At 40.7% G+C, this 72,089-nt stretch overlaps 2 protein-coding genes across 4 annotated transcripts; one reads left to right on the top strand and one right to left on the bottom strand.

The window, feature by feature from the left end:
• Window positions 1–18,991: 18,991 nt before the first annotated feature.
• On the bottom strand, window positions 18,992–34,619 carry faxdc2 (fatty acid hydroxylase domain containing 2). Its single transcript, XM_073479759.1, has 9 exons — window positions 34,558–34,619; window positions 32,051–32,091; window positions 28,762–28,859; window positions 27,602–27,705; window positions 25,814–25,935; window positions 22,706–22,911; window positions 22,072–22,177; window positions 21,630–21,796; window positions 18,992–20,470 (listed from the first exon to the last, which is right to left on the bottom strand). Exons 1-9 carry the CDS (start codon window positions 34,571–34,573, stop codon window positions 20,314–20,316), a joined length of 1,017 nt encoding a protein of 338 aa, XP_073335860.1. The 5' UTR covers window positions 34,574–34,619; the 3' UTR covers window positions 18,992–20,313.
• A 5,675-nt stretch (window positions 34,620–40,294) lies between these two features.
• On the top strand, window positions 40,295–63,256 carry macroh2a1 (macroH2A.1 histone). Of its 3 annotated transcripts, none has more exons than XM_073479988.1 (9): window positions 40,295–40,556; window positions 42,378–42,578; window positions 43,058–43,164; window positions 43,411–43,602; window positions 44,255–44,362; window positions 52,229–52,319; window positions 55,891–55,980; window positions 59,747–59,921; window positions 61,666–63,256. In XM_073479988.1, the coding sequence occupies exons 2-9, from the start codon at window positions 42,407–42,409 to the stop codon at window positions 61,829–61,831; spliced, it is 1,101 nt and encodes a 366-aa protein (XP_073336089.1). In that variant the 5' UTR covers window positions 40,295–40,556; window positions 42,378–42,406; the 3' UTR covers window positions 61,832–63,256. The 3 variants fall into 3 exon arrangements, with proteins under 3 accessions (XP_073336089.1, XP_073336090.1, XP_073336088.1); XM_073479987.1 differs by lacking the exon at window positions 52,229–52,319 and adding an exon at window positions 49,807–49,906 and having other exon boundaries at window positions 40,324–40,556; XM_073479989.1 differs by lacking the exon at window positions 61,666–63,256 and having other exon boundaries at window positions 40,319–40,556; window positions 52,229–52,315; window positions 59,747–59,836.
• Window positions 63,257–72,089: the final 8,833 nt, after the last annotated feature.

The following is a 72,089-nucleotide window of genomic DNA, read 5'->3' as shown; positions in this document are numbered from 1 at the left end:
AACCCTAACCCTAACCCTAACCCTAACCCTAACTCCAGCCTTAAGCCAGTCTCATGAAACATTGTCCCTTTTCACTAAAATATTCACCAAAAATACAAATTTCACCGGAATCCAATGGGAACTGCTGTCCCTCGTTCAGCCAGGAGAGGACCACATTCGTGCCGAATTTCGAGTCAATCGGTCAAAAGACGACCATAACCCTAACCCTAGCCCCATAACCCTAACCCTAACCCTAACCCTAACCCTAACCCTAACTCCAGCCTTAAGCCAGTCTCATGAAACATTGTCCCTTTTCACTAAAATATTCACCAAAAATACAAATTTCACCGGAATCTGATGGGGACTGCTGTGTCTCGTTCAGCCAGTATAGGAGCACATTTGGGAGTGATTTCGAGTCAATCGGTCCAAAGACCTGGAAGCTATTGAAAAAATGGGCCACTTTTTTCACTAAAATATTCACCAAAAATACAAATTCCACCGGAATCTGATGGGGACTGCTGTGTCTCGTTCAGCCAGTATAGGAGCACATTTGGGAGCGATTTCGAGTCAATCGGTCCAAAGACCTGGAAGCTATTGAAAAAAATGGGCCACTTTTTTCTTTAAAATATTCACCAAAAATACAAATTTCACCGGAATCCAATGGGAACTGCTGTCCCTCGTTCAGCCAGGAGAGGACCACATTCGTGCCGAATTTCGAGTCAATCGGTCAAAAGACGACCGTAACCCTAACCCTAGCCCCATAACCCTAACCCTAACCCTAACCCTAACTCCAGCCTTAAGCCAGTCTCATGAAACATTGTCCCTTTTCACTAAAATATTCACCAAAAATACAAATTTCACCGGAATCCAATGGGAACTGCTGTCCCTCGTTCAGCCAGTAGAGGACCACATTCGTGCTGAATTTCGAGTCAATCGGTCAAAAGACGACCGTAACCCTAACCCTAGCCCCATAACCCTAACCCTAACCCTAACTCCAGCCTTAAGCCAGTCTCATGAAACATTGTCCCTTTTCACTAAAATATTCACCAAAAATACAAATTCCACCGGAATCTGATGGGGACTGCTGTGTCTCGTTCAGCCAGTATAGGAGCACATTTGGGAGTGATTTCGAGTCAATCGGTCCAAAGACCTGGAAGCTATTGAAAAAATGGGCCACTTTTTTCACTAAAATATTCACCAAAAATACAAATTTCACCGGAATCCAATGGGAACTGCTGTCCCTCGTTCAGCCAGGAGAGGACCACATTCGTGCCGAATTTCGAGTCAATCGGTCAAAAGACGACCGTAACCCTAACCCTAGCCCCATAACCCTAACCCTAACCCTAACCCTAACTCCAGCCTTAAGCCAGTCTCATGAAACATTGTCCCTTTTCACTAAAATATTCACCAAAAATACAAATTTCACCGGAATCCAATGGGAACTGCTGTCCCTCGTTCAGCCAGTAGAGGACCACATTCGTGCCGAATTTCGAGTCAATCGGTCAAAAGACGACCGTAACCCTAACCCTAGCCCCATAACCCTAACCCTAACCCTAACCCTAACTCCAGCCTTAAGCCAGTCTCATGAAACATTGTCCCTTTTCACTAAAATATTCACCAAAAATACAAATTCCACCGGAATCTGATGGGGACTGCTGTGTCTCGTTCAGCCAGTATAGGAGCACATTTGGGAGTGATTTCGAGTCAATCGGTCCAAAGACCTGGAAGCTATTGAAAAAATGGGCCACTTTTTTCACTAAAATATTCACCAAAAATACAAATTCCACCGGAATCTGATGGGGACTGCTGTGTCTCGTTCAGCCAGTATAGGAGCACATTTGGGAGCGATTTCGAGTCAATCGGTCCAAAGACCTGGAAGCTATTGAAAAAATGGGCCACTTTTTTCTTTAAAATATTCACCAAAAATACAAATTTCACCGGAATCCAATGGGAACTGCTGTCCCTCGTTCAGCCAGGAGAGGACCACATTCGTGCCGAATTTCGAGTCAATCGGTCAAAAGACGACCGTAACCCTAACCCTAGCCCCATAACCCTAACCCTAACCCTAACCCTAACTCCAGCCTTAAGCCAGTCTCATGAAACATTGTCCCTTTTCACTAAAATATTCACCAAAAATACAAATTTCACCGGAATCCAATGGGAACTGCTGTCCCTCGTTCAGCCAGTAGAGGACCACATTTGTGCCGAATTTCGAGTCAATCGGTCAAAAGACGACCGTAACCCTAACCCTAGCCCCATAACCCTAACCCTAACCCTAACCCTAACCCTAACTCCAGCCTTAAGCCAGTCTCATGAAACATTGTCCCTTTTCACTAAAATATTCACCAAAAATACAAATTCCACCGGAATCTGAGGGGGACTGCTGTGTCTCGTTCAGCCAGTATAGGAGCACATTTGGGAGCGATTTCGAGTCAATCGGTCCAAAGACCTGGAAGCTATTGAAAAAATGGGCCACTTTTTTCACTAAAATATTCACCAAAAATACAAATTCCACCGGAATCCAATGGGGACTGCTGTGTCTCGTTCAGCCAGTATAGGAGCACATTTGGGAGCGATTTCGAGTCAATCGGTCCAAAGACCTGGAAGCTATTGAAAAAATGGGCCACTTTTTTCTTTAAAATATTCACCAAAAATACAAATTTCACCGGAATCCAATGGGAACTGCTGTCCCTCGTTCAGCCAGTAGAGGACCACATTCGTGCCGAATTTCGAGTCAATCGGTCAAAAGACGACCGTAACCCTAACCCTAGCCCCATAACCCTAACCCTAACCCTAACCCTAACTCCAGCCTTAAGCCAGTCTCATGAAACATTGTCCCTTTTCACTAAAATATTCACCAAAAATACAAATTCCACCGGAATCTGATGGGGACTGCTGTGTCTCGTTCAGCCAGTATAGGAGCACATTTGGGAGCGATTTCGAGTCAATCGGTCCAAAGACCTGGAAGCTATTGAAAAAATGGGCCACTTTTTTCTTTAAAATATTCACCAAAAATACAAATTTCACCGGAATCCAATGGGAACTGCTGTCCCTCGTTCAGCCAGTAGAGGACCACATTCGTGCCGAATTTCGAGTCAATCAGTCAAAAGACGACCGTAACCCTAACCCTAGCCCCATAACCCTAACCCTAACCCTAACCCTAACTCCAGCCTTAAGCCAGTCTCATGAAACATTGTCCCTTTTCACTAAAATATTCACCAAAAATACAAATTTCACCGGAATCCAATGGGAACTGCTGTCCCTCGTTCAGCCAGTAGAGGACCACATTCGTGCCGAATTTCGAGTCAATCGGTCAAAAGACGACCGTAACCCTAACCCTAGCCCCATAACCCTAACCCTAACCCTAACCCTAACTCCAGCCTTAAGCCAGTCTCATGAAACATTGTCCCTTTTCACTAAAATATTCACCAAAAATACAAATTCCACCGGAATCTGATGGGGACTGCTGTGTCTCGTTCAGCCAGTATAGGAGCACATTTGGGAGCGATTTCGAGTCAATCGGTCCAAAGACCTGGAAGCTATTGAAAAAATGGGCCACTTTTTTCACTAAAATATTCACCAAAAATACAAATTCCACCGGAATCCAATGGGGACTGCTGTGTCTCGTTCAGCCAGTATAGGAGCACATTTGGGAGCGATTTCGAGTCAATCGGTCCAAAGACCTGGAAGCTATTGAAAAAATGGGCCACTTTTTTCTTTAAAATATTCATCAAAAAAACAAATTTCACCGGAATCCAATGGGAACTGCTGTCCCTCGTTCAGCCAGTAGAGGACCACATTCGTGCCGAATTTCGAGTCAATCGGTCAAAAGACGACCGTAACCCTAACCCTAGCCCCATAACCCTAACCCTAACCCTAACCCTAACCCTAACTCCAGCCTTAAGCCAGTCTCATGAAACATTGTCCCTTTTCACTAAAATATTCACCAAAAATACAAATTCCACCGGAATCTGATGGGGACTGCTGTGTCTCGTTCAGCCAGTATAGGAGCACATTTGGGAGCGATTTCGAGTCAATCGGTCCAAAGACCTGGAAGCTATTGAAAAAATGGGCCACTTTTTTCACTAAAATATTCACCAAAAATACAAATTCCACCGGAATCCAATGGGGACTGCTGTGTCTCGTTCAGCCAGTATAGGAGCACATTTGGGAGCGATTTCGAGTCAATCGGTCCAAAGACCTGGAAGCTATTGAAAAAATGGGCCACTTTTTTCTTTAAAATATTCACCAAAAATACAAATTTCACCGGAATCCAATGGGAACTGCTGTCCCTCGTTCAGCCAGGAGAGGACCACATTCGTGCCGAATTTCGAGTCAATCGGTCAAAAGACGACCGTAACCCTAACCCTAGCCCCATAACCCTAACCCTAACCCTAACCCTAACTCCAGCCTTAAGCCAGTCTCATGAAACATTGTCCCTTTTCACTAAAATATTCACCAAAAATACAAATTTCACCGGAATCCAATGGGAACTGCTGTCCCTCGTTCAGCCAGTAGAGGACCACATTCGTGCCGAATTTCGAGTCAATCGGTCAAAAGACGACCGTAACCCTAACCCTAGCCCCATAACCCTAACCCTAACCCTAACCCTAACCCTAACCCTAACTCCAGCCTTAAGCCAGTCTCATGAAACATTGTCCCTTTTCACTAAAATATTCACCAAAAATACAAATTTCACCGGAATCCAATGGGAACTGCTGTCCCTCGTTCAGCCAGGAGAGGACCACATTCGTGCCGAATTTCGAGTCAATCGGTCAAAAGACGACCATAACCCTAACCCTAGCCCCATAACCCTAACCCTAACCCTAACCCTAACTCCAGCCTTAAGCCAGTCTCATGAAACATTGTCCCTTTTCACTAAAATATTCACCAAAAATACAAATTTCACCGGAATCTGATGGGGACTGCTGTGTCTCGTTCAGCCAGTATAGGAGCACATTTGGGAGTGATTTCGAGTCAATCGGTCCAAAGACCTGGAAGCTATTGAAAAAATGGGCCACTTTTTTCACTAAAATATTCACCAAAAATACAAATTCCACCGGAATCTGATGGGGACTGCTGTGTCTCGTTCAGCCAGTATAGGAGCACATTTGGGAGCGATTTCGAGTCAATCGGTCCAAAGACCTGGAAGCTATTGAAAAAAATGGGCCACTTTTTTCTTTAAAATATTCACCAAAAATACAAATTTCACCGGAATCCAATGGGAACTGCTGTCCCTCGTTCAGCCAGGAGAGGACCACATTCGTGCCGAATTTCGAGTCAATCGGTCAAAAGACGACCGTAACCCTAACCCTAGCCCCATAACCCTAACCCTAACCCTAACCCTAACTCCAGCCTTAAGCCAGTCTCATGAAACATTGTCCCTTTTCACTAAAATATTCACCAAAAATACAAATTTCACCGGAATCCAATGGGAACTGCTGTCCCTCGTTCAGCCAGTAGAGGACCACATTCGTGCTGAATTTCGAGTCAATCGGTCAAAAGACGACCGTAACCCTAACCCTAGCCCCATAACCCTAACCCTAACCCTAACTCCAGCCTTAAGCCAGTCTCATGAAACATTGTCCCTTTTCACTAAAATATTCACCAAAAATACAAATTCCACCGGAATCTGATGGGGACTGCTGTGTCTCGTTCAGCCAGTATAGGAGCACATTTGGGAGTGATTTCGAGTCAATCGGTCCAAAGACCTGGAAGCTATTGAAAAAATGGGCCACTTTTTTCACTAAAATATTCACCAAAAATACAAATTCCACCGGAATCCAATGGGGACTGCTGTGTCTCGTTCAGCCAGTATAGGAGCACATTTGGGAGCGATTTCGAGTCAATCGGTCCAAAGACCTGGAAGCTATTGAAAAAATGGGCCACTTTTTTCTTTAAAATATTCATCAAAAAAACAAATTTCACCGGAATCCAATGGGAACTGCTGTCCCTCGTTCAGCCAGTAGAGGACCACATTCGTGCCGAATTTCGAGTCAATCGGTCAAAAGACGACCGTAACCCTAACCCTAGCCCCATAACCCTAACCCTAACCCTAACCCTAACCCTAACTCCAGCCTTAAGCCAGTCTCATGAAACATTGTCCCTTTTCACTAAAATATTCACCAAAAATACAAATTCCACCGGAATCTGATGGGGACTGCTGTGTCTCGTTCAGCCAGTATAGGAGCACATTTGGGAGTGATTTCGAGTCAATCGGTCCAAAGACCTGGAAGCTATTGAAAAAATGGGCCACTTTTTTCACTAAAATATTCACCAAAAATACAAATTCCACCGGAATCTGATGGGGACTGCTGTGTCTCGTTCAGCCAGTATAGGAGCACATTTGAGAGCGATTTCGAGTCAATCGGTCCAAAGACATGGAAGCTATTGAAAAAATGGGCCACTTTTTTCTTTAAAATATTCACCAAAAATACAAATTTCACCGGAATCCAATGGGAACTGCTGTCCCTCGTTCAGCCAGGAGAGGACCACATTCGTGCCGAATTTCGAGTCAATCGGTCAAAAGACGACCGTAACCCTAACCCTAGCCCCATAACCCTAACCGTAACCCTAACCCTAACTCCAGCCTTAAGCCAGTCTCATGAAACATTGTCCCTTTTCACTAAAATATTCACCAAAAATACAAATTTCACCGGAATCCAATGGGAACTGCTGTCCCTCGTTCAGCCAGTAGAGGACCACATTCGTGCTGAATTTCGAGTCAATCGGTCAAAAGACGACCGTAACCCTAACCCTAGCCCCATAACCCTAACCCTAACCCTAACCCTAACCCTAACTCCAGCCTTAAGCCAGTCTCATGAAACATTGTCCCTTTTCACTAAAATATTCACCAAAAATACAAATTCCACCGGAATCTGATGGGAACTGCTGTCCCTCGTTCAGCCAGTAGAGGACCACATTCGTGCTGAATTTCGAGTCAATCGGTCAAAAGACGACCGTAACCCTAACCCTAGCCCCATAACCATAACCCTAACCCTAACCCTAACCCTAACTCCAGCCTTAAGCCAGTCTCATGAAACATTGTCCCTTTTCACTAAAATATTCACCAAAAATACAAATTCCACCGGAATCTGATGGGGACTGCTGTGTCTCGTTCAGCCAGTACAGGAGCACATTTGGGAGTGATTTCGAGTCAATCGGTCCAAAGACCTGGAAGCTATTGAAAAAATGGGCCACTTTTTTCACTAAAATATTCACCAAAAATACAAATTCCACCGGAATCCAATGGGGACTGCTGTGTCTCGTTCAGCCAGTATAGGAGCACATTTGGGAGCGATTTCGAGTCAATCGGTCCAAAGACCTGGAAGCTATTGAAAAAATGGGCCACTTTTTTCTTTAAAATATTCATCAAAAAAACAAATTTCACCGGAATCCAATGGGAACTGCTGTCCCTCGTTCAGCCAGTAGAGGACCACATTCGTGCCGAATTTCTAGTCAATCGGTCCATAGACGACCGTAACCCTAACCCTAGCCCCATAACCCTAACCCTAACCCTAACCCTAACCCTAACTCCAGCCTTAAGCCAGTCTCATGAAACATTGTCCCTTTTCACTAAAATATTCACCAAAAATACAAATTCCACCGGAATCTGATGGGGACTGCTGTGTCTCGTTCAGCCAGTATATGAGCACATTTGGGAGTGATTTCGAGTCAATCGGTCCAAAGACCTGGAAGCTATTGAAAAAATGGGCCACTTTTTTCACTAAAATATTCACCAAAAATACAAATTCCACCGGAATCTGATGGGGACTGCTGTGTCTCGTTCAGCCAGTATAGGAGCACATTTGGGAGCGATTTCGAGTCAATCGGTCCAAAGACCTGGAAGCTATTGAAAAAATGGGCCACTTTTTTCTTTAAAATATTCACCAAAAATACAAATTTCACCGGAATCCAATGGGAACTGCTGTCCCTCGTTCAGCCAGGAGAGGACCACATTCGTGCCGAATTTCGAGTCAATCGGTCAAAAGACGACCGTAACCCTAACCCTAGCCCCATAACCCTAACCCTAACCCTAACCCTAACTCCAGCCTTAAGCCAGTCTCATGAAACATTGTCCCTTTTCACTAAAATATTCACCAAAAATACAAATTTCACCGGAATCCAATGGGAACTGCTGTCCCTCGTTCAGCCAGTAGAGGACCACATTCGTGCCGAATTTCGAGTCAATCGGTCAAAAGACGACCGTAACCCTAACCCTAGCCCCATAACCCTAACCCTAACCCTAACCCTAACCCTAACTCCAGCCTTAAGCCAGTCTCATGAAACATTGTCCCTTTTCACTAAAATATTCACCAAAAATACAAATTTCACCGGAATCCAATGGGAACTGCTGTCCCTCGTTCAGCCAGGAGAGGACCACATTCGTGCCGAATTTCGAGTCAATCGGTCAAAAGACGACCATAACCCTAACCCTAGCCCCATAACCCTAACCCTAACCCTAACCCTAACCCTAACCCTAACTCCAGCCTTAAGCCAGTCTCATGAAACATTGTCCCTTTTCACTAAAATATTCACCAAAAATACAAATTCCACCGGAATCTGATGGGGACTGCTGTGTCTCGTTCAGCCAGTATAGGAGCACATTTGGGAGTGATTTCGAGTCAATCGGTCCAAAGACCTGGAAGCTATTGAAAAAATGGGCCACTTTTTTCACTAAAATATTCACCAAAAATACAAATTCCACCGGAATCTGATGGGGACTGCTGTGTCTCGTTCAGCCAGTATAGGAGCACATTTGGGAGCGATTTCGAGTCAATCGGTCCAAAGACCTGGAAGCTATTGAAAAAATGGGCCACTTTTTTCTTTAAAATATTCACCAAAAATACAAATTTCACCGGAATCCAATGGGAACTGCTGTCCCTCGTTCAGCCAGGAGAGGACCACATTCGTGCCGAATTTCGAGTCAATCGGTCAAAAGACGACCGTAACCCTAACCCTAGCCCCATAACCCTAACCCTAACCCTAACCCTAACTCCAGCCTTAAGCCAGTCTCATGAAACATTGTCCCTTTTCACTAAAATATTCACCAAAAATACAAATTTCACCGGAATCCAAGGGGAACTGCTGTCCCTCGTTCAGCCAGTAGAGGACCACATTCGTGCCGAATTTCGAGTCAATCGGTCAAAAGACGACCGTAACCCTAACCCTAGCCCCATAACCCTAACCCTAACCCTAACCCTAACCCTAACCCTAACTCCAGCCTTAAGCCAGTCTCATGAAACATTGTCCCTTTTCACTAAAATATTCACCAAAAATACAAATTCCACCGGAATCTGATGGGGACTGCTGTGTCTCGTTCAGCCAGTATAGGAGCACATTTGGGAGCGATTTCGAGTCAATCGGTCCAAAGACCTGGAAGCTATTGAAAAAATGGGCCACTTTTTTCTTTAAAATATTCATCAAAAAAACAAATTTCACCGGAATCCAATGGGAACTGCTGTCCCTCGTTCAGCCAGTAGAGGACCACATTCGTGCCGAATTTCGAGTCAATCGGTCAAAAGACGACCGTAACCCTAACCCTAGCCCCATAACCCTAACCCTAACCCTAACCCTAACCCTAACTCCAGCCTTAAGCCAGTCTCATGAAACATTGTCCCTTTTCACTAAAATATTCACCAAAAATACAAATTCCACCGGAATCTGATGGGGACTGCTGTGTCTCGTTCAGCCAGTATAGGAGCACATTTGGGAGTGATTTCGAGTCAATCGGTCCAAAGACCTGGAAGCTATTGAAAAAATGGGCCACTTTTTTCACTAAAATATTCACCAAAAATACAAATTCCACCGGAATCTGATGGGGACTGCTGTGTCTCGTTCAGCCAGTATAGGAGCACATTTGGGAGCGATTTCGAGTCAATCGGTCCAAAGACCTGGAAGCTATTGAAAAAATGGGCCACTTTTTTCTTTAAAATATTCACCAAAAATACAAATTTCACCGGAATCCAATGGGAACTGCTGTCCCTCGTTCAGCCAGGAGAGGACCACATTCGTGCCGAATTTCGAGTCAATCGGTCAAAAGACGACCGTAACCCTAACCCTAGCCCCATAACCCTAACCCTAACCCTAACCCTAACTCCAGCCTTAAGCCAGTCTCATGAAACATTGTCCCTTTTCACTAAAATATTCACCAAAAATACAAATTTCACCGGAATCCAATGGGAACTGCTGTCCCTCGTTCAGCCAGTAGAGGACCACATTCGTGCCGAATTTCGAGTCAATCGGTCAAAAGACGACCGTAACCCTAACCCTAGCCCCATAACCCTAACCCTAACCCTAACCCTAACCCTAACTCCAGCCTTAAGCCAGTCTCATGAAACATTGTCCCTTTTCACTAAAATATTCACCAAAAATACAAATTTCACCGGAATCCAATGGGAACTGCTGTCCCTCGTTCAGCCAGGAGAGGACCACATTCGTGCCGAATTTCGAGTCAATCGGTCAAAAGACGACCATAACCCTAACCCTAGCCCCATAACCCTAACCCTAACCCTAACCCTAACCCTAACCCTAACTCCAGCCTTAAGCCAGTCTCATGAAACATTGTCCCTTTTCACTAAAATATTCACCAAAAATACAAATTCCACCGGAATCTGATGGGGACTGCTGTGTCTCGTTCAGCCAGTATAGGAGCACATTTGGGAGTGATTTCGAGTCAATCGGTCCAAAGACCTGGAAGCTATTGAAAAAATGGGCCACTTTTTTCACTAAAATATTCACCAAAAATACAAATTCCACCGGAATCTGATGGGGACTGCTGTGTCTCGTTCAGCCAGTATAGGAGCACATTTGAGAGCGATTTCGAGTCAATCGGTCCAAAGACCTGGAAGCTATTGAAAAAATGGGCCACTTTTTTCTTTAAAATATTCACCAAAAATACAAATTTCACCGGAATCCAATGGGAACTGCTGTCCCTCGTTCAGCCAGGAGAGGACCACATTCGTGCCGAATTTCGAGTCAATCGGTCAAAAGACGACCGTAACCCTAACCCTAGCCCCATAACCCTAACCCTAACCCTAACCCTAACTCCAGCCTTAAGCCAGTCTCATGAAACATTGTCCCTTTTCACTAAAATATTCACCAAAAATACAAATTTCACCGGAATCCAATGGGAACTGCTGTCCCTCGTTCAGCCAGTAGAGGACCACATTCGTGCCGAATTTCGAGTCAATCGGTCAAAAGACGACCGTAACCCTAACCCTAGCCCCATAACCCTAACCCTAACCCTAACCCTAACCCTAACCCTAACTCCAGCCTTAAGCCAGTCTCATGAAACATTGTCCCTTTTCACTAAAATATTCACCAAAAATACAAATTCCACCGGAATCTGATGGGGACTGCTGTGTCTCGTTCAGCCAGTATAGGAGCACATTTGGGAGTGATTTCGAGTCAATCGGTCCAAAGACCTGGAAGCTATTGAAAAAATGGGCCACTTTTTTCACTAAAATATTCACCAAAAATACAAATTCCACCGGAATCTGATGGGGACTGCTGTGTCTCGTTCAGCCAGTATAGGAGCACATTTGGGAGCGATTTCGAGTCAATCGGTCCAAAGACCTGGAAGCTATTGAAAAAATGGGCCACTTTTTTCACTAAAATATTCACCAAAAATACAAATTCCACCGGAATCCAATGGGGACTGTTGTGTCTCATTCAGCCAGTATAGGAGCACATTTGGGAGCGATTTCGAGTCAATCGGTCCAAAGACCTGGAAGCTATTGAAAAAATGGGCCACTTTTTTCTTTAAAATATTCACCAAAAATACAAATTTCACCGGAATCCAATGGGAACTGCTGTCCCTCGTTCAGCCAGTAGAGGACCACATTCGTGCCGAATTTCGAGTCAATCGGTGAAAAGACGACCGTAACCCTAACCCTAGCCCCATAACCCTAACCCTAACCCTAACCCTAACTCCAGCCTTAAGCCAGTCTCATGAAACATTGTCCCTTTTCACTAAAATATTCACCAAAAATACAAATTCCACCGGAATCTGATGGGGACTGCTGTGTCTCGTTCAGCCAGTATAGGAGCACATTTGGGAGCGATTTCAAGTCAATCGGTCCAAAGACCTGGAAGCTATTGAAAAAATGGGCCACTTTTTTCACTAAAATATTCACCAAAAATACAAATTCCACCGGAATCCGATGGGGACTGCTGTGTCTCGTTCAGCCAGTATAGGAGCACATTTGGGAGTGATTTCGAGTCAATCGGTCCAAAGACCTGGAAGCTATTGAAAAAATGGGCCACTTTTTTCACTAAAATATTCACCAAAAATACAAATTTCACCGGAATCCAATGGGAACTGCTGTCCCTCGTTCAGCCAGTAGAGGACCACATTCGTGCCGAATTTCGAGTCAATCGGTCAAAAGACGACCGTAACCCTAACCCTAGCCCCATAACCCTAACCCTAACCCTAACCCTAACCCTAACTCCAGCCTTAAGCCAGTCTCATGAAACATTGTCCCTTTTCACTAAAATATTCACCAAAAATACAAATTTCACCGGAATCCAATGGGAACTGCTGTCCCTCGTTCAGCCAGTAGAGGACCACATTCGTGCTGAATTTCGAGTCAATCGGTCAAAAGACGACCGTAACCCTAACCCTAGCCCCATAACCCTAACCCTAACCCTAACTCCAGCCTTAAGCCAGTCTCATGAAACATTGTCCCTTTTCACTAAAATATTCACCAAAAATACAAATTCCACCGGAATCCAATGGGGACTGCTGTGTCTCGTTCAGCCAGTATAGGAGCACATTTGGGAGCGATTTCGAGTCAATCGGTCCAAAGACCTGGAAGCTATTGAAAAAATGGGCCACTTTTTTCTTTAAAATATTCACCAAATATACAAATTTCACCGGAATCCAATGGGAACTGCTGTCCCTCGTTCAGCCAGTAGAGGACCACATTCGTGCCGAATTTCGAGTCAATCGGTCAAAAGACGACCGTAACCCTAACCCTAGCCCCATAACCCTAACCCTAACCCTAACCCTAACCCTAACCCTAACTCCAGCCTTAAGCCAGTCTCATGAAACATTGTCCCTTTTCACTAAAATATTCACCAAAAATACAAATTTCACCGGAATCCAATGGGAACTGCTGTCCCTCGTTCAGCCAGTAGAGGACCACATTCGTGCCGAATTTTGAGTCAATCGGTCAAAAGACGACCGTAACCCTAACCCTAGCCCCATAACCCTAACCCTAACCCTAACCCTAACCCTAACTCCAGCCTTAAGCCAGTCTCATGAAACATTGTCCCTTTTCACTAAAATATTCACCAAAAATACAAATTTCACCGGAATCCAATGGGAACTGCTGTCCCTCGTTCAGCCAGTAGAGGACCACATTCGTGCCGAATTTCGAGTCAATCGGTCAAAAGACGACCGTAACCCTAACCCTAGCCCCATAACCCTAACCCTAACCCTAACCCTAACCCTAACTCCAGCCTTAAGCCAGTCTCATGAAACATTGTCCCTTTTCACTAAAATATTCACCAAAAATACAAATTCCACCGGAATCTGATGGGGACTGCTGTGTCTCGTTCAGCCAGTATAGGAGCACATTTGGGACCGATTTCGAGTCAATCGGTCCAAAGACCTGGAAGCTATTGAAAAAATGGGCCACTTTTTTCTTTAAAATATTCACCAAAAATACAAATTTCACCGGAATCCAATGGGAACTGCTGTCCCTCGTTCAGCCAGGAGAGGACCACATTTGTGCCGAATTTCGAGTCAATCGGTCAAAAGACGACCGTAACCCTAACCCTAGCCCCATAACCCTAACCCTAACCCTAACCCTAACTCCAGCCTTAAGCCAGTCTCATGAAACATTGTCCCTTTTCACTAAAATATTCACCAAAAATACAAATTCCACCGGAATCTGATGGGGACTGCTGTGTCTCGTTCAGCCAGTATAGGAGCACATTTGGGAGCGATTTCAAGTCAATCGGTCCAAAGACCTGGAAGCTATTGAAAAAATGGGCCACTTTTTTCACTAAAATATTCACCAAAAATACAAATTCCACCGGAATCCAATGGGGACTGCTGTGTCTCGTTCAGCCAGTATAGGAGCACATTTAGGAGCGATTTCAAGTCAATCGGTCCAAAGACCTGGAAGCTATTGAAAAAATGGGCCACTTTTTTCACTAAAATATTCACCAAAAATACAAATTCCACCGGAATCCAATGGGGACTGCTGTGTCTCGTTCAGCCAGTATAGGAGCACATTTGGGAGCGATTTCGAGTCAATCGGTCCAAAGACCTGGAAGGTATTGAAAAAATGGGCCACTTTTTTCTTTAAAATATTCACCAAAAATACAAATTTCACCGGAATCCAATGGGAACTGCTGTCCCTCGTTCAGCCAGTAGAGGACCACATTCGTGCCGAATTTCGAGTCAATCGGTCAAAAGACGACCGTAACCCTAACCCTAGCCACATAACCCTAACCCTAACCCTAACCCTAACTCCAGCCTTAAGCCAGTCTCATGAAACATTGTCCCTTTTCACTAAAATATTCACCAAAAATACAAATTCCACCGGAATCCGATGGGGACTGCTGTGTCTCGTTCAGCCAGTATAGGAGCACATTTGGGAGCGATTTCGAGTCAATCGGTCCAAAGACTTGGAAGCTATTGAAAAAATGGGCCACTTTTTTCTTTAAAATATTCACCAAAAATACAAATTCCACCGGAATCCAATAAAAACTGCTGATCTTCTATCCACCAGTACCGGCGACATTTGTGGTCAATTTCGAGTCAATCGGTCAAGCGGAACCCTAACCCTAACCCTAACTCCAGCCTTAAGCGAGTCTCATGAAACCTTGTCCCTTTTCACTAAAATATTCACCAAAAATACAAATTTCACCGAAATCCAATGGGAACTGCTGTCCCTCGTTCAGCCAGTAGAGGACCACATTTGTGCCGAATTTCGAGTCAATCGGTCAAAAGACGACCGTAACCCTAACCCTAGCCCCATAACCCTAACCCTAACCCTAACCCTAACTCCAGCCTTAAGCCAGTCTCATGAAACATTGTCCCTTTTCACTAAAATATTCACCAAAAATACAAATTCCACTGGAATCTGATGGGGACTGCTGTGTCTCGTTCAGCCAGTATAGGAGCACATTTGGAAGCGATTTCGGGTCAATCGGTCCAAAGACCTGGAAGCTATTAAAAAAATGGGCCACTTTTTTCTTTAAAATATTCACCAAAAATACAAATTTCACCGGAATCCAATGGGAACTGCTGTCCCTCGTTCAGCCAGTAGAGGACCACATTCGTGCCGAATTTCGAGTCAATCGGTCAAAAGACGACCGTAACCCTAACCTTAGCCCCATAACCCTAACCCTAACCCCAGCCTTAAGCCAGTCTCCTGAAACATTGTCCCTTTTCACTAAAATATTCGCCAAAAATACAAATTCCACCCGAATCCAATCGGAACTGCTGTGTCTCGTTCAGCCGGTATAGGAGCACATTTGGGAGCGATTTCGAGTCAATCGGTCCAAAGACCTGGAAGCTATTGAAAAAATGGCCCGAGGTTTTCATGAAAAATGGCCACTTTTTTCTTTAAAATATTCACCAAAAATACAAATTCCACCGGAATCCAATGGGAACTGCTGTCCCTCGTTCAGCCAGTAGAGGACCACATTCGTGCTGAATTTCGAGTCAATCGGTCAAAAGACGACCGTAACCCTAACCCTAGCCCCATAACCCTAACCCTAACCCTAACCCTAACCCCAGCCTTAAGCCAGTCTCCTGAAACATTGTCCCTTTTCACTAAAATATTCGCCAAAAATACAAATTCCACCTGAATCCAATGGGAACTGCTGTGTCTCGTTCAGCCGGTATAGGAGCACATTTGGGAGCGATTTCGAGTCAATCGGTCAAAAGACGACCGTAACCCTAACCCTAGCCACATAACCCTAACCCTAGCCCCATAAACTTAACCCTAACCCTAACCCTAATCCTAGCCCTATCCCTGATGTCTTCATGAAAAATGGTGACTCTTCATTAAACTCCTGGTTTCGAGGCAGGAACCAATCAGCTCCCTGGACAACCTACAATCATTCAAACACACCTGCAACCAGTCACACACACACACTCAGGTAACAGAGAGGGTTATTTAAGCAGAGAGACAACAGAAACATTTATACGACCTCTGCGGTCGTAACATCTGGAAAGAAATTCAGGAAAAAAACAAAAATTTAATTTTCCTCCAGGGGAAAAGAAAAATTTCTCCTGAATTAATTTTTTTCACTTGGTTCCACAAATGCAAAAAAATAAAATAAAAAAATCCTGAAATATTTTTTTTTCACTCAGTTTCATAAATTAAAATGTATTCTTCCATGGACAAAAAGAAAACATCACGTTTTCACACATGGAAACAAAAAATCCGTATTAAAAAAAAAATTGTAAGAGAATTTTTCTCACTCGGTTTCACAAATGAAATATGTTTTTTTCTCTGAAAAAAAGCCAAATTTTCACAGACGGAAAAAATATTCACCTGGAAATTTTTTTTTCCAGGAGATTTAAGAAGAAAACAAATTATAAGGCTTTAGTCCTATTTTGAACAAGACATGGTGGTGCACTTCAGCCTGTTGTGGTCAAAATGAGAATTAGAAAAAAAAATTTCCTGCCAAAATCTTTTTTTTACCCGGTTTCACACACAAAAAAAAAATAAATGGGAATAAGAAAAAAAATTCTCCTGACAAATAACTTTCTTTGCTGAAAGTCACGTTTTAACAGATACTGTCACTGTATGAGCATCCCTGGGGAAAATGAATACACGTGAATTTGTTGACGGAGCCGGCGAATCACGAAGCCTCGTTTGGAAACATCAAAAACATGAAACCTCAATCGAGTGCCAACAACAAGCTAGATTCAGAGATAGCAGTTGGTAGTTTGTTAGCATAAAGGCTGCACAGCACATTAGCATGCTAAAGTTATTCTCATACCGAGTTGGTTGTAGTAATTGCACCGACTAAGTTACTTCCAAAACACGACGCTTGGGCGTGAATGTGTTTAGTAACGTCTGAAAATATAACTATGTTTTCAGGAGTTACTAAATACAATCGCAAGTTGACGTTGTGTTTGGTGTAATAACTACAACCAACTCGGTACGACAACAGTAAGTAGCATGCTAACGTTACCTCCCGACCACACTGTTCAACAATTACGTTGATTATCTACATGAATTTAGGAGTCCGCAACTTTTCAAGACAAGACGTGCATAGTGTTTTAGTAAGTTAGTCATCGTTTACAGTAACTACATGAAAACGTGCAAGCTATTGAAACGGACAGCATTAGATTATCTCCCGGCTTTACTACGGTTATAAACTGTGGACAAATAGAGCCCCAATGAACACCACGTAACAACAAATCAACTCAAAGTAAAAGTCGGTAAGATAATAAATATGTATGTATGTAATATATGGCTTACAAATCCAGTAGCATCAAAGCTAGGTCGCCATCAGCCTTGAAAACCATTTCTTCTCTCAGCTCGTGCCACCGAGTGTAAGCTGGTCTAATATTTATCCGTGTCCGGGCTCATGTTATATCACTTTCTCTTTTTCTTTTCTTCGCCTCCTCAGACAATACCTTCTTGGCTTTTTTAGCTGGCTCGGCCATGGCGTTGGTTTACGAAAAATCCAAGTAGCTGCTGGCTAAATCCACCGATGAATAAACGTGACATATGCCGTAAAGCAGGTCGCACTAGACGTCTTTACGTCAGATAGGTTCCTACCCGATCTGGGAAGTTACACAGTGCGGCTTCTGCCGGTGCGACCCCCCTGAGGCTGCAGAGGCGTCACCGTTCATCCTATTGACCATTTTTCTACCACTTAACTGAGTTTAGAAACATTATTTTAAGATCGAAAAACTACCTAGTGCTGCTTTAAAACAAACATTCTTGATGTTTTTCTTACTAGGAAAAAAAATTCTTCAGAAACATTTTTTTCACTGGGTTTCACAAATGAAAAACTTTTGTTTTTCCTCTGGAAAAAAATTCAGAAAGAAAACAACAAAAATCCATTTTCCTCCTGGGGAAAAGAATAATTTCCCCTGATTTTTTTTTTTTTTTTTCACTTGATTTCATGAATGGAAATGTTTTCTTCCTCTGGAAAAAAAAGGAAGCATCACATTTTCACAGATGAAAACAACAATTCAGGACATAAAAATTACAAATTCCAAGAGAATTTTTTTCAGTAGTTTTCACAAATGAAAAAACAGTTTTTTCTCTTTAAAAAAAGCATTAGAAATTATTTTTATTTTGCTGCCAAAATCTTTTTTTCACCTGGTTTCACACATGCAAAAAAAAAAAAAAGAAGAAAAAAATTGTCCTGAAAAAAACAGTAACAAAAAAACACTTTTTTTTCCACCTGGTACTTTCTTTGCATTTTGAGGAGGAAAAAAAATTCCTCATAATTTTTTTCATTTGTGAAGAAAAAGGTTAATTTTTCCAACATTTTTCACGTTTTTACAGATGGGAAAAAAAATCTTTAGGGGAAAAAAGCATTCCAGGAGGAGGAGACATCTACTACACACTCTTTTTTTGTAAGGCTTTATTTAGAAAAGTTTTTTCACTTGGTTTCACAAATGAAACACATTTTCTTCCTCTGGGGAATTTTATTTATTTAAATCACATTTTCACAGAGGGAAACAGAAAAAATTTATCTGAAAATAAATTCCAGGAGAATTTTTTTTTACTTGTGTAAAACTAAGTGAAAAACCTTTTGGGAAGAGAAAAAAAAGTGTAAGGCAAATTTTTCCTAATTGTCTTCTTTGAAACTCGCCTGGAAGAAAACATTAATATAGTTTAAGTCCCATTTAAAACAATTTAGATCAGACTCATCACCAGAAAAAAAATGTCCTCACTCGTCCCTTAGGGCTTCTGTAGCTATAATTCCACTGTTACTAATAAACTGCTGATAATAAAAATGTCGATCATCCCTTTCAATCATCAAGTTTTGCTTTTGAGTAGAGAAAAAACAAGAAATCTTTTCTTAAAATGTTTTAATATTAAACAGTCCAGTTTAAACATTGTTACATTGTCTCAATCACAGTAGATCTCTCCTTTAACATTCATTTCTTATCATACAACCATTACTGAGGCCTCCTGTAAAACACACAGACACATCTAACATTCAAGAATGTCTTTAAGTGCCACAGAAACAAATGAAAAGTGCAAATGTGTCTTCTGTCTGAGCAGCAGAAGAGCCCGAGTCTGTCACTAAACACTGCTTAAAATACAAAATGTGTTTATAAAGAATTACTACGTAAACGGAGACTAAATAGACACTAACGTAAAAGCTAAGACTAATTAAGAAAAGTAAACACGTGTCATTTAGTGGCCGTCTTCCAAACACGATCATTTTAAAAACAAGTCTGTGGGGCCGGGGGATGATAAACATCACCGCCATGAGGTTTAATCTCAACTGAAACCAGAGTTTGCTCTCATTGTTCAGGATTGTTGGACGCTTTCTGACAACATGTCGGGTGATTATACCTGGAGCTTCCTATGGCAGTTAAAGTTTGATTTGTGTCAGCACGAGCTATGAGGTCTAAAACATGAGATTTCATGGGAAGAGATGGCAGGATGCTCTCACACTGACTGCCGTTGAGCCTCATCACGCTTAATAATGATTTGTTTTCACTTTCATCAACCTCCATATTCCTCAGCAGGGATCTGTACGATACACAAGCTACTTGTTTATGATTTGATTTGCCTTAGACTTCAAACAAAATCCTTGAATTTGAAAGTATGAAGGAAATGCAAACACAAGAAAGTGCGATAAAGTGGATAAAAAGTTATTCATGATTTAAAAAACATTAAAAAGAAAAAGAACCTGTGACTTTTTCACTCATAATTAACTTTCTCTTTATTTTTGTTTTTTATTATAATGGATAACCTTCATATTTTCTTTTCCTGGCAAACCCCTCCCTCCGGTTATATTCACATTTTAATTTTCATAGAAAAATAACCCTGACTGCTCTGCTTTATCACCATCCTTGAGCTAAATCACGACCTACAATATCAAACTTCCAGGTCACAGGACGATGATATTATGGGAGGGTTTTTTTTAAAAACCTGCATGAAATCTGCATGTCAGATATAGTGCAACATCGGACAGTGCAACATCGCAACATACTTGGAAAAAAATAAAAAGTGACGTTGGTGAGAGTGTGGGGAGACTTTCCTGGTCGACAGGTTATTCCTGGATTAAAGTAATCATAACAGTCATTTTAAGATGCATCGGGAGCTGATCCCAAACTTGGCCAAGGCGTGGGCCTGAGGTTAAAAGGTCAGGGGTCGCAGGTCATCACTGGCCCTTCTTGGGTGTGTCGGGGATGCTCTCGTTCAGAGGGGTGAAGCTGGTGAGGAGCGTGTGGCGCTCGTACTGCTTGGTAACCCTGAACTTGGCGTCGGTGCCGTGGAGCCGGTCGAGGACACCGAAGACCCCGAAACACTGGTTGAACCTGGATAGATAAAAGATAAAGAGAGAAATGAGAAAATAATCACATTAAAGATGCTGGAATCACAGAAATTTGAATATTTAGTTCTCAAAAAAATTACTCAAACAGATAAATTAATCACCAACTATTTTACTTATAGCAAATCGATTCATTGTTGCCGCTCTGGATATTACAACCATCTACGAACATGAATCTACGATATCTCGGAGGGGAAACGATAAGATGGTGACATTCTTAAAAACTTTTCTCTTTGTGGTAACTTTCCAGTTTACAGTAATTAATTAAACGTCGTCATTTATACACCTTTCACGTGTAGAATATCCTTAAAGTATTCTGTAACAGTTATTTACAGTTTAAAGCTAATGCCCAGTTGTTTCAGGACAAAACAGTATATAATTAATAATATATATTTGCATATAAGCCTTTATTATTACACAGATCAGCTCCAGAGAGAGACAGGGCACCTTGTGACCGTTCAGTAAAGACGTACGTCTTCAGTAGAAGCTGAGAGCAACGAGTTTGTTGGGAAGTCGACAAGTATTGAGAGACGACTAACTTGGGGTTTTTTGTTGCAAGAAGATGCTGAGCACCACAGTTTATAGTTATTTAGGTCCTTCTGAGACGAGCGTGAAGAGAAAGAGGGGAAAATGTAAAGAAATTGCAATTGTATTGTTCATTATTCTCTTTGAGCAAAACAAAGAAGAAGAAATGTTTAACTACAGATGTTTTTTTAGCCTTCGACACTGATATGTTCCTGGATTTTACAAAATAACTTGAATTACTGCCCAGTGGTTGAAAGCCTCAACGTGTTCCTTGAATAATGACCAGTTTATTGCAGAACATTATGATGTCACAGTGAAGTTGACCTTTGACTTTTTGGGTACAAAACATCACTTTATCCTGTCAGACTTTTGTGTAAAATTTTGTCGCAATTGTCATATGAATCGTTGAGTGATGGCCGAAAATGTGTTTTGTTAGGTCACAGTGACCTTTGACCACCAAATCTAATCAGTTCATCCTTGAGACACAGTTGATGGATCGATGACAGTCTGTGTCAAATTTAAAGAATTTCTTTCTCGAGAATGGGATGGTACAGTGAACAACAGACTTACAGTCTTTCACAAGATAAATGCAAACAACGAGAGAGGACAGGTGGACTCACCTGAGATGGTGGAAGTCGTGGAACTCAGGGGAAGGCAGGAACGGCAGGTGGTATCCACAGTGGGAGATGGTGGTGCTGACCAGAGCCAGGCAGTACCACATGGTGGTGGTGGTCACGTGGGAGCCCAGGATCACCGGCCCCATTGCCACCGGCAGCATGTTGGAGAGCTGACAGCGAAGAGGAACAACAAACGTGTTTTCATTCAGTCATTCAGGGTTGAAACTGTGAAAGTGATTTTCAGAATCAGGTTTGTTCAGATTCCAGATGTGAAAGTGACGCCTGATTGATTTATTTGTGACAGCTGCAGCTGCTCTGTGACTCAACGAGGAGACAATCTGAACAGACTCTCGCTCATCCTCCACAATCCAAATCAAGGGCATCGTTCTCTTTAAATCATTTAGCGTATTTCGACTACGATGCTCAAATCTACAGGATCATTTACCATGTGCTCCAGAGGATGAGCGTAGATGGAGACGACTCCGATGGGAGCGGTCCACTCGTGGTGCTGTTTGTGGTAATGCTTGTAGAGGCTCGGATGGTGGAACAGCCTGAGAGGAAAGAGACGATGAGGGTCAGAAAAAAATTACGAGTTAGGGCTGAGTGGAGCTTTGAGCTAAATGCTAACATCAGCATGCTAACATGCTCACAATACCAATAATAAAATGATGATGTTGTTTTCAGAAACTTCTTTTAAATCTCTCTAAGACCCATTTTAAAAAAAATGTATTTTCATTTATTTATCTTGATCGTTACTTGATGGTATTTTGTCTATTACTATTTGTCTACTATTCCATTTATTGTCGGTTTTGTTTTACAACCCAGGTGTTGTAAAACGACAAATACATGAACTCTACCGGTTTTATTTTTAATTATTTAATGTTGTTCTAAATTTTATGTTTTGGATCTTCTATGATTTCTTTCTTGTTCTTTCTTTTCTTGTTGTCTTCATATTCACTCTTCACTCTTACCACTAGGTGGCAGTAATGTGTAACCTCCAGTGCTCCAATGAAGAATCTCAAATGAGGAAGAAGTATCACTTTGAAATGTCAGTAAATCGTAGTATCAATGATCCGAACCTGTGTGAATAGTAAAACATGATTTCCTCCACGAGGGAGAAGAAAGCCAGCTCCATCAGGGCCCAGTGGAAGGTGGGCAGCTCGGGGCCACAGGGGTTCCCTCTCATGCTCATCAGGTAGTAAGCCGCCACCACCATGGACCCAGAGATGACCACCTGGTTGAAGATGACCGTCTTGAGTGCACTGCGGAGCTTCGCTGGATCCACCTGGAGGACGAGGAAGGAGTCAGAGAGACACGTACTCGATTTACATCGCGTTCATTTTCAGTGTCGTCAGTGTTGGAGTGCTTTTTCTTGAAGAAATGAGATGTAAGTGGTGCTGAAGTCGGGTGTTTAGATGCAGTCTGGAGGATTAAATGTTTACTTCTGGAGTATATTTGGTTGTCATCGTCTTTGACAAGTTTTAAGGCTCATCTTAAAACTTATTTAACACCATTTCTAAATTATCACCTTCACATAACGGATAACAATATCTCCAGTTTTTGTGTAAATAACAGGCAACTTGACTTTTTACCGTTAAAACTTTGGACCCTGGTCATAAACACAGGGACGTGTCATGATGGGCGTTTGTGTGAGAACATGTATGTCTGAAGTGGACACACATGAACTTTTGCACAGTTACAGTAAAGTGCTGTTTGGTAATTACACGTGTTAACAAAGTAAAGACAACAACTGAAAAAAAAGGCCTTTTTCACAGTGGACATTTTGGCGTGACACAGCAGGAATAATAACATTACATCGGGTCCCTTTTATTCAAGCAAGCAAGTAAAATGGAATTGAGCCTTCCTTCATTTGATTAATTCACACCTGTGTTTTCTCCTTAAACCACCATTTTGTTTACTTGTAACTATTTATTGAGTCAAAGCAAAGCAAAACTTAATCTGGATTTGAACTTAAATTTGGACATGCACAGTTGTTATAGTCATAGACGTGCCATAAAAATGAATAAATCTGTAAAATAATACGTGAACAAATGTGGAACCAGCCGTCACTGTCTTGGCTGTTAATAACTAAATAAAAACTGTAGAAATATACATAAAAATAAAAGGATAAATAAAATGTGGAAATCATATACTGTAGTTATGTATTTATTTCTATTTTTTTCTACTAAATTAATTTCTTCATTGAATCTAAATTACTCACTTTTTCTGTATATTTAAAAAAAATCTTATATAGTGCCATTTATTTGTTTTATCCCTTTATTTTTTAAGTAATTTATATGCAAAGAATACATAAATATGTTTTTTTTTAAATATTTAAATAAATATATACCAACACAAACCATAAAGTATAGAGATGCACAAAATGGAAAATACTAAAGTATACATAACTTGAATTTACTTACTTTTATTAAATGTACTTAGTTACACTCCACCACTGCTGTGACAAAATGTCTGTTGTGAAAAAGTTTTATTTTTAGGCAGTTTTTTTGTACTTTGGTAAACACACATGATGTGGGGCAGTGACACTCACTCTGTGTTTGGTTGTTTTTTTAATTTTTGACCCTTCACTGTGTTCTCTGGACGATTTTGAAATAATAAAAGTTGTATCAAAGGTGTCTGACACTCAATTCAAATCACTGAATCTAAGACACACTGATAGATTCCCCTGATGAAGCAGCGTGTCTGAAGTTGCAGCATGTCCTGACATGTTTATTACCAAAAGTTCAGACGGTTATTCTCGGCCATAAAAAACGCCTCCAGGACACACGCGATGGCTCGGCACATTATATCATCGCAGGCGATATAAAGTTTTACGAGCCGAGTACAAATGTTGTGTTGATTTATATTCGCCACAAACTGTGCGAACAAAACTGTGTCTGTCAGCTGCAGGATGTATGGCTTATGGATGATATGAACATGAGCTTCCTGTGGTCCTGGTTATAATCTCTGAAAGGTAATCAATAATCCGATTACATTTAAAGAGAAACCTTCCAGCTCTGGTTATCAGTAGTGTCAGTGTTTATCTCTGCAGCGTCTGTCAACATCTGATAATCAAACACAGTGGGAGGACTTTGGTCAGACGGACAGGTGGACACGTCACATCAGCAGCACTGAGGGTCATTCATGTGTTCACGCACACACTGAAGTGCTCTGTGCTGCTGTATTTGTATATTTCGCAGTGTGTAATTTATTATATGTATGTTTGCATGTCATAACTGTTGTGTTTTTATATGTAAAATCTACTTATGTGTGTTGATTTTTGATCTGTTAAAAGATTTCTGGGACTAAATGATTTGTCTTCTTAATTAAAAAAAATCTATCACTTTATTTCTAATTTGCACATATGCAGGATTACCCAGAACAATTGATCTGAATATTCAAGACAAAGCCAAAAAAAAAAAGGTTTTTAGGGCTCGAACGTGACGTCATAATTGAATAAATACACAAATAAATGGAAAAATAAATACATATATAAATAAATCTGTCAATGTGGAAATGTGTGTATGAATAAAATATAAAGAATTCACAAATGTTTGAATAAATAAGGAAACAAAAAACATAATGTTCTTTGGCACCATTTAATTTTATTCATTTATTTCCTGATTTTATTTCCTTTTATACATCACGATAATTATTCTGATGCCAGTGATGTGACTACAGCTGTATTTCCCAATTATATCTAACAGCTTGTTCTCTTATAAAATGAGCAATAAAAGAAGATTTATCGACTAAACAATAAAGCTAATTTTAATTAATTATCCATCAATTGATTCTCAGTTTAACAAGGCGGGTAAGGGGAAACAAGGTGAGGGGATGAGAGTAGACACATTTATCATCCCACAGTACATATAATTATTTTTATTCTGAACACTCAACACTGGCGGCAAATAACAGCTTCAAAAACAAACAAAACCGCTTCAGAAGTTTGTAGAAGAAGCTGATCTGCCTGTACATAGATACTGTGTGTGCGCGTATGTATTTATATCATCATACTAACTTTTTTATTTTCCTTTTTCTCATTTATTTCATCATCATCTTTATGATTATATGATGATATATGATATCAAAGAAAAGAACCATTTACAGACACTGTATTGGATAAGAAAGAAATAACTGAAGCTTAAAATCTTCATAAAGTGAAGGAGATACTGTGATAATGGACATACCGGGTTATTCTTGTCCACCTGGATGCGGTAGCGAGTGATGAAGGCGGGTTTGCCGGTGATGTCCACCAACAGCAGCAGGCCGTTCGTCACCCAGAACGCCAGAGGGGGAAACAACATCGTCCCTGTCGAGACAAACAAGGCCACAGACTCAGAGGGACGACATGACAGACAATGACTGAATATTTCAGCAAAGGCTGGAAACGACTTGACGACAGTTGAGAACATTTCACCAACTTTGAAGAAAAAGTCCTGCAGTAACAGAGAGCATTCGAAGTCTGCAATCAGTTAACACACATGACTTGAAATCTTTCCCTACTCATTCTTTTTTTTCTTTTAACAACATGCATCCAATAAAATTCGAAATAATAAAATAATATTTGCATGTTTTAAAAAAGGGATGGATGGGAACGAAAAAGCACATTAACATGTTGGAGATCGAAGTTTTAAACCAAAGAGACTAAGTCAGGAGGCAGCCAGTGACTACAGATGTGTTTTTGTTTAGTATTCATTAAAGTTATCATGGTTCTGGCTTTCAGTTTTTCAAGTTATTTTGTAGGGTTCATCTTTGTGTATCATGTTTTGCTTTACACTTCCTGCCTTTGTCTTTTTGTTCCTACATTTCTTCCTGTTCACCTTTGTTTCATTAATGAATTAGTCCTTGTGTTCGTGCGTTCCTTCACTTGTTGTCAGTTTGTTTTGTTCCTGATATTGCTGTGTGCACCTCTTGTGTGTTTTGCACTTCTGCCAGCGTTCGCTGAACTTCATCCTGGTTTGTACTTCATGTACTTTTGTATTTCTCCTCAGGGCTTTGGATTTTCTCCAGCCTGTTTTGGTCAGTTGTGTTGCTTGCCTTCAGCCTTCGTTATTAAAGCTCTTATTTTGTTTTTTTTCATCTGTCTTGGTGTCTGAGTCCTTTTTGCAAAGAAGAAACCTGTTGTTAGTATGTCGCGATAAATGCTTCAGACAACCTGCTTATATTTTCTAGAAAAAGCCCAGACTTCAGCTTTTTATTTTTGGGCTGACTGTAAGAATAAGACTTTTGTGTTCCAGCAGTCTCGGGTGATTAACATCTAACAGGGTTGCACCTTGTGGATTAATTTTTTATTACACCACGTATGACTTTCTCTGTGCTTTTTTGATTAACCTCCATGCATTACACATAAATCAGTTCGGAAAAAAACAACAACACCTTAACGGCAGCACATAATGTCCTACATAGATAATATCTGATTGAGGAATATCTTCCGATGTGCAAAACAGCCGGCCGGTTCATTACACAACAACAACACGAAGGCTGCATCATAAAAGTGAGTAAGTCGACACCGGAGGTCACGACTTCATATGCAGAACAGAACAAGTGTTCTCAAGGCTACACAAACCAGCTATTTCCTCTGTGGCTGGTACCAAATTAAGTATCCTTCTGTGCAGCTTAAAACAAAGCCTGGGTTGTGTTTTAGGGGGATGCAATCATGCGGGTAATCTCATTGTAAAGTTCATTAAAAATATTTCGCGGTACTACTGTGAAAAGTTTCTCTAAAGGCACGGTTAGAGAGCGATTTGGATGCACGAAGCCACGATGTCTGAGTGTTTATCACCAGTACACAGTGTGAATTGATACAAAACAGGTCATTGATGCTGTCATTTAGGAAACAGATCGTTGTTCTTGATTTGTCCTGACAAAAGACAGCTCTGTTATTAACTGTGAATGATAGTCTGCTGGTTGCAAAACTTTCCTATACAGAAAATTGAGTAAGGTTTTGGACAAGAAAACCCGTCATCGTTCCTTACCGAGGTAGAACAAAGCAGCATCATGACCCTCAAACTTCAAGTACAGCTTGGTCCACAGGTCCTGCCAGAAATCTCCTGAAGCTCCCCAGAATCTCTGAAGATGCCTGCAGGAGGAATCATAGTCAAATGTCAAGTTCACCATACTGTTGTTCTTTAAGCTTTTCTTCTAGAGAACTCAGCCCAGCCCGAATGTCCACTCTCTCACAGACTCTCACCTGATTTAAAATAAAGTTATGAGAGTTCAGAGCCACCTGAGAACCATCTATTAATGACCTACAAACTGTCCACAGATGCTATTAGCAACTGCCACAATCATAATTAACACTGTGACAAACACTCGACCACATCCTAACAAACCAAACATCCAGAACATGATAGAAACCACCTGGAAAAAAATCGTTCCGTGTTGCATCCAGTCATTTTAAGTCATGTCGCGCCCTCTCCTGAGAGGTTACTTCATGTCCTGTTGGGTCGTGTCACACATTGTCTTGTTGACCCTGTGTTTTCCTGTACTTTGTTCAGTCCTAATGAGCCCAGTTCTACTCTGTAAAGGGTCTTATCGACCTACCCAGACCCACCCGAGCACCCTATCTTAATATTCCTCACGGATACTATTTTGTTTGCAGTCACGTCATTCCGATGATGCGTGAAATTCAGATGGAGGGCAGAAAAAAAAAAAACCCAGAATGGACAAGATGGAGGAAAGTTAGCAATTGTTGATATGTATTGTTGTTCAGTCACAGGAGTTCAAACTTCAGCATAACAAAGAAAACTAGAATTTCCACTTCAGGGTTGTTCGCCTCTGTGCACCAGTCAAGTTGCTATTCTTGATTTATTTTCTTCAGAACATTCTGATGTTACAGTGAAGTTAACCTTTGACCGTTTGGATATAAAATATCATCACGTCTGTGCCACATTTAAGAAATTCCCTGTAGGCGTTCTTGAGACACAAATATGGTAGAATTTAAAACGTAGATACTGAGTACACGCACATCCATTGGGATTCACCTGGATATAAGAAACAATATTGACTCACAGACTCATAGTGGCTGTGAAACAGCACCAAACCTGACCTGATCAAACTGAGTATAATTTGGACAGCTCAGACTGCCTGTCAGGTTTGTTGCACTGCAATACTGTAATTTGTAAGAAAATCCTACCATGTCAGCGAGTTGCCGAATGCAGCCAAGAATAAGATTCCAGATCCGATGACAAACGTAGCTTTCTTCACAGAGTCCCAAAGTCCTCCAGGGCCCTCCTGCACAGAGGAAAAGCAACAATGAGTGTGTGTGAACCTCTCTGTGAACTCTGATGATACTTTGCAATCTCATGATCAGCATTTCCCACAGAAATGTCTCGGGGTGAAGAAGTGTCTCTAAAATAACTGTGAGATGGTTACTGAAATCAGCACTGTGGCTTCTGAGGTTTAGTCAGCTGGATGTGAAACGCTGATCTACACGAAACAAGAACAAGGACTGAGACGTTTAGCACCATGAGGCTGCATAAAGATAATATATCATGTTGGAGAAAGAGAGATTGAAGAGCAACGTAAATCAGTAACGTGCCTCTTTTATCCTTCGTGTGGATCAAAAGCATATCACTGTTGGAAGACAGTGAAACTAACACGTTCAGCTTTTTAAACACGGCAACTTTTTGGCTGTCGCAGTTCCTCCTGACCAAACTGCTGCTGCTTTCAGTCCTCCAGAGCCTCTCTTCGCTGCCAGAGTGTCTCTGGGCAAAACCCGCCTTGCCGAAACCAAGTAACGTTTCCTGCGTCCAAGCTTGGTGTGTTGGGAAGGGCAGTCCACCATGCATACACCCGGCCCGTCCGCTCTGCCTAGCCTAGAGACACAGCTGCACACTTGCTCCACTAGCCAAAGAAGATGGTGTGTGTTCTGGGGAAAGTACAGCTTGCTTGTATCACCGTGTTGTCTTATATGTGTGATGTGTGTCGTTACATATCTTTCTCACAAGTGTTATGTGATAACCACATATGAGAGATCACTGCACAAAATGTGTGTATATAGACCGATATATCAATCATGAACTATTCCCTAATATCAGTATTGGCATCAGACCTAAAAATCGAGTATTGGTCGGGCTCTACATTCACGGTAACTAAACAAAGCCTTCCAGACTCTAAGCCTTTATCGTCACATCTTGTATTGTTATGATACAGATGGATTATTTTTTACCCACAACAATCAATGTATATCGTCACTTTTTATTGTCTACCAGCTGTTTATATTGCCTCTGATCGTGCATTTGATCACGATTATTTACTTCTTGCTAATTTCAACGCCACAGGACAACAAACAATATATGACAACATGATCGTTTCATTTCAAATATAAAACTTATATTTCCACACTGATTGTGTGGATTAAACACTAGATTCTGTTCAAAATCAGGCATTTTTCAAGGAGCATATTTGAATCTAAGCATATTCCTAAAAACATGATATTTAAAATTAAGCAGTTTCCAAACTTTCATGACTTTGTGCAAACCTAGAGATTAAAGTTTAAGTTTAATAAAATTATTGTATTTCGCTCGATCTGATTTTGAGAGTAGATGAATTCAAGCTTCTGCCTCAGATGATCCAGTTAAAAGAAATTCTTTTATCAAGAACACTAACTGTATAACGTAGTGCATTTAGTAAAAGCAGAGTGTGAGCCGGCCACACGGAGAGAAAACTGGATCAGTTCACTCAGCGGGGGAATTAAGTCCAGGGATTGATGTCACATTCAGCAGGCCTTTCTAAAATGCCAGCTTTTACCCCGGCTGCCCCTCGGCTCAGCCATGGCAACAGTGGGAACAAAGTGAGACAAATGTCGAGCTGGTCTCAGGACTCAGCTGTCTGTGCTCTTTATTCTAGAGGCACAAACACATCCATGCAATTAAAACATCACTGATGCATCCTTTTTGTTATCAATCACTATCAGCAACATTTTATTTAGCTCATTACCTACAATCTAATCTCTATGAAGTTAAGCCATAACGACGGTCACCTAAACAATCCTGATCAAAACACTTCAGGGACGCAACAGCCGAGTGTATTCACATGAAAAATGTATTTCTTTCTCTGTCACTCCACCTATTTCATTCAAAGATACCAACAGCTACGCACACAGTCTGACTCACAGATATTGTGCACGCGACGCAACACAATTGTCAGGATCATGTGTATACTGTGATCCATTATTTTAAATCCTCCCTTTGTTCCATGTTGGGCCTAATAAATTTGCATAGATGGAAAAAAATGCAACTTGTCAGGTCGAGCCTGTCCCAAAGAACAACATGAGGAACAGGACAGGTCTCATGGAGCCAACGGTTGGAACAAAAGCAGTCAGGTGGAGCCGAGTCACATCAGCTTTACGTAACAAGGGTTTTAAAAGCAAACTGCACGTGTTACAGAGTGCTTCACAGGTAGATTTACAGAGGAGATAGACACTTTTAAAAGAGTAACCATGTTTTTTTAAAAAGGGGCTCAATCTCTGCTTTGGACAGATGAGAGATTCTGGGATCTTTTCAATCAAATACAGGCAATATGGCCAAGCAGGAGCTGCAATTATTAAGAAAGAGGTCAAATGTGTCACAACATAGATGTAAGATGTAAGGGAATGTGCTTGTTTAGTGCAAACCCCTACAAATGTCGCAACATGATGACTTTTTCAGTCTTTCAACTCTAATGCCTACAAAAAATAACACTCATGGTCAGTACGTGTTCGTGAAAAACTAAACTTGTCATGTCAACAAACTACACAAAAAACATCATCCATCCCAGATCTTCTCCTACAGTATATGTGACTTAAGAAATGCCAAATCTTTGCTCCTAATATGTGCTTAATCCAACTATAATGCCAACAGTGTTGACCTATATTGACCCAATGTGAATTTTCTGAAAATGCCTCAGACATACAAAGATCATGTGTTTCATGTGAGAGCCTCTGATGCAGTGATTCAAATGGGCTGTAACTAATGAATGGAGTTTCAGGTGGCTGGTTTCATCGCAGGTTTTACACACCTGAAGGCCTCTTTAGCATAAATAATCACCTGAGGAGTGGCTGCTCTTCCTCTGAGTCTGCCATGTTGACATGTTTCTACAGTAGCCCAGAACTGACAAACCAAACACTGGCTCGAGAGAGGGCATTTCACCCGTAAATCCTACACCATGTTCCTTTAACTAGTGTTAGTAAGGAAGCCCCAGCTGTACAGTGTCTCGATTTCATGAGATGCAAATATCCTTTGTCCATTTTTCAAAGTCAAAAACAACCCTGCCCCTGAACAAAGAGAGGAGCAGTGATCCAACAGATAAAACCAGACAGCCGAGTAAAGAAAACAACATCATGGATTGTCTAAAAGGGCTGTGCCTGTGTTGATCATCAATCTGTACGGTTTGATTATGGTAACACCAGAGTGCTCGCTTGTACAGGTGTTACATGTTCTTACCTGTCTGCTGCTGCTGCTTGTTGTGGCAGCTTCCCTCGTGCCTGTAAACACAACAATAACAGTTGATTTTCATTTTCCGGATGGAATTAGAACAGGTTCATAACTCCAGTAAACATTTAAGCACATCATCTACTTTTACTTATAAATATAAAATAACATTTAAGTAAAACAAATTAAAAAATTCTTGAAGATGGATCATTTTGGAAGACAATACTATCTGTACTGAAAAAGGAAGATGGCCTAATCCCAGCTGGCTTTCAGAATAAAAGTCTTTTGTGTTCAGTTTGTGATGAAAATCTTATTTTTTTCACAAAGCTAAAGAGAACAAATGTAATTTCTTACTTCAAGGCTATTTTGCTGCAAAAAATGTGAAATCTAGACATCTCCGACTACTTTTTGTCTCTCCATGGTACAATAATCATGTGAGTGCTGTGTAGCCTGGTGCAAAATTTACAGCTGGAGGATTATACTGGAGAATAATCCCATTATAATCCATCCTGAGCACTTTTTCTGTTAAATTCTTGGGGATACAACCTGCCCTACATCCCCTCGGTCTCTCTCTTTGTGGTTCAGCACAAAATACAACGCAATAATAGTTTCATCCAAATCATATTTAGTCAAAAAATAGTTCCTTCACTTTGACGCAGATCATTCATCCCCACAGCCACCAGACTGTTCAACTCAAGCACTACCTGAACAATCACTTTCCACTCACTTGTTTGTTTTTTGTAAATATCTTATCTTATCTTAAATATCTTATTTTTTTCTATTTATTTTCTATTTATGCGTATTTGTCTGACTCTTCTTCCTGTACTTGTTGCATCTTGAGCTGTTGTAACAAGTGAACTTCTCCGTTGTGGGAAAAATAAAGTCTATCTAATGTTTTACCTTTACGATGCAGAATGGTGGATTTGCAGAGATAAAACACTAAAAGGTTGTTTTCACATTCATCAGCTGATAGGGGGAAAGTTTCTTTGTGCTCACCTTAAATCTGAGTTCATTACATTTACATTAGGAGTGGTGAAGGAAAATCTACACAGCACTGGATCACAATATTGTGCATGGTAATATTAGATTGATACACAACTTTCACTATATAAATTATTAATATTGAACATGTAAATACAAACATTGATACTAGAATAATAAAATCACTTGCTTTTACTTTCAGATGCCCAAGTTTGCTTTAGGGCATAACTGTTTTGTACAAGTTACAGCATAGAAGTTCACACACTTTTGCATTTTGTTAAGTTGCATGTAGACTGTTAATACAGTTCAGTTTGTCAGGTGCACGCTACCTTTATGACAGTTTTTATGACAGCATTGGTCAGTTTGTCAGCCTGCTGCAATAAAAATTACTGAAATGAGATAACTAAAAACGTTATCTCATTAATGTTGACAAAGTTTTCCATTGGGGAGATAATTTGCACTTGAAAGAAGATAATACATAACAATACGCTATCGCAACCTCAGCGTATCGCAATTTTTTTACGACTGCAATAACATGGTATCTGGACTAGTCTACCTCGGGGCCTTTGGTAACTCCCACCCCTAATTCAGGTATGAGAGGATTTCATTACATCACAACTGTGCTCCAGCGTGCAACTGAGAAAAAGGAGTGATGTGGAAACTTGAAACCAGTTCACACACTGAAACTGGACATTTCAGAGAAAAGATGTGTGATAATTTTCAACTAGTTTATCTAGAAAAAAACTATTATTATGACCCAAAGCTGAACGTTTTGAGGGGATATCTTCATTAAACATTATTCAACCAATCAATCTTTATTTTTATAGCGTCAGTTCACAACAAAAGTCATCTCATGACACTTTCCAAACCGAGCAGATCTAGACCATACTCCTTGATTAATCTGCCTCTAACGATTATTGTGTTAGCGGATATATAAAAAAAACATCCTAATATTGATTAGAAGTAGGCTATTTTAGATAATTCCCAGCTATATTCTTGTATCTCATACATAAATGTTGATTTTGAATTTGTGTATTACCTGAATGTATGTGTAGTGTCGACTGGTTTTGAGCTGTATATGAATTTTATATTAATATAATATCAATGCAGCTAATGTTATTATGTATTTGTGTTATTTGTCAAGTGTGGACCAGGAATCCTTTAAATAAACAAATAAAGTACATTAAAAAAATAGTTTTTTGTTTGTTTTTTCCTGTGAAAGTGGAATATAATATATTATTACTGGCTGCTGACTGACTAATAACAGTTGGGCTTTGATTTGGAGCATGTTTGTCGTCTGATGAACTAAAGCATGGATGATTATTGATAAAAAGTAATATATCCTAGTCGAAATTGGCTGAAAATAGTCTGTTTCTGAAAAGAAAACAAAGCGGCCGCGTTTCTCTTAAAAGATACATACAAAACATCACCTGCTCACATTTAAACTTCTATGTTTTTGGATTATTTGGATGTCAAACAGTTTTAAACACAAACCGACTGCCTCGACACGTTAACAGTGTAATAAATCAGTGACTTACCGCCGACTCTCGTCATGTCTGCGCTCGGTTTGTTGTCTCTGTCGCTGCTGTGGGTTTTAAACAGGCACCGAACAACCGACCGTGTATTTACAACCGAGAGCGACTTCTGATTGGCTGACTCTCGGTCAGCTGACTCAAGCCGTACCCGGAAGTGGCGGTATCTTCCCCTGTGATGTGAGGATGTGGGGTTTGTGTTTTTCTCCCCCTCCTCCTCCTCCTCCTCCTCCGCCATCATGTAACCAGGTGAAGGTTGAAACTCAGCATGGAGGGTGGTCAGTGCGGTGGGATTACAGAAGAAACATCTGAGCAATAAATGAGACTAGAACACAGTCAAACAACATCTACTTACATTTTTATTAGAATACTATAATAAGTTTTTACTCATAGCTGCAGCTGCTTAAACACATTTTTTAGGCTCTACTTGAGTGTTTTTTGGCTTATTTTATCACCTATATCAAATCAAATCAATTTTATTTATATAGCCCAAAATCACAATCGCATTGCCTCAGTGGGCTTTACAATCTGTGCAGTGAACGACATCCTCTGTCCTTAGACCCTCTATTCAAGTAAGGAAAAACCTGCCGTAATGAGAAAAAAAAAGGGAAGAAACCTCAAGGAGAGCCACAGATTACATTTAGGCCGATGTGACTGCTTTAGTTACTAGTAACTAGAATAAACGTACACAACATGACAACAACAGCATAATGTTTGATACGTTTTATTATATGTTTTGTATGTAAAATATATAAAAGGCAAACTTCCGTTGTAAATAAAATGCAAATGACACATGCATGCATTAGTATTAAAAACCCAATATATGATTGTAAAACACTAACACGGGTCATTTTTCTGCATTATTTTTAGTACAGTTTGCTGTTATTTCTTGTGTACTTATGCTGAAGCAATAGGCTAATGTCAATGCACGACTTTTACATGTAATGGAGTACTTTCACAGTCTTGTATAGCTGTTTTTACTTAAGGATCTGAGTATGTGTACCCCTGGTATAACAGTACTTTTGTCCAGCGTTGTAGATAGTACCCAAAGGTCATACTTGAGTACAAGGCCACCTTTAAGATAAGATAAAATAAGATTATCCTTTATTAGTCCCACAACGGCGAAATTTGCATTTTTACAGCAGCAAAGGGGACAGCAAAAAAAAGAGCATCAATTGAAACATATATAGAAAATATAATTAAAAAAGCAGAAGAAATGATATAAACAATAGCAATAAGAAACAGAAAAAAAAAATTATTTACACTATTGCACATTGAGATGCAAAGATTGCACATTGGGATAGTGACATCTTAAAGTATCTGATATTAAATGTACTCAAGTATCAAAAGTATTTTTTCTCACAATAAATGTATAAAAAGTACAAATAAAAGTAAAATTATACACACATTACATACAATTATACATATATTTACATATTGTATTGTATGGGTCGACAGATTATCAGTGATTTTTTTCATTTGATTGTCAATAATATAAATTGATTTAATAATGTGCTACTTTGGCACTGATGCAACATGTAATCTGCAAAGTAATGAGTAACTAAAGTTAATAAATAAATGTAAACAGTACAATATTTGCCTCCAAAATGTAGTGAAGTGGAAGTGTAAAGGAGCAGAAAATGGAAACACTGGAGTAAAGTACATGTACCTTAAAAGTACTGAAGCAGAGTAATGTAACTTCATTAATGTAAGCAATATCTATCAATGAAATATACATAGAACTGGAACAATTTGGCAATTAATTGTTTCGTTAACTGACAAAAGTCAAGGTTATATATTCAGTTTGCCCACTGAGGTTTAATTCAACTGTCTCCAGAGCAGCTCTTCCTCCAAGACATGTTTTGGATGTTCTGTTGAGTAATATTTACAATACACCGACTGTACGACCACCGCAGCTTTACACAACGAACACATTGATGACTACAGGCTGTACACCTGCTAATCATGTCCTTCAGCTATCACTGACCCAGATAACCTCCAGACCTGTCTGCTGCTGCAACATGTGGCTCCGCTATCATCATTCATTATTATCAGACAGGTGGTCAGAACACCATAATCATTATGTAAAGTTAGTATGACTGTGAATTCAGCTGGAGAGAGAATAGAAGTATTTGTTACCTCACTTTTATCCACATAAAGACATCTACCTTTCTTTATTGTCCATAAGGCTAAACTGTTGCTGTAATTAGTAGATTTATGACACATTTTATGACACATGCTGTACAAATGACATTGAATCTGATTGAGCAATTCACATGAAAGGTATCTTTGGATAATTATTTTATATCATGAAGAACTAGTCACGAACAGATACTGTTTTATTAAAGGATAACTATTTAGAGATAACATAGCCTTGACTTTCAGATCATCCAGGAGGGGGCGCCAAACTAATTTTATTTGGACGTAACTGTACCTTTTTATAATCATATCCTTCATTGATATTAATTTGTTGGCATATTTCTTAGAACAAACATTTTCACACATAAATCCATACAACCAACAACACGACTCACTCGCTTGCATGGAAACAGCAATAATTATATAATAATATAATAATTTATTGCAACTGGAGACTATATAGAGTCACTTTGAATACTTTTGGCCACATAAACTTCAATTTCAGTATCTCTGGTTTGATTTATATCATTCAGGGGCAGAATGTAACTAAGTATACTTACTCAAGTACTGTAAAAACGGCTTATGGTGGTGAAGTGAACAATCAATTCCCAGGAAACGGATGAACATTCCTGCAGTCAGCATGACGACGCAACACTCCCTTCATTTTATTGTGACCAGTACAAAGCACACCTGCGTACTAGTTAGCTGTTTAATCATCATCTTGATATGGCACACCTGTCAGGTGGATGGATTGAGCGCCTGTTAAGTGCTCAGTAATACAGATCTGAATACATTTATGCTTAAATTTTGATGGAAGTTTGCCTTTTGTGTGTGCACAGAAAAAGTTTTCAGATTTTTTACTTCAATTTGTGAAAACGGGAGCAAAAACAAGTGTTGTATCTGAAGTGTTTTAATGGCCAGCTCAGGTCTGACCTCTGCTGTGAAGCTCCTGCCACTGCATCAGTGTGCTGAAGGATTTTGACACACATCTGTCACATGAGCTTCCCTTCACAGACACACTGGGGCAGTAAAGCCCGAACTGTGTGTGCACTCATGTGTGGAGTTTCAGAGAGATTCTGAATTTTACATAAGAGAGATGTTCTTCATCTTAATATCCGTGTGATCATCAAGTCAAAATAAAGAGTATGTGTGAGGAGGAGGGGACGCATTTGACCTGACGTAGCGTTAAGCCTCACATTAGGTAAACAAACGTGTTGTGTGTGGGATATAAAGCATAAAGAAAAAGGTCGGCATTGTTTTGTTTTTATAATTTTTAATAATGAACAACAATACTTCAGAAAATGCAACAAAAAAGATCATATGGTTTTGGTCTTGGAGGAATTTCCAGGTGTAAATGATAAATTTGCTGATGGCTGAATCCCATTTAGCTGGTTCAGTTTAAGAGGAGAGACATCGTCAATGTTATGAGTGACACCTGTGTTTTCGCAGCACCCATCTTGTGACACCTGGCAAACAGAGGAGACAGCAGAGCACCAAAATGTCAGTGCCTAAAATGCTCTGCAGAAAGAGACTTAAGAAATTAGTTTGAGAATATATTAACCCTTGATTTTATTACTTGGGAAAAACTGGAACTGATAAATAATTGATTGATTTGGTCTACACTCCACTCCCAGACCTTGCAGATGTCCGACGCTCGAGCCAGGTTGCCCAAACTTTTTATTTTATTTTTTCAATTTAATAATATTTTTCACTTGAAACATCCAGCTAGGTCAAATCAAACCTCGAGCAGGGTCAGGTACAGGTCTGACAGGTCAAACTGATTTAATTAAAGATTCACCCAGGTGAGATACAATTCAATCACGGTCACAATAATCAAATTAAGTCCCACTCTTGCTCTGGGATTTACGATCTGTGCTGCAGTGTCTGACTACATTTCTGGAACAATGACAGACTTCATCTTTGCGCTCAGAAGAAACAAACAGACAGAAGCTCCACAATGACCAAACTATCCTCTGACACTGTGCTGAACACTGCACGCGTGTCTAATATAAGCTTTGCAGGCAAGACCAAATACAATAAACGCATGTCAGCAGGTTTTACTCTCTTGAAGCGGATCAGACTTGTTTTGGCTTCTCTAAAGTAAACTGAGTTAGAATTCAAAGGTTACCTATTCCATGATAAGGGCTGCACAAATTTAGCTTGAGCTTAAAAAGCTTTAGACTACAGCTGTGTTGCCACAACCTTTGACCTCTGCTGCACAGTTTCATCTCATTGTCCTCCTGTTTGTTTGTATTTTGTAGGCCCACAGATATCATAGATACATTCGTGACAGACATCCACGGTGCTCCGAGGAAAAAAATCGTAATTTTTCCACCTGCAAACATAATTGGGTGAAAACTATGAGTTCAATAGTTTGGTTTATACTTAAATACTCTGCGTTGAGTGTTGATTGATAAAATGTTAACATGCTAAGCTAAGATAGTAAACACAGTAAGCATAACCGCTGTACTCTGAAACCCGCTTGCGCTGCACCACAACAGCTTTTCCGCGGATGAGCAAAGTGGCAGGAAGCAGCTGAAGAGTGTGGTGTGTTTACTGGGGAAACTACAGGTCTAATGGTGCGTTCAATTGCAAGTCGGGAGTCGGAATTTCCAAGTCGGTATTTCCGACTTCCAATCTAAAATGGAGATAAAATCAACTTTAGACTTTCTAAATGACCAAATGGCCCAAATTATGATAGTGAAACGAGCCATTTTGCGAGGGTTGTGATGCTCAAAATAATTTATCCACCGTTTTACAGACGCTTCTTTCACAGTGGGTCTATTGTTGTTTTCTCTTCCGTTACAACTGTTTCCGGGGCATTTGTGACATGAAACGTGACGTCAGTGACGCACAACGTGGCTGTCTTGCCTGCGGGAAGTGGGAATGGGGTCAATACGCGATTTTTAGCAGGTGTACCCGCGTTTAAAAGACCCGCGTAGACCCGCTATTTTTGGTGGAAAGGCGGCATTAGCGACATTATCTGGTTGAACGGTCACCAAAACCTCTAACTTAAACCTTATAGAGCTGCTCTTGTGTATTAGCTCGCTTGCAGAACTGACAAACTCTTCTTTCACATAACCGATGTTGTGAATATGGTCAGTTTTATTGTGTTTTTCATTTTTTTTTTTAAAATACCTTTTCCGTGCCAAGGTGGTGGCCATGTTGGTGTCGGGCGAGACGATGTAGTTCACCGAGCGGTTTCACACAAAACTATTTGATATTTTACTTTAAATTGACGAACATCATATGTGTGATTCGTGGCTCAATACAATACACATTTTTTGTGGGGTTTTTTTTTTTTGAGATAAGGTCCCATGGGGTCCAGGGGACACGGGCTATAGTTGCACATCTGGCTACCGATTGCCAAATTTTTATTTTTTTTTGATTTAACACATTATCAAAAGACTCCAATCTTGTAAAAAAAAATGTAGAGTTAATCAAACACGTGTATTTGGTGGGTGGCTGCAGGGGACTATTTTTACAAAAAAAAAAAAGGTGCCCAGAAGTAGAGACACCCCTGTTCACAGAGTTTTGATGTTTAACCACCAGTAGGTCACCACCAGACAGGAGCTTTTTTTTTTTTCGATCTGCTCGGCACAAACAGTCAAGCGTCTCCGTTGAAAACCACGTGTTTTCTCGTGCGGACTGAAAACGGTGCAAAGGGTTAAAGATCATCTCGGCAGCAGATTCAGCCTCAGCAGGTCTGCTCTCCGCTCTCCGGCAGCTGCATCGCTCCGCGGGCAGCGCTGGCTCGCGCCGATATCTCAGCTCGCTGTGGATTGTGGGAGTCGAGGACTCTGCCCAGGCTCGTTACCGGAGATCCGGAGACATTTTTTTTTTTCCCACGCCGTGCCCTGTTTTCTGTAAGTAACAACACCGTAAGGTCGCTTCGTGTCGGGCGAGCCGGTCCCAGCGAACCGAACCGAGCCGCTAACGTTGCCATTTTCTCTCTCTTTGGCAAACGAAGGCCGGAGAGCGGAGATCCGTCGCTGCCGCCGCCGGAGCTTTGACAGGCGGGGAGGGGGGGGAAGGAGGAGGCGGGCAGCTGCCGCCGCTCCGCCGGGGTTATTTCCGCCCGAAAAGCTCGCTGACCTGAACTGGGGACGGACGGAAAAATCACCTCACGTCGACTTGACAGCTTCATCTTTAGTCTCTCAGTCCGCGTGTTGAGTAAACGAGGCGTCCGGCGGGCTGTCGGCATGCGGAAATCGATGTCTTGTGTCGGTGACCAGCGGAAAGAAATGCCCGGTCACAGCCACCGTGCCTTCACCTGACCCGGAGCGAGACGAAACGCCGCAGATGTTTTGTCGTCGCTCGCTCACCCGTCTGCCGGTTGAATAATGTAGTAGTCACCGCGGTTGTGTTTTCTGTGATAAGATGTATCGTGTTCACGGAAACAGCCTGGCCTTTGGCGGGGCTAATTGATTCAGCAACATGACAGCTAATTGGTGTCTGCATCTGGTACAGTGAGGGAGGGGAGGAGGGGAAAAAGACTTCAAACATCATAATTTAACATGTCGTTGAATTATATAGCAGGTTGACATTGAGTATTAGACTTTACGTAAGAGTTTCACTTAAAAAAATTACAGCTATGTGCATAATTACATTAAATAATTGAGCGTTCCCAGCATGCTAATAGCATTTGTTATTAATAAGTGAGCAGACAGCAGCATCCCTCTTGTGATAAATCACGTCTGTTTCAGACATGCTCCATGACCCGAGGGTGATTTAAGTAAAACACACAGAAAGCCTAATGTGGATATTAGGTTATTAATGTGAATTTATATGATGCTAAAGCCTGTTAAAGTCATTTTGTTGATACTGACATGCTTACAGATGCAGCCCGGGGGGGGGGGGGGGGGATCTGCAGTCATTAAAGAGGCACTGAATTCAAACTCAGAATGATAATATTTACAATATTAATGAGGGAATAATACAAACTCTAGAAATATTTATGAATAAACAAGCTGTTCTCGGAGGGGAAAGTAACTGTTTGAAGCTAGAAAGGTGGCAGGGTCCGCCAAATAAACAAAGCAAAACAGTTTGTTTATTGAGTTTATTCAGTCGTGAAATGAAGAGAGTTTGTTTTATTTAGTTCGTTCAGGCATTAAAAAAAAGTCAGTCCATGAAGATCTTTCTCTTCTGGTTAAAACTACATGCGACACCTTAAAGGGAATAAAAGCAGAAAAGTAACTGCTGGATGTCTTCAAAGAGGCTGATTAATAGACTCCTGTTCTGAATGCATACAACAGTAATGATCTTAGTCATTATATATGTATTAATAGATTAGAGCCAAATGTCAAACCTATTCAGGATTGTATCAGCTGTTGTCTTTATCCATTTTTTTTAGTGTATTGGTGCCTTGGTAGCTTGCACCAAGTGTGTTAAAGTATTAAGTAAACAGATTACAGGTGACATGTAACCTGTCAGAGGACTTTTTTTGTAGATAGAGCCATCATTTGTTTATATTGATTCAGTACTTCCTGTAGGAGACATGTCCTAACATAACACCGGGCAAGCCTGCAGCTGTCCAGTGCTGCAGCCACAGCAAGGATGAGTGTGTGTTTTCATGCTAGGTGTACTCAGCACTGTATTAACTGCTTATTTGATCTCTTTACTCACTATAAAGAAAAGTCAGTCATTTTCAGATTTGTTAATGCATTCTGGTTGATGTGTCCCTGCAGAGCCTGACACTGGTCGCGACCTCAGCACCATGTCCAGCCGAGGGGGAAAGAAGAAGTCGACCAAGACGTCCCGGTCGACCAAGGCCGGGGTCATCTTCCCCGTTGGACGCATGCTGCGTTACATCAAGAGGGGCCTGCCTAAATATCGCATCGGGGTGGGAGCACCCGTCTACCTGGCTGCTGTCCTCGAGTATCTAACTGGTGAGATTTCTGATGATTTTTAAAGGAGAGATGAAATATTAACAATGCATATTTAAAGGGAACAAAGTGTCCTCTTATCTTCTACAAACTATTGACTTAAGATTTAAATTCAGTGATATCTACTCAGAACTAAATACAATCAAAAGAGGCAGCTGCTATCAAAGAGGAACTTGTTTAAAAAATAGAGATATGACAATTTGTGGACTGACAAGGAAAGCACTTTAAAGCTTTATATACAGTATATTCAGAGGTATCAGGGTATTTGCTTGAAAGTTTTGCTCTGTACTGATCTATATTAATTATTTCTTACTCTGTGCTAATTAAATAGAATCACAGAACTACGTGAAAGTTACTGTATTATCGTTTAGTGAGTTTACTAACATTCAGAGTAAGTAAATGATATTCTGTACCACTCGTGCTCTACGATACTTATTCACAAGTGGCAAACCTCTGACATGTTTTTTATTTCATCCATGCAGCTGAGATCTTGGAGTTGGCAGGTAACGCAGCCAGAGACAACAAGAAGGGTCGCGTCACACCACGACACATCCTGCTGGCCATCGCCAACGATGAGGAGTTGAACCAGGTCAGCCACTGCATATATCTGAAAAAAAAACAACATTTTACACATGTTGCATTCATGTAAACTTAATATTGTGTCATGTTTATTTTAAAGTTATCTAATCTGCCACAACGCTCGTCGTGTTTTCATTCTAAAAGCCCTGTTACAGAAACATATCATTGTTAAATAAGTTTAGGATTAATGTCTTATCTTCCAGGTGGTGTGGGACAGTGTGAACCCCACTTTTTAACTGTTGTCTTCCTGTCTCAGTTGCTGAAAGGTGTGACTATCGCGGCAGGTGGAGTCCTGCCCAACATCCACCCAGAACTGCTGGCTAAGAAGAGAGGAGCAAAGGGGAAACTGGAGACCCCCGTCTCACCGGCCCCCGAGAAGAAACCCAAACCCGTCAAGAAATCAGTGACCAAGAAACTGAGTGGGAAAAAGGGAGGAGGGAAGGCTAAGGTATGGCTTCATGTGATCAGGACTGGTCGAATGTAGAAAGTTGCGCACCTGTGATTAAGTATTTGTTTGGCTGCTCAAGAGCACCAGAAACATTTAATTGTACTTATTTAACCTGTGTAAAAATGGTTGATTGGTTTATGAGCGTGCCATCAAATAGTTGTTAGAGACAGATAGATAAAAAAACAAAACAAAAAATAAAAACATTTGTTTAGGTTGGAAACACACCCAGTGTCCTTAAACAGGTTATTTAAATTTACCTGTACGGTAGTTGGAAGTAGGAAAATCCCTGGCATCACCTTACAGTCAGCATCTTCTGATCATTCAGTCCTGTAGTTCAGGTGTTCCTTCACAATAAACTGTACATAAACAGGATGTTACAGGTTCAATGGTTCACATATGTTGTAATCATGGGAAGAAAATAAACCAAATATAAAAGAAAGGTTTCACATCTTTAATAGTCAGGGAAAAGTTAAATTAACATCCTGAATCAAGGAGAATCTTAGTAACTGCACTGAGACAAGATTTTGTTTTAGTACAACAGCTCAAGCTGTGATACAGACAGCTGACACTGACCTCTTTTGTCCCCACACAGGAAACAAATTTCCTTTCGAGAGAAAATAAAGTGTCAACATTTATTCTGTGTCCTCAACAGAAGCAGGGCGAGGTGAGCAAGGCGGCGTCGGCAGACAGCACCACAGAGGGATCTCCTGTCGACAGCTTCACCGTGCTCTCCACCAAAAGCCTGTTCCTGGGTCAAAAGGTCAGTTTTCTGTCTGTAGTAATGAGCTAACCCTGGACAGGTTTAAGCTAAACATATAATAAACTACAGTCTGGTTTCTGTTTGAATTAATGAAGTCCGGGATGAACAGATACCGAACTCATAAAGGGCTAATTAAAAAATCTGTTGATATGCCTAAAATTTGACGTCAAAAGGATTTTCTTTCAGATTTATGCCTCAGATGAATCAGATCAGTGCTTGAGATATACCATTATAACTGATTCTGATACTTTAATGTGTGTATCAGTCAATACTGAGTACCGATCTGATACTATTGCATTAAGAAAAATTAAAAATACTGCTAACCCTGAATGAATGTCACGTTATGGATAGGAGTGTCGACTCTAAATTGGAAGTCGATCGAGAAAAGCTTTCGCAGGATCGCACTGTTTTTTTTTCCCTCCGATCCTGCCTCATTTCATGCGTTCGGCATGCAGGAAGCCTTTCAGACACTTATCCTGTGAGCTTAAAGATGATCAACTGACTTGTACCAGAGTTAAATCCAACAGCATCGGAGACGGTAGGAGGAGGGAGGAGGTTTATTCAGGACAGACTTGAGAAACCAAATTTTATAAGAAACTGAATTTCTATCTTTTGTTTATTGTTGAACTCCTGAATCTTTATTTTTGGTGAATATTAGCTGCTAAAAGTGAAGCTGTTGTTGTAAAATACCCTTACCTATTTTAGGAAGAATTTGCAAATGTAAATGACAGTTGTCAGAGCATAAAACCAATGATCTGTTGGTCTTTACAACTCCAGATGTGATATTCTACCATTGGCACAGCCGTCAGCGCTGAAAAAAATGTTCAAATCGAATTATGACACCCCTAGTTTAAGGATATTGGCAGCTTGTGCCGTTAAAAACGTGTCAAGGTGCCCTCAGGTGTAGGAAATGTTCCTGGAAAGTAGCAGGGTCCTGTTTCTAATAAATCGATTACGTGGTATCAGATCGGTGCATTGACGCGCTTACTTGCAGATACAAGTTCCAGCATTTTGGGCAGAATTGGAGCCATTTCTGATACTGGTATCGGTATCAGAACCCTATATAAAAAACAAAGATTTGTCACTGATTTTCTTATTGAAAGCGCTCGTACAGACTACAAACTGTTAGATCTGCCTCCTTAAAACATTTTCTGCTTTTATTCAGTCTTATCTTTGATTCCCCGTCATAACTGAAGCAGGTGAACTCGATATAAGTTGATGCGATGATGTTTTAATTTGGTGTGTCTCATTGAAAGAAAACTGTGATATTTTGTTCTATAAATGTAAGTTTGCATCACGCTGTACTTCCTAACAGGTTTGATATGATTCACTTCATATATAAGCTGATACTGCTCCACAACAGAGCAGTGTACTAAGTTTAAAGTGTGATATTAGGGATCATGAATGCTGTGTTAACTGCTTGTCTGCCGTATCTCAGATCTGCCAGATCTGTTAGCTCCCCGCGCTTCTGTCCTGCTGAGCATAAAAAATCTCTTTTTCAACCCTTTTTATTGAACTGAAACATGGAAGTAAATTTGCCTGAAGTCTCATCTAAACCCTGTCAATGTATTTTTTTAAATGATCAAGTTGCAAGGTCACAAGATCATGAAGATCAGAAGCTTAAAAATAGATGTGAGTTAGAAGAACATGAGAGGCAGCAGAACGTCATTGAGAGTAAGAGGATGAATGACTCGAGAATGACGCAAGTTAGTGTCACTTATTTTAAACACTATTAATAACTGATAATGATTGCTAATTAGCTATAATGTGCCTCGATATTACGTGTGCCGTGTTTGGCAGCGGCATCACTTCAACAGTGAGATCTGTCATCTTTCGCCTCTCATGAAAGCTTTTGTGGGTAGTGAACAAAACATCCCAGCAAACATTGGTCGGACAGGAACGTTGTCTTCCTGGACAAAAAATGATCCCTGTCCGACTCCATAAATGTCAAAGTGGTTACGAGGCGGACAGCCAGATGATGAAGCTGTTTCCCATGTCCAGTAATGGTGCAGTCAGACCCTCACTTACAAACCAGGAAATATTGATCGTATTATTGCTCTGGAAAAAAGCAAAGCAGGATTTTATTCGACAATTTATTTGTATGTGATCAGCCTTACTGTGAAATCCAGTCTGTTTTTTAAATGTAGAAACCCTTTCTGCCATTTATGTATATCTATCGTAATCATGATATGAGACTATATATTTTCTGAGATCATGATATGACATACATGTCGTCTTTTCCTGGTTTTAAGGCTGGATTACAGTAAAGTGATGTTATTTTCTGAGCCTGTTTTTGATGGGATTTCTAAATATTAAGAAATATATTGTGTATTGCGAGATAGCCTAAAAATATCATCATATTATTTAAAGGCCTTTCTACATGTTAATTATATTCCTGTCTCATCGGTTTAGACCTTTATCCAAACTGTCTTTGATTGCACACGGCAGAAATTTGACTTAAGGGCAAGTCAGGTAGAGCAGGATGCCAGAAAGTCTGGATAACAAACAGCTTGTGCTAGCTGAGGCGAAAAAAACTTGCAAGGAGGACGTCAAGCTGAGAGAAAGATAATAACCCAGACGTCGACACAACCTCCATTTTGGAACTACTCTTGAACCGTAACAGGACATTTTGATTGGACATTCAAACAACGGTCAGCCGTCATTTCAATGTTTGCTGGGACATTACAGACAGGAATGACTAATGGTTTCAACAGGAACATAATTTGCTGTTGTTTTGAATCTCTCCAGTCATGCAAACTATCTATTTTACTGTAAAAACCTAATGGAAAACTAAATTAAAATTAAATGCCCTCCATAGAAGAACAAATGTGGGAAATTTACTTCCAGAGTTCAACGTTTCAGCTCAGTTGTTTCTTAACTGCTGCTAATGGCACTGCATGCTTTTGGCCTACTTTGCGATTGCAAGTGTTAATATATAATTTAATACTGAGTAATTAACCTGCCCTGATGTAGCACACACATGATTCTGCCATGATCATTTGGCTGCATATTATGTTTATTACAGATTTATGTTTTCAAAGATCACAGGCTGTAGCTTCAGAAAAAACGTTAAATGTAATAAAAATGACACCTTTTTTTTGCTGAATGATTAGAGTTTAAACACATGTTGTCTTGGCTTATGGTCATTAGATACATTCCTAGATTAATTAATGTGAAATTCAACTTCAACATTGAGTAACAGTGATTTTTGTTTGCTGTCGTTATGCTTTCCGAATTAGCAAAATGTCTCTGTGCCTGATTGTGTATCTGACCACAGATTACAGCAGCTGTTGAAAGCAGTGGATGATAATTAATCAAATGAAAGCAGTTAACCTCCCACTGATTGAGATAATGAACCCATAAATAGAAAAAGCAAGTCTGTTTCAGTTTTATAGACTTAATTATCGTAACTGCACTTTTCCTGCCCGAGTGTTCAGCCTCAGTCACACACACTCGCTACTCTGTCACTGCTTTCACTCTCGCTGCTTTCGTTGGGAATGATTTGGGCTTTTTGTTATTACGTTTAAATCCTTGGAGGTGAAATGTGTTTGTATAACAGATGACTGATGAGTTATGAGACTCAGAGATACTAACAGGATAAGGCCAATGCATTGAAGATTCTTGACATTTAGAAGGATACCTTGACATTTTGAGTTGATTGTTTGAGAATATTCCTTCAGTCTCGGCTGGCTTTGAAACTTGAACTGTGCAGTACAGTTGTCTTCAACAACAGAACCTGAAAAAAGTCATAGTGTACAATAAATATAAACATATTGGATTTATTCTAGGTTGAGCCATCTTGCAAACAAAACTGATGCAACACTGTTCGAAAGTTTGGACCCTCAATATGGATGCTTTACTTCTTTTCTTCGATAATGGCTATTTAACATCGATAAAAACAGTCAAATTTAAACACTAAATGTATTATCTGCATTTAAAATAATTTGGGCTCCAAAAGAAGAATATTTAAAGCTGCTATAAGTGTTATTTTCTTGTTAAAATAAATGTTAAATATCTCTGTACTCCAACAGTAATCGCTGTTATAGAGTGTTTGGTCAGTAACGAGACATTTTCTGGTAACCCTGCCCACTTTATCCAATCAGGACTCCATAAAGAGGCGATCCTATCTGCTGTTGAAGCAAAGAAAGAGGTGTAAAGGTAGCTGCCTCAAAAAAAAAGGAGTCGTGCAAGTGTGTTGACGTAGAGAGGAGGGAGGGGATCGCTAACTGCAGAACGGACAGGAAGTTAGCTTAAACAACGACAACGCTTACAGCAGCTTTAAAGGATTAAAGCTTCCTTTTAGTCTGTCTGTCACAAATGATTTTAAATTTGTTTTCTAGTCTAGAAGCAGAAGTGGACTTTTGATCATCACTTGGCTCTAAATATGTTTTCATTGGGTTGTCTGCAGTTCAGGGGTTAGATTGAAAAGGTTTGAACTGTGAAGAACCTGTTCCTATTTCAATCGACATGGATTTTGTTGCTAAGCTTTCAGTATCTTTTACCAATGATTTTTTTTTAATATCCCTATTCAGCTGTTGCTCAGAGGTATCTCTTTATCTTTCTGCCCTTCAGTTGAACCACTTTAAAGTGTTTTCCTCTCAAGGTAGAAAACATTTTCTGCAAACTCCTTATACAAAATAACATCTATTTGTTGAAGAGGAATTTCTACAATCTAAAAACATGAAGGTCCATTAAAAAAATAAATAGTAGTCCTTTAGCTTTTGTTGCATTCAATTCCAATCTTTTGAACAGTGCTGTACATAAAGGCAGAGAAAATGACATACGTTCTGAAAAACCCTCTTTACACTATAAAGTAACTTAACAATAACTACAGAAGGAGCCACAAAGGTGGCTAAAATGGGCCTTTATACCACTGACTCTTGAATAGAGCTAAGCAATTGTTAGTAAAGTACCAGCAGTGCTTTTCATGCTACGACAGTCAAAATGACTTATTTTCAACCGTCTGCCAATTGTATCCATCCCTCCTGTTTGTGCCGTTTTGTCTGTGGCTCATAAATTTGGCCCTGACTATCCAGACTGTTTCCATTGACATTTTAAATAATTGAACATTTCTTAATCAATGCACCTTGCAGGCCTGCTGCCCCTCTTTCGAAGCCTTTTAAGTATCACAATTTGCTTTGAAAGCGCTCATGTAAAAGTGGTTACAGTGAGGTCTGTTTTAATGCTGACTAATGCTGATATTTGGCTTTAAACCTGATGTATCAGTGAGCAGTGTAGCAGTGATTTTGTCTGCGAGGTGATTACAATAAACACAACAATACATGTAGTGTTTACTCACAGTTCTATAAATGATCAAAAAGTCAAGGTATCCCTTCAAGCTCTGGTGTGAATCTGGTTTTAATGGCTTTGCTTCCTCCCCTCTTCCTTCTTGCTCTCCCCTCCTCGGCATGCCTCCTCACCCCTCCGCCTCCCCCCCTCCGCAGCTCAACCTTATCCACAGCGAGGTCAGTAACTTGGCTGGCTTTGACGTGGAGGGGGTCATCAACCCCACCAATGCTGAACTTGAACTTAAAGATGATCTAGGTGAGCTCCCCCCACCACCCAACCCATCTCCCTCTGGTCCCAGTGAGGTTTGAGATATAAAATCCTTGAATGCTCAACAGCTCAACAGCATCTACTAAATTAAATCACCAGTTAATTAAGAAGTCTTTCAGACTGTGGTTTGAAGGAGCTTCTTCCTCCAGGTCTGTTTATTCACTCTGTGGGCAACTTTATTGATGTTATGATCTTTTAGGACAGCTGTTGGACAGTGGAAGAGATACTGACCAAATCTACAATATGTATGGCTTAACTACAAGTCATTACCTTCAGTTTCTCTTGAAAAAAACAGTTCTTCTTTTTACTCAACCAATTCATCATTTGCATCGAAGTTCAGAAAAGAAGTTTATCTTAATCTTATCGACCTACGAATATCAGCATCTACTTTTAGCAGCAAATACATATTTTGGACACTTCGGAGCTTTTTGGTTTAATGCAGCTACACAACTTTAAATTTTGGGCGTTTTAAAAGGTAAACAAATTAAATGAAATTAAAGTGTGTTTACAGGTCTTTGTGAGTACTACTGTTTCTGAAGAGAAGAGGTATTAATGTTGCATTCAAGTGCTCCTCAGATGGTCCCTTTTTCCCGAGTTTGGAAGTCGTTCTTCCGACTTCAGTGTGTTCATGTGCGTCATGCCGTAATGTGGGAGCAACATGGTGTTTAAACAACACGTTGACGGCTGTTTCCAGTATTTGAGTAATAAGGAAGCGCAAAGTAAACGATACAATGACAGCACATAAACGCACAGTAAGCCCTTTGCGGCTCCAGTGATATCATTCAGTGGCTAAGTTGCATTGTGGGTAATGTAGGCGATTGAAAAGTAAGAAGAAGGCATGGCATAAAAAAAACATGATATCTCTGGTTCTGCTGTATTGGTTTTAATTGTTTTTAAACCACGTATAATGAGTCCGACAGAGTTATAGGAGTGCAATAGAGTAGTGGACTGCTTTTCAAAACCTGCCCACCTACATTACCCACGATGCAAGTTAGCCACAGAGTGACATAACTGGAGGCACTTTATCAGATTACATGCAGCTTCCTCTGGAGCCACAAAAGACTTTATGCTGCTTTTTTCGCATATGCTGTAGAGCTTCCCAAGACCTGTGAACACACTGTAATGTGTTAAATTGGTGGAGTTACTCTTAAACATCTCCGTAAGACAGATTTACTTTAAATAAAGCTCTGTCAAATTACATGAAGATTTCAGTAAACCCATTTGAGAGATGCAGCCTTTCTCTGAGTAAACTTCGAATGGCTCCAACCTTCTAGTTTATGCATTTGCTTCAGTGAACTGAACTTGAACTTTAGTTGCAAAAACAGGAAGTGTGCTCTATGTCTGACCTTTGACAGTTACTGACTTGTAAAACCTTATCTGTAGCTAATTCTTCTCAGCAGAAGTACTTGTCGTTGAATGAAATATAAAAATAAAAAGACTTGTTGATGTTGCTCACAGTGGAAAAACCTGGGGGAAGATCATAACTTTGATCCTCTGAACTCACTGAACTGACCCTGCTTATAATTCTTACTTAAAATGAAGAGCAGAAGGACCTTTCTCTTCTAGATAGAAAAAAAAAATTAAATTCCCAGTAGCTTGACATGAATATATTTGAAGACATTCAAGGATTTTATCAAAGCTCCTCAGAGCAGTGATCCTGCTTGCTCTTCCCATCATGTAGATGTGTTCAGGTTCATTCCAGGTTGTCCTCCTTTCAGATGGCTGCCAGACCTTTATGACTAGTTTATCTAATTTTAGGACAGTTATTGGAATGAAACAGAGCACCAATTTAAGGATGAAAATCTGACGTGAACCGCCTCTTGTTAGTGGCTCGCTGCAGCCTGATTGTGAGGTCGGTGGCCTGGAGTGTGATCATTAAATTCTTAGCTCATTTTAATGAGTCAAGAAATCAGGTCGACGCAGTTAGTCAGAAAACAGATCCAAACACTATTCGCTCTACAATTCAAAAGCTATAAAAAAAGAACATTTTAAGATTTTAAAGCGCACTCAAACATGTAGTCTTTGGTGCTGCTAAAGTGTTTGTTAATTGACTGTATTTCTGGCTAACTGTGCCGTCCTGCTTCCTGATTACATGATGCGACCCACCGTGTCACAGGTGCTTCCTTGTTTCCTGTGATGTCCTCAGCCAATAAAGAGTGCGCTCACTTCTTTGTCTCTTTCTTTCCTGTTCTTCTAGTTCATCTGTTTTTTTCCCTCTACGTTTGGTCCCATCTTGTTGTTCCTGATCACTCACTGTGTTTTTACCACCATTGTTATTTGCCTGTTGTTTGTCGTTGTTGTCGTCTGTAGTTGCAAGTTGTCCAAGCCGACATTTCCACCGTGGAGAGCGACGCTGTCGTTCACCCGACCAGCTCCTCCCTCTATACAGGTGGTGAAGTAGGTAAAGGAGCCATCAACATCATGGAGACCACAACTGCCTGTCTGCTCTCTCTCTGCATATCTCAGATAGTCTGCACTGCAGTCTGTGGACGAACATCACAGCAGCAGCAGCAGCAGCAGCAGCAGCACAGCTTTTATTCTGCTTTGTTATTAAGCCAGCGCTCTGCCCTAAAGAAATATGTATTAACCCACAAACCAACTCCCTGCTGTTCTTACAGTACTACAGTGCTTCACTCTCATATTTGTATAATTTGGTGAAACATTGACTGAAATAACTATTATTGTATCACGAGTGAAAATTAACTTGCAGAGGCTTGAAATATGCAAGCAGGGACTACTTTATGCACGCAATTAAGTGCTTGTGGGGGAACTCCAGTTTCCAGGATTAGAAAATCAGCTGCCAAAGACTGCAGCAGTCACACGCTATGTTTTCAGTAAACCTCACCCAGAAGACAAACTCAATGTGGACATTGTGAAAAGGATCATTTGAATTTGGCAGTTCACTGCTGTAAAAACAGAGGAGCTGGCAGCTGACTTTTCTCTAGATGTCAGAGATTCCTGCTTTATTCTCCACCAAAAATGAGACAGTTTTCATAACAGTTCCTGCTTGCAACAGAACAGGGGTTCAGAGATTGGGCAAAAACCTTTTTTTTTTTTTAAAGTTGTTTGACAAAGAAGTCAAATTCATCTCAATATTTGCCACACTATAACGCGATGTCAACCGACAAGCCAAAAGTATTTATGCTGTTTACTTGTGATCGACATTAGATGGAAGTTTTTAGTCTGATCACTCTCCCAAGTTGTAAAATCTCTGGGCAATGTTTTTATGCCTCTAATGCCTCCAGCCAATAACCATTAAGAGTTAATGTTGTCTGTACATCCGTCCCATTCCTGTGAATGCCATATCTCAGAAACACTTCATGGGAATTTCTTTAAATTGGCACAAACATCCACTTGGACTCAACAATGAACGGGTTAGATTTTGGTGGTCAAAGGTCAAGATCTCTGTGATCTCCCAAAATACATTTCTGTCCATTACCTCACAATTCATATGATTATTAAGACCAAATTTTCCACAAATGTCTAAGGGCTCATGTCCACATAGCGTTTTTTTCTGGCAGAAAATCGCAGGCTGTGCACTTGAGAGCACTGGGATGACAGCTGTTAACGCTATGGTAACAGAGGGCTGACCACACAGCTAATAACAAGCCTACAAGTGCGTAGGGTGACAAAAGCACAACACTCACCAGCAACATTCACAGACAATCTGCTCCCACAAATGGACTTTTCTGTCTCTGTTACAAGAGAGTACGTCTGATAAAGCTCAGGATAGACGGACACAGCCAGAACAAGTTTCTCCTCGATTTTCTGGATTACCGTGGACACAGGTGACAAGTCCTGACTGATCGAATATATGATTGGTTGCCTTAAAAAAAAAAGCGGCAGTGACGGCATCAGTGCCTTTCTGAAAAGTTTAGAGATTTTCAACTCAAGAGTCCGCACAAAAAAGCTGGCGCGCTTTGAAAGAAGATGCTGGGAGCAGGGCTTTTTCTCTGAGCGGCTGCATGCTGCTGGATATGCTCGCTCCTCATTAGAAACTGAAAAAAGACAGAAAAAAAGTTCAACTTCACAGTAATATCATATTCAGTATTCTGGCCTTTTATTCGACATCATGGCACAGAAACAGAAACTTGACTGGTGCGTGGATGCATACAACCACAAGGCATTATTCTACTTGAGAAGCCTTCAAACTCATGGATCTGTTATTTAAACCGGTCCTCCTGGATTGTTTTTCATTGTTGATGCACTTACCTGACCCAACGCGCCCTCACCAGTGCAGCTTCTTGCTCTGCTTTTAGTCTTAAGGCACGATAAATTAGTAAAGACAGATGCATCAGTTACACGATCCTTATCTGACTTATCTGACCCCAAAATCGTTCACTGCCTAAAGCAACTTTCAAGTCTTTGCAGCGTGTTGCTGCAGCGTGTTGCTGTTAGCTGTACTTCAATTTGTGACCCTTAATAGTCATCAAATATCAAAGTGTTAACAAAAATGTGATCTACACATAGGAGTGCATTTTTGTAATGCATACAGGACTCTGTATTTCTATCATGCTGCTGCTGCTTGATGTTGCTTTGCTCCACTTGGCTGAAATGTGGCCAATCTAGGGCTCACTTCATATCCTGTGACCTTCGTCCCCTCGACTGTGCTGTCGGTCCAGCTGGTTAGAAAATACAACCCATTAAGTTTTTGATTGAGACATAAAAGCCTCAAATTAAAACAAGTGACTGTTAATCGCTTGTAATTAAAAGGGGCAGTTACACATTTTTCCGTTTTACCTGTAGTGCTATTTCTATTTTGGTGTGAGTTTCTGAGTTGTGCCATAAAGGCCGTAGAGTCGACAGCAATGTCTCTTTCTAGAAATCATCACCAGGTTACTCAAGATAATCCACAGACCTTCGTACCAAACTACACCCATCAACTAATCACCACGAAGAAGGAGGTGCACATCTGGCAGGTGTAACGTGGCAGAAAGAAAATGGTTCCTATGTGAAAACTGTTTGCCACAAGGTCTGTAGATTTGGAGTAACCAAGCCGTGACTCATGGAAAGAGACATTGCTGTTGAGTCGTGTTGTCACAATACTGACATTTCTAACTGTAATACAATACCTTCATATCTCCAAACTCGGCAGCTCCCACCAAAACAATGTAGATGAATAAAAGCACTACAGGTGAGAGGAGAAATATGAATTTTTGATTTCAGGCTGAACTGTCTCTTTTAAATAGTTTGAAGAGCTTCTTTCTACTAACTTTTCTTAAAGAGGCTGACATTAACCTTATTAGCTTTTTCTCTCTGCCTGTTTATAAAGAAGTAGCAGCCAGATCATTAATTTCTCTGGCTGTGATAGATCTGAATCACCTCTCTCCTCTCTGGTTTCCTCTGTGGCTTCTCTCTTTAGCCAAGCTGAAATAGTGGAGTGACTCAGTTTAACCATCACAACAAGTTTTTCCCAGTTGTCCCATAACCTCTACATTTAAATTCCTCCTCTTCAGAGTTGAATTCAAGGACTGTTCTTTGCCTCTAAGTGTCAAACATGGCATCATCTATAACACGCTGCTAGCTGTTTTCCTTATTAAACAATCTTTTCCCTTCGTAATTTGCTGAGAAAAAGAAAGAAAACCCTCAGTGCAACTGCAGAAAGTGAGCCAGTACGTGAGGTCAGGGGGAAGTAATTAGGGACTGGGGCTTTAATTCATTAGTTTAACTGACTCAGAATGAGTCATTTGGAAAATTGCAGCCTTGTAACTTCATTTGTGAGACCTTTTCTGAGTCTCACAAATAAAGTAACAGAGACTCAGTTTGCTGCATCAGAGCTCAGAGATTCAGAGAGACGTCAGGTGAAATGATCGACAGCATCGTTGTCGTCCTGCCTACCTGTCTGCCTGCCTGTCTACCTGCCTGCTGCCTGTCTGTCTGTCTGCATGACATCACCTCTCCTCTTTCCTGCTGTGTGTTTGTCATCTCTGCATTAGGATGTAATCACTCCAGTCCTCTGTTTTGTTTTCAAGGCTCTGCTCTGGAAAAGAAGGGAGGGAAGGAGTTCACTGAGGCGGTGCAGGAGCTGAAGAAGAAAAACGGCCCTCTGGAGGTGGCCGGAGGTAAGTGCGCCTACCAGTGCCTGCTGCTTACCTGGTGAGCAGGGTTTGTCATTTCTGTCCGAGGAGCCTGAAGGTTCGACCTCGATTGCGTCAGGGTCTGCTGGAGTGACTTTAAATTCAAACAGAACACTTTATTTTATCAGTGTTCAACAAGCAAATGTTGTTGGTTATAAAATTATGGCTTTAGTCGATACAACAATAAGTCTAAATCTTGACAAAGCATGAATAATTCAAAATGAATCCCTAGTGAGTACAGTTACTCTCAGAATACCAAAGGCTGGGAAATGGGTAAAGGTGCGTTCACACCAAGAATGACAACTATACCGCTAACAATAATAGTTGTTGTAATTCAATGTATGTCATCATCCACACCAAAACTTTAACGACCATGGCAAACAGTATTATTGGGATCACTTACAGATCGATTTGATGAATGATAGAAACACTGACAGCCAATCAAAATCCATTTAAATTTACCAGCTTGATTTTAGAGGGCAATGAGAGCATGCCAAGCACACACTGCCTGCTCCAGCTGTGACGACTGCTTAGGAAAATGGATACTGATGACCTGATACTGCTTACTGTTGCATAGAGAAACAAGCAAACAACCAAAAAAACAGAAAACCCAGGCTAGGTTTTAAGAAATTCATAGATGAGAGGAGGAGAATCCAACACTGACTTCCATGAGTTGTGCTCTTTTGAAGACAAAACACACTTCAGGGACCTCGTCAGTGCCAGAAACTATTTTTTGCAGCCAATATTATGGTATAGGTGCATTTAACAAGTTGTCAACGTGACACTCAAATGGATTTTGATTGGCTGTCAGTATTTCTATCGTTCATCAAAATCGACATGAAAGTGATCCCAAAGATATCAATCGTTGTCGTCAGGGATTCTGGGGATCTCGACCAGCCAGGCGGTCACCTTGACCAGACCTGGTAGAGAACAGCCATAAAACAAGTTCTTCAGCATGTTTGAAATACCTATAAAAAAAAAAGTATTTTCTTGTCTGGATTTTGCGAGCAACTTTCCAAATTTCAAGGCCAGGAAGGTATCAGAGTTATTCGCCAAGTTATTCAAGCAGAAGCTGAGTTTAATACATTTTTTAAAATGCCCTATTTATAGTTATTGTTACAGTTAACGTTCTTGGTGTGGACCTTGCCTTTCATCCTGTAAAGTAGCAGCTAAAAAGGGTGAGAAAAGATCAGACGATGTACACTACCCAGCTTCAGCCCTGTATTTTAGTTTTTGTGTAGAGGCTACCCTGACCAGTGCTTGTATCTTTTATGATCGCAGACACTTTGATGCTGTTCTGAGCAGAAGATGAAAAGAGTTATTTGAATGTTATACGTGAAGATGCCTTTGCTTTGTGTGAACGTACACTGCAATCGTCTCCTCTTCTGTCGTCATTCTGTTTTGCATTCGTGCTGCCTCCTCTCTTGATCTGTGACTTTCTGCCAATGTCACAGTTAGAGGAGTTAGAAAGTGCATATTGATCTACTCCAGCACCACCCAGCTCCTATGACAGTGATGTCAGTGTGTCCCGTAAATCTCTCTCTACAGACACACACACACAGACACACACACCAAGTTAAACAGGGCCGGGTCCGTTTGGCATCGGCTTCCACATTCAGCAGATGATGTCAGAACACTGAGCACGGATTAGCTCTCTGGACGTGATCGCACAGATTTGACTAATTCGTTCTTCTCTTAAAGGCTGAGTGTTGCCCGAGTTTCCTTTTATTATCAAACTTTTTAGAGAAACTCTTTGTCATCAAAGACATTTCGTACTGGCACATAATATCTGTTCTTGGCGACTTCAGCGTCTTCAGAGAGCCATATTGTTTGAGCCCTTACAGATTATTTTATCTTTCAGTCCATTTGTCTCCATCTCTTATCCTTTCTCCATCTGCCTCTCGCTCATTATTCATCGCTCACACTCACTTTTTCAAACACCCCCCCTGCCTTCACCACTGCTCTCTCTCTCGCATTCAGCCAAGTTAGCTCAGCATCATAATCCCGGTCTCTGTGTGGAGCTCATAAATAGATTACCAGGTGACTGAACACCGGGCCAGCGCAGCCTGTCAGGGATTCTGGGGATCTCGACCAGCCAGGCGGTCATCCTGACCAGACCTGGTAAAGAACAGCCGTAAAACAAGTTCTTCAGGATGTTTGAAATACTTGTAAAAAAAAAAAAAGAAGTATTTTCTCGTCTGGAAATATAAAGGCCAGGAAGGTATCGTTATTCAAGCAGAAGTTGAGTTTTATATTCCAAAAAACTGGACTAAGAATGAACTGCTGCACAGGTATACAGTATATCATAAAGAGTGCTTATAAGTGTTGACAATGGAAGCTAAATAAGTTAAACAGGAGCGTTTTTGATGTTAATTTGCTGCGATTTCTAACATCTGTAATCATTGGTGTTTGCCCTGCAGGCAAATACAATAAAAAGGTGAATGACAACTTGTTTATTGGTTAACTGGCAATCATTTTTAATCATTCAACTTATTTTTAAGGCCAAAGTGTCAGATTTTCCTTCAGTTGTAGCTTTTCAATTGTGAGGATTTGCTTCTGTTCTATGCTTGTGAAATACAAGTGAAATATATAAGTTTTGTAGGTTGTTTGACTGATATTATATTTTGTAGTCAACGCAGCATTCAGTACAATGTCTCTCAGAGGCACATGTATAATATTAATTTCAAATTATTTATGAGCTCTATAGATTAATCACTGATCGTCCTTTTGACAACATATTACAGGTGTGTGTAGCACTGAACAGCTGTTCTGACCTCTCTGTTGAAACAGTCGGTTTGAATTGAATTGTGCTTCTTATTTGCTGTTCTTATAGGTTTAATGAGTGGTGGAACAGACACAAGTATAGATATTTAGGTGTTTCTACATCCATTTGAGGAAAATTGCGGGAAAGGAAATAAAGCTTGTGCACGTGCACCTGTTTCCACGATGATTGAGATCATCAAAACAGAATCAGACGTATCTACAGCTTTGTATATCTGACAGAAACATCCACTTTTGTTTTAGCCACATGGCTTAATTGACTGTAAAGAACGCCACCCACAGAAGCTACAACTACATCAACGCCACCACACACTGTTGCTCCTTCTCAAACTGTAAATTTGAACGTTGCGAGCGGTCACGAAACCTGTAATCATCATCGTCCACACACTTTACCTCACAGTCAGATCACACATGCAGTGTGAGCGGCTCTCGCTCTGCTGTGTGAAGTGCCTCCATCCTTCTCTGTTTGCCATCTGGAAATCAGCTCGTCCTCTGCTTCCACTCCAGGTCCCGTCACACGTTAGCTCTGCGCTAATAAAATCTGACTGCAGGCTTTTTTCACTTCACAGAATCGGGAGGCTTTGGCTGAGTTTCACCGTCTACAGCTGCTGGTTTGTCTCCTCTGTTCTCTCGTCTTCTCTTCTTCTCGTCCCTGTTCTTCCTCTTCTCCTTTATGTTTCTCCTCTTCAGCTGTCTGGAGAAGTGATTTCTCCGGCCCACCTCGGTGTAATAGCCGTGGCCAAATCATTTTAAAGCTCTGGGAGATTTTTGCTACATACATTTTCCACACGGCAAAGTGTTATTTTAGCATCTCAGGCCTCCGAACTCAACTTTTGGGTTTTGACTTCTGACAAAACTGGCTAATGAAGCCGTACTGTAGGCAGTGGACACAACTCGAGGAAATCCAGATGAACAGGTTTACTTACTGCATTGACCGTTCTTTATCCTCTCTCTCCTCTCCATCCCTCAGCTGTGTTGACCGGTGGCTTCGGTCTGCCCGCTAAGTACGTCATCCACTGCAACAGTCCGGGCTGGGGCTCCGACAAGTGTGAGGAGATGCTGGACAAGACGGTGAAGAACTGTCTGGCTCTGGCTGATGAGAAGAAACTCAAGTCTGTTGCGTTCCCCTCCATTGGTAGCGGGAGGTAAGAAAACACAGAAACATACATGACAATTGTTGCATCATGCATTCCCTTATTATGAAGTGTTTTTGTCTTAATCTGAAGACTCGAGTCACTTTCCTGATGCAGTTTATGCGGCATATCTTCATTAAAACAGTCTACCGTAGATTAACTCAAGGGCATTTACACTCTGGCTTCAGTTGAGTCTAAAACTTGAAGCCCTTTGCCATGAAATTGTAGCACTATGAACACTTTACAAACCTGGTTCCCGACCAAGAAACTGTACCTGACTCCAAGAGGTCGGTATTTTCTCACACGTATCCATAACATCATGAGTGGCATTCTTACACCGTCAGCAATAAGTAGTTGTGCTCCTGTGTCTCTGCCCGCTCGTTTCTCTGTTTTCTTTGTGTAAGTCAAAACGGGAGTTGACATGGTCTCCTGGCAACGGTGATAAACACCTCCACTTTGATCTGGAAAGACTGACACAAACACGCCACGTAGAGGAACAACAGTGAGGAAGTGTGAATGCAACACGTGGAGGTTATAGAAGTGAATCCCAACCATTCTGGCAAAGCAAAAAAACGTCTATTTGCGAACCCACAGGTTTAATACTGTACATCTATGAGTAGTTCGAACAAAGAATAATGTTCCCTTCTCAGATTGCGCCATTTAAATATTTTTAGAGGCCTGAGAAGGTAAAACTGTCCAGGATTTGACATCAAAAAAGCAAAGATTGAGAGAAAATTCCCCAAAACCGAAGTAAACTAAAACTTTGTTTGGCAGAAGCACACTACCGCTGTCTAAAAGAACTCGATACCGGACGCTTAGATGGCACTTATTCAGTCCACTGAGAATTGCTCGCCTGCAGTTTCTAGCCTCCAGGTTACTTCCTGGTTATGTTGCCCATTGAATATTCTTATATTCCTATATATAGAGTTTCTCCCACGAGTCCCCACCCAGCCCAAAGACTGTACGATGCGATAATGTCACGGTTTTTAAATCGCTTTTCTCGGCTCAAGGAAAGTTTCACAAATAAAAAAGCTCCATGGATCAAAAATTCAAAATGAAAAGAGTGATAATTGACGTTGTGTGCAGTTCGAGGTGTCCTGTCAACAGTTCTACAGACGTCTCCTTTATAATGGTGCTGTATTTAGGCTGCAGGGGAATTATTCGCTGTGATAACGCGAGTGGCCACTGGGTGAAATTGTAAGCAAGGCTGAGCAGCTCCACTGTATCAAGATTAAATAAATCATCCATGGTCAAGATAAGTAAAGGTTGAATTGCCATAAACTCTCGTACAGATGTTTATGACCCCTCAGGACTGATAGTAATAACTTCCACGTAAGGTCAACATTTACATTTTGCCAATTAGTTGATTTATGATCAAATATTTGTATAACTTATTATTAATTAGCAAATGTTAACTTATTATTAATTAGCAAATGCTAACTCACTAAACTAAGATGGTGAACTTGTTAAACATTACAGCCACTTCACACATGTTGACATTGTCATGGTGAGAATGTTAGCATTTAGCTCAAAGGACCTGCTAGCTGTAGACTCTTGTTTACTTATTTATCTTGTTAATTATATAACCACCCCTCAGATTCCACTTGTCGGCCCTTGTTGGGTCCGACCCACAGGTTGGAAACCACTGACAGGGGTGTCAATCAGCAGTCAAAAACAGCTTTAGAGTGATGTGCAAAAGTTTTTTTCTCCAGCGTTTGACCACATGTCACTAAACGTTTGTGTTCTCGTCCGTCAGGAATGGTTTCCCGAAACAGACGGCGGCCCAGCTGATCCTGAAGGCTATCTCCAGCTACTTTGTGGCCACCATGTCTTCCACCATCAAGACCGTCTACTTTGTGCTGTTCGACAGCGAGAGCATCGGCATCTACGTGCAGGAAATGGCCAAGCTGGAGACGAGCTAAGAGTTTGGAGCATTCGCCTCCTCCTCCCCTTTTTCCCCCCTCCACTCTGTTTTTTCCTGCGAGGAAACAAGAAGGTGTTTATTAGTGATTTGTTTAATATGAAGAGGAGAAGAAAAAAGAAGAATCTTTCTATAGGCCGGGAACTTGTTTTTGCATTATGTTTGTATTTTTCCTATATTGTTTTTAATTTCTTATTTACTTGTTGACCTCTGGCGTTTAAATGTAAAAAAGTGCACTGTTCATTCTGCGGTCTTTTAATACAAGCAGTGCCACACAAAAACAAAGTGAAAAGACTCACTTTAAGATTTAATTTTCATGGTATTTACGGAAAAAAGATGTAATGAGAGATAGCTACACCTCAATTACCAGACTTCAAGAGAAGTCCAACGAATACGGGTTAATGCATGTAATGGCAGTAAAGATAATTAAAAAAAAAACAGCTATTCTCTTTATTTTGATCTATAAAAAAACACACAAGACACTTGATTCAGTGTATTTTTGGTATCAGTTGTGCGTTTTGGAACATCTCTGTTGTTAATAGTACTGTATAATGAGAAGGTAGAGTATAAAGAAAAGTTCAGTTTGGTCTTCAGGACACTAATATAACAGAATTATGAATCGAGTTTTTGTTTTTGTGTTGTGTGTTGCAAAATCGTTTCCTCGTGTGCTGCAGAAACCTTGAATTTCCAGTAATCAGTTAAATGAAATACCTTTATACTATATATATATACCCCTGCTGGTACTAAAGTCATCAGTTTATACTGTAAACTCGACACCTGTCGGTCGTCGCTTAACAATTAATCAGTTTATGATATAACATAGAATTGGAGACTGGAGGTTTTTGCAGGGCACAGATGGGTTTATATTGTGTGTTCCTATGAGTGTTTATATCGATGGAGTATTTGTGAAATGTTATAGTAAAAATACTGGACTGTAACATAGATTTTTATTTTATATTTTAATTTTCACACTGATTCTAGAAGGCGGAGGTGATTTGGAAGCAAAAAAAAAAAAAGAAGGAGAAAAAAAAGGAAGCGATAGATTTTGTGTGTTTTGTCTTTGTTAAGCCATAAATCAGTTATACTCATTTTTGCTGGAAAATCGAGGCTCGCCCCCTTCACTCAGCCGCCACTAGATGGCTCCCCGTGATCACCAATTGGACATTTTTCATCTCAGCCATTTTCTGTGCAGCTGCAGGCCTCTTCACAAACAGACGCTTGGTTCGATTTGAGTTGGATTTGAATTGGGATTTGACGGACGTATTACGAGGAACCCGACTGCTCTGCTGCATTTGGACTTTTCAAAAGCCTAACTTTCTTATATAAAAAAAAAAGAAAATGTAAAATGCTTTCTAAAGAGTTGCTACAATTGAAGAAAAAAAAAGTCTGTAAACACTCCGGTAATAAAATATCTTTAAAAAAATCATCACTTTGTTTCCTCCTGAGTTCATTTTGTGTTTCGTACCGATCTCCAGGATGCTGCCAAGAACTGCGGGCCTGAGACTAATTAAAGAGTGTGAAGTTTAATTGTTAGAGAAAACGAATTGGTCCCCGTGGAAATGAGTGTGTGTGTGTGTGTCCGAGTCTTTTTAATAAATCCATCTCCACTTTATTAAAGTGAGAATAATTGATGTGTTGCAGAACGAATGGCTGAAGGATTGACATGCTACATTTATTTGATTTGACTGAGAGCCACACTGAAAGCCTCGGGATCCCCAGCTCAACCAATCAGCTCTGCAAGCATGTGTGTGTGTGTTTCTGAACAGTATTTACGAGGGCAACACTGTCATAGTGAGAGGGAGGATTGTCTGTGTGAGGTGTCATTTCTGATCACAACTCTGGTTAAAGGTGAGCAAAGAGAAGAGAGACTTAAATGTTTAGGACGAGCCTGCTTTCGTTGCTCAACTGTAACAGCCTCTCATCTGTTTTGCATACAGCTTCAACGGCACAAAGATGGAGCACAAGCAAGCAAACATGCAAACTTCAGGTAACTTCACTTCCATTATGTTTGTGACGTAGCTTTACAACGTCACCTTTGCTTTCACACTGGACCTAAACAGCAGTCTAACCTCCAACCTCCTCCTTACGAACACTTTTTCATTCTTTATACTTCACCTCCTTTTGCAGTCATAATTATTACTGAAGCCACAAACTTGTCAAAACATTACTATGCCAGGTTGGGAGACTCGATTTGCTCACCTAAAGCCCCCTTCCAGTGTATTTTGGTCGTCTCTTGACAATGTTGATGAGCCATTTTTGACAAATAACTTGACGTATGACTACAGATTGGTGTAGGGATGATGTATTTTGTAGGCCAACCCAGAAGCCTTTGAATTTTAGACTTTTGACGAAAATAATCTCTAAGTTTCTGATATGTACGTTTTGTTCAAACACCATTTTTATGATTTTCAAAGCGTGAATTAAATCTCTAGCTGTGAAAAGCCAATGTTAGACTATAAACAGACGACATCACGGTCACATGACTTTAACGTCACCACCACTAAGCGTCTTACTACACAATTACTATACAGGTTTTCTATAAACTGATCAATGTACAAGTTGTAAAGTCAGAGTTAGAATAGTTTTACTAAAGTCGGCCTGTAAAGACGGACTAGTGAGTCGATGAGTCTCCGTGTTCGCTGTGATGAGATTTAATGTCCCCGACAACTTCTGTAGTCTCATTTAGACACTTGTTAGCAACCGCTAACCGTTTTTAACACACATAAGCGTTTTCTAATTACATTGTGGGACATTTAATGATGTATTTTATGTCGTAGAACAAAACAAAACATGAACAAGTCACGCTGTTGCTTGACCTTGCTGATATCGATACTATCGCTAATCCATGCCAGTGATGTTTGTCTTGACAGAGCTTCAGTGTGGTTGCGATGGTAATAAATACGTATGACTATCAACCACACGAAAGAACGTTGAGCATTAGAAAGAAAATCAAACTGGAGGACGGCTTTAAAATAGCAAAGAAATGTGTGTTTTCTGCATGTTTGTGCAGAAGAAGAAAACAGCGACACTTAAGTTAGAGCATAGTTTTCTGATGTGTTCATGTGAATAATGACTGTTGATGTGGCAAACCATCTGTCTTATCAGCATCAAGCACGGGCTAACTTCAGCCAATCAGATCGACAGAAGGAGAGCGCTACCACCAGGAGAGCCAACTGGTAAACGCTTATCAAACATACAGGCGCTTCTCTCGCTGGTCGTCACACATAAACCACGCCAGTAGCTGCCAGAAGCTCCTCAACAACACTGATATCGACCTATTATCACTGTTCAAGTCGATATGGCAACTGAATATATCCGTAGCTAAGATGTCTTCTAATTTAAAGTGTCAGACGACTTTTCTTCCCTGTCGCATTTCAACGTGGTGTTAATGTCACAACTGGATCGTTTCCATTTTCTCTTAGAAATCGTTTTGGGGTCTGACTGGTGCCGTCTCTTTGCCTTGTTGGACTTCTTGTAATGACGCTGCCATTGTTCCCAGATCTCAGTGATCAACAAGGTGATTACGAGGTCGTTGTTATCAATAGAAAAACCTGCTAAAACAGACCCAAGTTGTACTAAGCTTGAGTTATCCTATAGAGAACAATTGAAGGTTTTAATGTATGTATTTATAAAGTACAGATGTCCCAGGTTGAGTCCACCATGCAGGCGGCAGTGAGCCGGTTCTGGTTGTGGGACAGAGCCGAGCCTCAGTCTCGTCCTGGGGCTACATGCTGGCAGGGCACAAACAAGACCAGGGAGTCAGATGGGGGTCAGTTTCCCAGCTATCCAGGGAGGCCGGGACCTGAGACCTCCTCTGAGGGCGCCCATCTGACGCCTAATCCCCAGGAAATACAGGCAGGTTTCAACCCCCCTTCAACCCCTCCAAACCTCTTACCCTCCACCCCACCATCCATCCATCCATCCCTCCATCCCTCCCTGCTTCTCCTCGGAGGCAGAAAAGCCCCGTAAATTCAAAGCATCTGTACGGGCAAGGGCCAATCCGAGGGCCGCCTTTCCCAGAGCCCGCGCAGATGAAATTTTATTCTTTGCACGAAAAAATTACAGGGGGAGGGGGAGAAAAAACAGAAAATAAAGTAAAGCAAACAGCGGGGGGAAGATCAAGGGAGGAGAGGAGATGAGGGGTAAGAAGCTGGTCATCAGAGATCTGCGCTGCTTTTCCAGTGTGTTCATAAGAAAGAAAGTAATATTATGTTCTTTATGGTTCAGAGTCCTGACCGGAGCCCGATAACAACAACAGTCTGCTCACAACTGCTACTGGTTTCGGACATTTAAGTGTTGGCGCTGAGCTCGTTGTTGAACATGAGAGACGGTCAGTTTACGTGGGCTGAAGAAAAGACGATAAGCTTTGTTATTTTAAACCTTGAACTGAGAAAACTGGCATCAAAATGTAACAGAGGAGAAGAATTTACATTTTAATGCTCGAAAATGTACTTGACTTCCATGATATTTCTAATGTACTTATTCAGCTGTTAATAAGGCACAAGTTTCACTGAGATAAACATCTGTTGTGGCCAAAAAAGGTGCCACAAAAACCAAGAAAAATACAGAAGCAACATAAACAGGACGGGAAAACTGTAACACACCACAAGACAGAGCACAGAGATCATCCATTCTCAGGTAATCGTCCAAACACCAGACAATAAAGGATTATTTTGTAACATCGAGAGCAGTCTTTCCTCAAAATCTTAGTTAATGTGAAAGCAAATTCTGTAAAGTGTGTATTCATTTTATAGTATACTATTTTTTTGTAGTTAGTATCCAATAAATCAACATAAAACATAAAACTGATTTGTACTGATGTAATACAAGGCTATCCAAAAAGCACATAAGGTAAGGTTCCTTTATTGAATTAATAAAAAAGAAAATTATATAAAGAAATCCTGTTAATGCTCTTCTATTTTTTGTCTATTGAAGAGACAGATATGTGGAAAAAAAAATAAAGGAACGATTTATCCTTCTGTAGCAAAGCTTTTTTCTTAGTCATAAACACAGGAAAGAAAATAAGTTATTAAACCGATCATTATTATTATAATTATTATTTTTTTTTAAAAATCAAATATATCAGTTGGTTATTACCACCTACTCACCATGAAATTTGCCGACCTGTAAAATGACGTGTTCCCCCCATTTTGCGTCTTCACACAAAAGGTGTCTGCGGTCGGCGGGTCACTGAGTTCGTTTGGTCGCCCCTGATGTAAAACATGTGCAGTCTAACTGTGACACAGAAACGACCGTGACAACTAAACTTTGCAAAGAAAAAGTGAAATGTTTTCTCAAAGATATGAATATTTCTGCTGTCTGAGATCTTCTTGGTGCTGTTTCAGCACCATCCGCACTTTTGATATAATGTGTTCCAGCTGTGAGTTGTTGCTCTGTTCCCTTTGTATAATGTATAATGTGCCTGGGACAATAGCGTAAATCAAGACAAAGTTTCAGACAAAGGGCTTTCTGATTTTTATAGTGTTAGCGTTAATGTTTAAAGTCAGTAAGGACACGGCTCATGTCTCCTTTAACCTCCACGGTGACCCCCGAGGGGCCCCTGGACCTCACTTTGGTAAACCCAAGTGCACCAAACTTACTCCCTATGTTAGAATAAGTTAATAAAAACCTCCTGAACTCTTCTGCGGTGCAACTGGTTTTCAAGTCGAGCAGGAAATAAAGCCTCTGTGAAGTATATTTGTGAGCGCGGTCGGCCGTTTTGTGCTCCTCAGCGGCGGTTTAAACAGTAGCCTTCGGTTGTTTTCTGGTCAGAGCCGCGTTTCATGTGGTGGAGGACAAAGTCACGACGAGAAACTCGATAATTTTCAAGAACTCATGAGATGGATTTACACATGAGCAGAAAAAATATTGGATTTGACCTCAGCTGACCTGAATCGGGTATTTTGAGAAACCGTGGAATCTGGGCTCAGATGAGACCCGACTTAACTAGAATGAGTCATTTATAATGTTAGTTTTGATTCATGTAGAGCAGTGCTTCTCAAACTTTCTCCTCTTTTTTTAATCATTGGGTTAAGTGACAATCCCTGACTGCATGACAGAGTTTATGGATATTTCATTTTATACTGGAAATATGTGTAAAATGAGCAATTTAGATGAAGTTTAGGCAGATTATTTCCTGAATATTGCATCAAAGATGAGTTTTCCTGATATTTTTCATAACTTTTATACATTTTTCTCTCCATATTATATATACAGTATATATTTTAAACAATCAGATAAACTTAATATGCTTCTCTTTTGACAAATTAAGCTCTTAATTTCTGCTCTTAAAGATATTAAATGTAAGAATTCTGCATCAAAATGTCAACTAGACCTTCGTTAAGAGTTTTGTAATTATGTTATCCCAAAATGTTTCAAACAATGTCCGAACCCAGATAAATCTGCAAGTTTAGTAGAGCTAATGGTGCGTTTCATTTCAGCAGATGAGACGTAAAACGATTAAAACTGAAACATTACCTCAGCAGCTATTGTGGTTGTTTGATGGTGCGTTCATCAAGTTTGACTGTGTTGCTAGCTTGAGTGTTTATTCGCCACAGATTATGGTACTGTACATTATCTGTGAGCTTTAGCAACGACATGCAGAGTGGTGTGTTTATCTGAGTGTTTGCATTCAGGTCAACTCTCACTGAACTCAGCACTCACCAGAGACTCCGGTTCTCTCTCTGTAAAGTTACATTAATGAAGTAGAGCACATTTTCATTTTCCTACACTCCATAAAATCACGGAGGCCCTTGAAGCTTTGGCGAACCTCGAAGGTGGATTGGGACGCACAGGTTGGCAACCACGGCTTTAAGAGTACCACGGTTCAACCAATGAAGACAGCTCAAGATTACATCAATATTTAAAATGAGAAAATCTGTAAACCCTGATTGGCTGGAAAGTTTTCTTTTCAGCTCCTCACTTTTTCTCTCGTCTGCAGCTTCCTGCCAGCTCGGCATCACCGGTGACTCTTACCTCAATCAGAACTAAAGCTGCAGCGCTCTACCTCGGGTTTTCCAGAAGCTGTAGATTTGCCTCGCCTCTCCTCAGGACCTGTCTTGAAGCATTTTGATAAAGTTAGAAATGTTGCAGGCCTACTGCAACTGTAAAATTTACCAACATCTGTCTCGGGCTCAGGTTGTGAAAATGTCTTTTTAAAAAGGTGAATGCGGCTGTGGTACTTGGCCCAGAATCGTCTGCATTTTGCAACCATATTGCTTCACCGTACGTTGATTTTGGCTGATTTTGCAAAACCACAATTGCTATCAAGTGTGTTTTTTTAACTTTCGATGCCAACATTTTCAAAGTGATGGCGTTCAAACATGAGCACACTGTTCTCTGCCAACGCTGGAACAATCCTGATGAGAGATTCCTGTCTTTGTTTTCTGACTTTGCTCTTCTCACTGGTTTTGAAGCGAGAGCTCTGTTGGTAAAAAGGCAGATGTCTGATGGCAGTTATTCGCTGTTTGCTTAGGAAGCCAATGTCAATCTAACCTGATCAACCCACGCAGTCCTGATTAAGCCGTGTTTCTATAAACACACCCACGACTGCTACAATCTCTCAGCACAAAGAAAGTCTCTTATCTTCTTAAAGCTGCTTTTAATGTTTGATTTGATATTTTACTAATCTTGAAAAATTCTGCTCTACACTGTTTGTTGTTTTGTTTTTACCTTACTAGCTCGTTACGTAAGGCATCTTAACACACACATTGCGTAATTTCTGGAAAACAAAAGACGTGCAGCAGTTTCATGACATCATGAATCAGGTAGCATGTGATCTTTGTTGTCTTTACCGGTAAACAACCACCACCACTGCTGATGAGAAGTACCTGACGTGGTTCAGGCAGCAAACACTGAAACTTGAAAATTGTTGGAAACATTTGAGATAATGTACGTACACGACTTAGCGAAATGTAGAACAAAAGTCTTTATTAGACGCTCTAGTGCTGAAATTCTACATATATCTTTAAAGTATCTAGAAAAATGCTATGCAAATTAAATGTAATATTATCATTATTATTAGATAAAATATATAAATATGTAATCTGATACAGAAACACAACTTGAAATCAAGTTTCTAGATGCTCGAAGGGATTAATTTCCACAATATCTGCCACTACAGTGTGGTTAAGGTCAAGGAAAGCATAAAATCATCAAGGTTAGACAATTAAAACAAACGATTAGTCCGGCGGGAAAGCATTGAAAGAAAAAAAAACAAATTGTCGATACGAGAGGAAATTAAATTTGGTCTTCGGCGTGAAAGTCAGACGCATGTTGCCAAACAATAAAATGTCCATATCGGCAAATAATACAAAACCTAGACTTATGTTCAACATGACAGATTTAAAATCTGGATATGTTAGAGAAAGCAAAACAAACTATAGGTTATGGAAAACTAATTGCCAAAATAAATGTTGGAAATGTACTTTTCTGGAAGCCATGTATTTGTTAAAAAACTTAACATTTCTTCATGTTGCAGCTTTATATGTTAGGTTTAGGCACAAAATCTGCTCGGTTAGATCATATTGTGGCTTAAAATACCAGGTCTTGTCCCCACAAACACAGTTGGATCAGTGCTGGCGTAACACCACCTTCCCCTCCCCCTCACAATATGAAAGTCAGGTATACATGTAATACGAGCGTGATATGATACGTATTGTACAAATGTTAATATGTTATGTATGACACAGGCAAATGTGAATGTATTTGTTGTTTGCAGAAACGTTAAATGCCAACATTTTATTCTGGCGACCTGCTCGATGGTTAGTGTCCCTGACCTCCACACCGTTACTTTCCACCTCGCTTCATATAAAGTACACTGCTTCCTGCATTGGTACTGATTGTGGGACGTAATGAACGTGCTCTAGAATGATCCAATGTGACCGTGTTTCCTAGAGAGTCTGGGCTGGCATTTCAACAGGTTACCGAAAAGGAAGCCAGGCTGTACTCCTCTGGCCTACCATGAGCCTGTGTCCCTTAATCCCATGATCCACGACCATTAAACAAGGCTAAAGACGGGATATCCAACATCTACCAAACACTGGGGAGGGAGTGCCACCTGTCCTCACTGTGTCACCTTTTAGTCCACCGGTCCTCACCGAGCCTGAGTGTCTCTGTGCCTGCAGCCTCGGAGCGTCAGGAGATAAATCGGTCCGGACAGGGAAGGCCGCTGCCTCCGACGCTCGCCTGCCACCTCGAAAGGGTTAAGTCGGATCCCGGGCTGGCCACATCACACTGTTGGGCCATTTAGTGCAGGAAACCTGATAGTTTGGTTCCTTTTGATGGCCTGATTCCCAGGCTTAGGAGAATAAATTAAATGCAATCCCCGCCTAGGCCTCAGCTGCAGCGGCAGGGCATGCTGATTTAGGATTTTCATCTGGGGAGCTTTTCCCTCCCTTCCTGCTCTCCTCTTCCACAACCCCCACCCCTCGCCACCACTCCTCCCCCACCCAGGAAAAATGGCGAATATGGGTTAAAATATGGCCTTTGTTTGGCCGTAATGAAGCTTCGGTACAGCTGTCAGTCACTGCGAGGGAGTCAGAGAAGAAGAAGAGGGGTGTAACTGCTGCTCACCCTGTGGCTCCCGAGTCTGAGATTCAGAATATTCAGTCCTGATCCTCGATGCCCCGTCGCAGTGTGAGGGGCTTTAGCAGAGCCACCAGTCTTATGGGCGAGGGGCCAAGACAAGCCTGTGATATGTGTTCAGACCACTGATCTGAGAGTCGGTGTCGCCTGTGTCTCTGAGTGGCAGAGCCGTCCCGGGGGTTTTTCAAGGATGATGAAACAAGAAGGCCTCCCTGTGGTCAACTACAGGTTATAAAGTCGCATATTGCCGCTGTTGTCGTCCTTCAACTGAGACTGAACCAGGCTCGGATAGACAGTGAGGTCCAAGTACTTTAGATTTAGTTTTTGTTCTGTTACTTAATATCTTACTTTTTTATGAGATCACGATGCAGGGTTAGGGTTAGGGACCTTCATCTCGTTATTATTTACAGTAGATACCCGAAAAATCGTCGTAGTTCTCACCAGCCAAATACAGGCGAGAAAGTAAAACACGATAAAAATCAGGATCTCTTCAGTGGATGTCTGTTGAACATTCAACAAAGACGCTTGATGTATTTCGGACTCGTATTGGCACAAACACGGCTGGAGATGTCCTGACTTCTGTTACACATATCTGTTTTTTTGTTGCCATAAACACAGCTGGATATGGTCCTGAGGTGTCCTGAAAAATATCCAGCGGTTTCAAATTAAAAAAT

The sequence above is a fragment of the Pagrus major genome, chromosome 13, assembly GCF_040436345.1.
Source record: "Pagrus major chromosome 13, Pma_NU_1.0".
Taxonomy (NCBI): domain Eukaryota; kingdom Metazoa; phylum Chordata; class Actinopteri; order Spariformes; family Sparidae; genus Pagrus; species Pagrus major.
This window is presented reverse-complemented; position numbering and strand designations above follow the sequence as displayed.

Bases quoted from the DNA above. Each gene is read 5' to 3' on its own strand.
- faxdc2 (XM_073479759.1), bottom strand. The intron at 27,706-28,761 runs GTAGGATTTTCT...TTCCTCCTGCAG, and splicing joins TTCGGCAACTCGCTGACATG to GCATCTTCAGAGATTCTGGG. The intron at 22,178-22,705 runs GTTCGGATCATT...CTTTCCTCTCAG, and splicing joins ATGTTTTACTATTCACACAG to GCTGTTCCACCATCCGAGCC.
- macroh2a1 (XM_073479987.1), top strand. From the start codon at position 42,407: ATGTCCAGCCGAGGGGGAAAGAAGAAGTCGACCAAGACGTCCCGGTCG. The intron at 42,579-43,057 runs GTGAGATTTCTG...TCATCCATGCAG, and splicing joins TGTCCTCGAGTATCTAACTG to CTGAGATCTTGGAGTTGGCA. The intron at 43,603-44,254 runs GTATGGCTTCAT...TGTCCTCAACAG, and splicing joins AGGGAGGAGGGAAGGCTAAG to AAGCAGGGCGAGGTGAGCAA.